This window comes from Propithecus coquereli, unplaced genomic scaffold, assembly GCF_000956105.1.
Source record: "Propithecus coquereli isolate 6110/MARCELLA unplaced genomic scaffold, Pcoq_1.0 Scaffold81, whole genome shotgun sequence".
Taxonomy (NCBI): Eukaryota; Metazoa; Chordata; class Mammalia; order Primates; family Indriidae; genus Propithecus; species Propithecus coquereli.
In genome coordinates this window covers 4,663,447-4,731,932 of record NW_012154285.1, presented here as the reverse complement: position 1 = coordinate 4,731,932, position 68,486 = coordinate 4,663,447, and the positions used below count along the sequence as shown (strand labels likewise).

At 54.5% G+C, this 68,486-nt stretch overlaps 4 protein-coding genes and 1 pseudogene across 6 annotated transcripts in view; 2 read left to right on the top strand and 3 right to left on the bottom strand.

Annotated features, from left to right (window-relative positions):
* The window catches only part of RHOF (ras homolog family member F (in filopodia)), a 13,212-nt gene extending 11,486 nt beyond the window's left edge, over positions 1-1,726 (bottom strand). The window contains exons 1-2 of the mRNA XM_012663550.1: positions 1,589-1,726; positions 1,230-1,317 (exon numbers count right to left, since the gene is read on the bottom strand). Coding sequence (XP_012519004.1) covers positions 1,230-1,317; positions 1,589-1,726 — 226 coding nt within the window. The remainder of the gene's footprint in view (positions 1-1,229; positions 1,318-1,588) is intronic.
* Positions 1,727-3,613: 1,887 nt separating this feature from the next.
* Positions 3,614-5,170, bottom strand: LOC105825574 (annotated as a pseudogene).
* Positions 5,171-12,243: 7,073 nt separating this feature from the next.
* On the top strand, positions 12,244-35,687 carry SETD1B (SET domain containing 1B). The gene is made up of 17 exons (XM_012663574.1): positions 12,244-12,300; positions 12,777-12,964; positions 13,183-13,281; positions 13,911-14,181; positions 16,255-16,367; positions 17,327-18,556; positions 21,967-22,791; positions 23,936-24,197; positions 24,299-24,660; positions 24,759-24,864; positions 26,082-26,570; positions 28,055-29,314; positions 30,533-30,699; positions 32,725-32,856; positions 32,943-33,062; positions 33,142-33,279; positions 35,208-35,687. Exons 2-17 carry the CDS (start codon positions 12,791-12,793, stop codon positions 35,379-35,381), a joined length of 5,922 nt encoding a protein of 1,973 aa, XP_012519028.1. The 5' UTR covers positions 12,244-12,300; positions 12,777-12,790; the 3' UTR covers positions 35,382-35,687.
* Positions 35,688-40,392: 4,705 nt separating this feature from the next.
* Positions 40,393-49,384, bottom strand: HPD (4-hydroxyphenylpyruvate dioxygenase). Its single transcript, XM_012663556.1, has 14 exons — positions 49,294-49,384; positions 49,146-49,172; positions 48,564-48,626; positions 48,103-48,207; positions 47,516-47,558; positions 47,260-47,342; positions 46,241-46,330; positions 45,655-45,758; positions 45,134-45,211; positions 44,423-44,585; positions 44,248-44,319; positions 42,546-42,668; positions 40,838-40,954; positions 40,393-40,746 (listed from the first exon to the last, which is right to left on the bottom strand). Exons 1-14 carry the CDS (start codon positions 49,294-49,296, stop codon positions 40,636-40,638), a joined length of 1,182 nt encoding a protein of 393 aa, XP_012519010.1. The 5' UTR covers positions 49,297-49,384; the 3' UTR covers positions 40,393-40,635.
* A 16,449-nt stretch (positions 49,385-65,833) lies between these two features.
* PSMD9 (proteasome (prosome, macropain) 26S subunit, non-ATPase, 9) overlaps positions 65,834-68,486 on the top strand; it is a 31,606-nt gene continuing 28,953 nt past the window's right edge. For all 3 annotated transcript variants that reach the window (XR_001138275.1, XM_012663544.1, XM_012663545.1), the window contains exon 1: positions 65,834-66,086. Coding sequence is in view for 2 of the 3 variants with exons in the window: in XM_012663544.1 (XP_012518998.1) it covers positions 65,949-66,086 (138 nt within the window). In the remaining variant the exon portion in view is untranslated. The remainder of the gene's footprint in view (positions 66,087-68,486) is intronic.

The window sequence follows — 68,486 nt, the reverse complement described above, 5'->3', positions numbered from 1 at the left end:
GCCCCTCCCTGTGAAGTAAGTGTCCCAGACAGACCATGAGTTTTACTGCCCTCTGGGCCATGCCGTGGGGATTCCTCTGAAGCCTCTGGCTTTCCCAGCTGACCCGGGCTGGAGGCATGCTCTGTTCTGGAGGTGGCACTGCAGGGCCCTCATCCAACAAGGTGGGGTCCTCAGAGGCCACTGTAGGACCTGCTCAAGTCAGGAACGGAGGATAGATCTGGAGCTGGAGCAGCCCCTTTTCTGACCCTCTCCAGGGTCTGCTTGGGGCTTTGGGGGTGTCTGGATTTTGGTTCCAGTCTGGTCAGTGAGAGACTTCACACACGCAAGGCTTGGCTGCCAGGGGAAGGGACACCTGCTGGCGTGGTTCCACACAGGTCACTAAACACTGAGTCACACAGGCTGGGTGAGGCCTCACTACAGACCTCAACCTTTGCTTCCCAATGTCAGTGGAGCCCAGAAGGCAGCCTGGGTCTTCTCACCCCCCCCACCCATCACAACACTGACTCTGATGATCCTAATACAATTAACATAAATCCATAAGATCCACTGTGTGGCAAGCTGCAGGGGGCACGTAGAACCTTATTTTGATCCTATGTTCCCTAGAGCTCTGATCCTTCCCTCACTTTATTTTCTAAAACGGTTTGGTTTCTTCCCAGGAAACCAGGAAAGCGCAGAACTAGCTGTAGCAACAGAATTCTGGAAGCAAGAACTGCAGTCCATGGAATCCCAGAGGCCGGGGACACAGAACTCACATCCACAGGACCCTGGAGCTTCAGGACACAGCACTGCAGGCCACAGAATCCTGGAGCTATAGGCTCTGACCTGTAGCCCAGAGCCACAAACGAAGAAATGCAGCCCACGCGATCCTAGCAGCAGGGGACCCAAATATGCAGCCCCCAGAGTCCTCGGAGACCCCAGCAGGTAACACACCATCCCTGGAACCATGGGGCGCTTCAGTGCAACCCATGGTTTTCTAGAACCACAGGAGAGGAACAAGCCCTGGGCCCTCAGCACAGCAGTGCCGGGAGTTCACGTGGTCCAAACGCCCTCCATTTACAGACGGAGCCACGGAGGCCCTCTTGCCTCCAGGGCCACCCAGCCTGGCCGTGGTCCAGCGGCTGCTGGCCTGCGCCCCTGCGCGGCCCCCAGGAGTGAGGGGCAGTCAGGGCCCCGCAAAGGCCTGCGGCCGGGGATGCCCCGCTGGGGGAACGATTCGGGCAGACACTCACCGGCCGTGTCGTAGAGGTTCAGGGTCACCTCCTTGCTGCCCACGGTCACGCTGGCTGTGTACTTCTCGAACACCGACGGGGCATAATGCTGCGGGACAAGGGGCGGGTTGGTCCTTAAGGAGGCCCCAAGCCCAGCCGAACCCCCACTGCCCACCAGCCTCACCCAACGCGGCGCGGCCTCCCTCAACCCTGCTGCCGGGCTCCGGAATTCCCGAGGGGGCGCCCCGGGGTGGCGGCAGCCTCTCTGCGCTCGGGGCGCCAGAGACCCCGCGGTCCGGCCTCTGGGCACAGGCTGGGGGGCGTCCCTCGCCGCGGCGGTCCCAAGCCCATCCCCGCCCCCAGCCCACCGGGGGTCTCACCTCGGGGAAGGCGCCCTGGCTGTACACCATGAGCAGCGAAGTCTTGCCGCAGCCGCCGTCGCCCACGATCACGATCTTCAGCTCCTTCCTGCCCGGGCCCGGGGCGGGGGTCGGTGCCGGGGCCCCGGGGGCGTCCATGGCCGGGAGCCGGCAGCACTGGCGGCCGCGCGCGCCTAGCCGGCAGCCGGAGCGGAGCGCTCCGCTCGGGGCGGGGGCGGTTGTAGGGGCGGGGCTAGGGAAGCCCCGCCCACTCGGAACCGGCGCCGCCTCCGCCAGGCAGCCTCCCGGGCCGACCTCCCGCCTCAGTTTCCTTTACGCTACAGTCCCAACGCTGGGTGGCCACCTCTCAGTCCCAGAGAAACTGAGGCACCTGAGAAACGGGGTGCCCAGCCGTAAACGCAGCTCCCATCCGCATCCCCGTCCCCGCGCGTCACGGTGCGCAACCCGCCGGCGCAGCCGGCTGGTTTCGGCCGATCCACCCCGGGCGCCCCTCATTGGCAGGTTCCGCCCCCGCAGCGACCCTCTGATTGGCCGGCTCGGCCGCCTCCGCCAGGGCCCTTTGATGGGCGGGCTGCGCTACGGCGCCGGGTTCGAGGAGCCCCTGGCCCTGCCTGGCCCCGGCCGTGTTCTGGGGCAAGTCCACCTCCGGCCGGCTCCCCGCAGGAGGTAGCGACGATGGTGCCGCGGAAGACGCTGCCTGGGGGTCGCGCCTGCCCACCTGCTCTGGCCCTGGGGCCCCGTGTACGTGCGGCTAGCGGCGGGGAACTGGGTTCCGCTTACCTGCACCGCTTTCCTAGGGCCGCAGGGTGGGCGCCGGGCGCCCTCTGCCGGGCAGTCGCCTCGGCGCGGGCCGCTCAGGCGCAGGTGACAGCAGAGGGCAGGCGCCCCCTCCCAGCAGGGGCCAGAGAAGTGAGCCGAGCAAGACACCGTCGGGGAGGGGGCAGGTTGGGGTAGATCTAGTTGAGATCAGCTGGGTCCCCCCCCCGGACTTTGGAGACTGGTAACCCCCACACCTCCCAAGAAATTTAAGGAAATGTTCTGCTGGCAGCCACATGTCCCTCATCCCAGGAACCTTCCCATCCTCTGACCAAAACAGCACTTACTATGTACAGGTACTAGCAGGATAGCTGTCTGAGATCACCCGCGGCCCCCATCCCTTCCCTCCCTGCCACCCCGGGCCCACTGTCCCCTGCACCACTCAGGTGAGTGGTCAGGGGTGGCAGAGACCCCCAGAGTCTGTCCGCGGTAGATGGGCATTAGTGTATGGCCAAGTGACAGTGGGGTCCTCCCAACTGGGGTAGGTAGAGCCCATTTTTAACAAAACCCCTCCAGCAGCATGGTTGGAGGGCAAATAACCTCACGTAGTTTCCTCAGGGAGGGGCTGTCAGGACTCAGGAGCTTCTTGTCCCAACCCAAAGACTCCCAATTTTCAAGATCCCAGCAAAGTTCAGGTAAACCTCGCTTTGTGGAGGAAAACAGCCAACCTGGCAGTTCCATAAACGCCCGGTCAAGGTTTTCAGCAGGAGCAAGGCAGGGTCTGACCGCCAGGGGGCAGCAGTGACTGCCCGTGGAAGCTGAAGACACTCAGCAGAGAGGGAAGGGGAGGCCAGGACCCACCCTACCAGGTTGTTAGGGGGAAGCCCCCTCCTATCACTGGGCAGAGGGGCACCCTCTGGGTCAAGCATCCCCACAAATTACAGCAAGCCATCCATTCCTTTTTGCAACACGTTTATTGAGAAGCAATTGTGTTCCTGCTTGGGAGGAGCTGTCTTGGGGGAAGCAGTCTAATAGAGTTTGGGATGCAAAAAGATTAGAGACCAGACACCACCCCGTGGGGCTCAGGGAGGGTGAGCAAGCACTGGCTGGCACACAAACTAAGCTCAGCAGTGTCGGAGGGCAGGCCAGTGGGGGCAGGATGGGCACGCAGCCTGGGCAAGTGCAAGGTGGCTAAAAAGCCATCCCCAGGTTCTGTGGAGGCTGGACAGTAAGGATGGAGGCCAGGGAGGGCTGTCAGGGGAAGCGGGGTCACACCATGGAGGACATGACTGCCAAGCCCAAGGCGGGTGGTGGACAGAAGGCTCCTGAACAGGACAGGAGCCCAGCCACAGCCACGGCCAGGCCTGGAGCTCTCTGGGGGTGACCAGCAGGGAGCTATGATTAGCTGGTGCCCTGAAGATGGCAGGAGAGGAGGGGACTAGGTCCAGAGACCTATGAGAAGTGAGGTCCCCAGGACCAACAGGAGGATGGGGAGGATGCCAGGCCAGGGTGGAGTGATAGTCACCTGAGAAGGAGAGGAGGACACTCACCCCCCTGCAGCCAGCCCAGGCACCTGCCCTCCAGCTGCCTCAGGGAAGGACTGGGGAACAAAGGGGGGAGGGAGGCTGCCCCATCTGCAAGGGGTCCGGGGAGGATTCACTCAGAAGGGTCACTGGAAACCCAGTGCACCACCCGAGCCCATAGGAGGGCTCCTGACTGTCCTCAAAATTCTCAGACCTCCAGTCCCTACCTTCTCCATCCAAGAAATGGGGCTATGATCTCTACTTACGACAGCACAGGCCTGCACAAAACTGGAGGGAGGAGGGGAGGAAATGAGCACAAGTGCATCTCCCCAGTCTGGCTCTGGTCCAGGCAGAACAGCTGACGCTGCCCCAGCCTGCCCACCCACCCCTGCCAGGCCAGGAGGCTGGCAGAACCCCAGCCCTGGCCGGCCTGGAGCGTGTTTGGTTTGGACCTGGCTCCCGTGGTGATGGTGGGGCTGCATCTGTAGCTAAAAATACCCAGGAGCCGAGCCAGCCACGCAGCTTCCTCAGAGGCCAGGCGGGCCAGCTGCGGAGTGGGCCATGCCTGCCCGCCGCCAGCCTGCTCCCTTACCTGCAAGAGGCTCCGAGGGCCCGTGTCACTCTTCTCCTATTCACCGGCAATTCCTGAGAGTCGCAGGAGGCAAGAAAGAGTCTTTAAGCAGGTTCTGGATACAAAAACTGTTGGGACACAGAAGCCTAGTGGAGCTGCCAGGAGGCATCTGTGGGGTAAAGTCACTTGTGCACACATGGAGACCTGTGCCACAGGAAGGCCAACAGGGACACAGACTCAGGAAAGCAACAGGGGCCCGTCCACTTCTGTCTTTCCAGAACAAAGTCCAGCCGGCCCAGGTCACGCTGATGCTTAGGGATCCCACGTCCCTGAGGTGCCTCAGAACACCCAAGAGGTGCCCTCCCATGAGAGGCAGAAGACACTGAGCCCTGGCAGGTGAAGCCATTGTCAGGGACAGAGGTGGCCAGGGGAGTACGCACTGTCTATCTGTCCTCCTGAGGACTACCCCAGGCCTTGCTGCCTATGAGCACTTGGGGAGGTGGGGATGGGAGGACCACTCCGGAGTGGTCCCTTCACAAAGCAAACTCCAACAGCTCCAAAGGTATCATCTAACTTCCTTTTCCTAATGGCACGTGGCAGCAACTTGCCAGAGGTCACAGGCCAGTTGGAGACAGTATTGGACCCAGGTGACCTGAACGGTGGGGGTGCCTCTCTTCACAGCCCAGGCAGAGGCTGCGTCTCCACCCTAAGGGTCTGAAAGGTCATATTCCATGCCAGGGCTCCCGGAGGAGGGGCCGGAAGAGGCGGGGACACTGGCGTCCCAGTAGTAAGGCCAGTTCAGCCACCTCCCAGCCCAGGCAGCCCTTCCGCTGGCGTGGCCCTCTTGCCAGGCCCCAGGGCCGGGCGCCAGGAGCGGCCCCGCCCCAAGCTCACAAAGTGACTGGCTAGGGGACTGGCGGGTGGAGTGCCCCGCCCCTCCTTGCCCTGGGCAGGGATATGGAGGTGGGGAGGACACAAAAAGGAGAAAGAGGTGGGCAAGAGAGGGAAGCAGCAGGGAGAAGGGTACAATCCTTTTAGGTGGGTCCCAGACTCCACTTGGAGAATCACATCCAGACAGACCACAGTTTAGCACCTAATTGCTCCCTAATTGGCTTGAGGGCGGGAGTGGAGGAACTGGCCCAGCCCTCCAGGGCGCAGCTGGGAGAAGACAAATCAATTATTTAGCCATCAGAGGCCAGTGGGAGGTAAAGACCCCACGGGGAGCACCAAGGACTCCATCCAAAGGGAGGTACACCCCTCTCCGGCAGCAGAAGGGCCACGTGAGCATCAAGGGCAGGGCCAAACTGAAAACTAGGTTTCAGGGGTATGGGGGTATGGGCCGAGGGGGAGGCTCATGAAATATCAACAACGTGAACCTCCTCAGCTCCTCCCAGGCGAGGATGAAACGCCAGCGGGGGGAGTCTGGGGCAGGGTGCAGTGGGGCACACCCCTCCCTCCCGGCAGAGATCACCAAGATGGGAGGAGCCAACAGCACCACACTGGTTACTTCCAAGCAGACAGTGAGGCCAGCAGACAGCTGGCACGGGAGGGAGCCCAAAATAACCCAGACAGCTGGGGCGGGGGGTGCCACGGGCACAGGCTTGGGGATGGAAGTCAAGACACCTGGAACCCCATCCTGGCTCTACTAGTGGTGACCTCATGACCTTGGGCGAGTCACTTCTCACCAGGCCACGGGTGGGTGAGTCCAAATCATGACCCCATCATGGAACAGCCGGGGTAGGCCTCTACTCTCACCCAGCCCCAAACTATTCTGGAGGAAAACCGTGCCAGCCACTTTCCCTTTGCCCTGAGGCTGCGCCATGTGCTTTGGCAGGTGGGCTGGTCGGGGAGGAGCTCTCAAGACAGCCCAGCCCCCACTCCCTGCAGCCACTCCCAGCAATAATCATGGTCACAATGGAGGCCAACTAGTGTCAAGCCCGCCCGGGAGGACGGCCCCCTTAATCACACTTAATCCTCCCACCACCCTATCCAGCAGGCATCATTATCACCATTTTACAGGGAGACACTCACCCAAGGTCACCAGCACCAACCCTCGGCTGACTTACAGCCTCCCTTAGATTAAGGACAAAGATGCCTCCAACAAAATCCCCATGTTAAGCCCCACAGGCTCTCCCAAACCTCGGCGTGGGGTACCCAGGGGCAGGGCTGATCTGACTCAGAAGCTGAGGCCCAAATAGGAGAGGCTGCTTGATGGGTGACACCTGGACCCAAAGAGTTCAAAGTCATCACGAACTAGCTATCACATGGAGGGAGTCAGAGATCAAGGGCCACACATCTCCAGCTGTGTGGAGCCTCTTGGGCATAAAGAGGATGGGAAACCTCACGAAATCAGCTGGTGTTAGAAGAACGAATGAAACCAACTGCTATGTGCCAGGAACTGAGCTCAGTGTTTCCACCTCAACAACACCCCAGGTGTTACCTAGTCCAGAAGGTCTCAAAATGTGTCCCCAGACAGTAGCGTCAGCATCACCTGGGAACTTATTAGAAATTCAAGTTTTCAGGCTGCACCTACTACCTTAGACACTCGGGGTCCAGGCCCAAAAGGCAGTTTTAACAAGCTACCCATGTGGTTCTGATGCCCGCTCGAGATGAGAATCTCCGATTGAGCCCCATTTCTGTGGATGGGGACACTGGGGCTCAGAGACAATGCGGCTTATGCAAAGCCATATGGTACTAAGGGTAAATGGCTAGCCAGGCTTCAAATCCAGCTGTGTCTGATTCTAGAAACAAGGATATATACACCTGCCCATTGGGGGAGTGGGGCGGACATCCCAGGGAGGGGCAGAGTCAAGGAAGGCTCCTTCCCAGAGAAAGCTGGCCCAGATCTCCGGTCCCTCTGTTTTTCACCTCCCTGGCAGCAGACATCAGAGGGCTCATGCTGTCACCTCACATGCCGTGCCCCACTGGGGGTGGGAAGGGGAGGCCACAGCATGGCTGGGCTTCCTGGCAGCCGCCTGTGCCTTTCAGAAGTAGGAGGCATCAAGGGCCCTCCCCCCACCACAAAACACACAATTGGGAAACACTTGCAAGCGCAGCCTCTAGTATGCTGCTAAATTCAGCAGAGAATTGCACACCCCAGATGCCTGACAACAGAAGCTGACAGGCAGGGATGGATGGCTCAGGCAGGCTCAGCAGGCAGCCCACTTCACACACACACACACACACACACACACACACACACAGGCGCACACATCCGTGTGGGGGGAGGGGCTGCAGAACCAGCCCAGCGGGTTTGGGGTCCCGCCCTCCCTGGGCTGCAGGCCAAAGCCCCCCATCTCCCACAAGGCCTGAGAAAGGGCGCACACCTACCTTAGTGGGAGGATTTGTCAAACTAGGCCTGCTTCTGCTGTCCAAAGGATTGTCCACTCTGGGGATACCTGGACGTTGCCCCTTCTCTGGCCAAGAACCTGGGAGAGGTGGGAGGAGGCAGAGAGCTGGTTAGGGCAGCCCCGATGGCAGGTCAGACAGTTAACTGGCCAAATGCAAACCGGACAGGGTCTCATTGACGGGAGGGGAGTCTTACAAATGCCACCCCCCCCAGCTGCCAAGGCGGCCCTCACTCTGGAATGGATAGCAGGGGGGCTGGCTGAGTCACGAAGGTTCAGCTCGGGCGACGAGCAGCGGGAGGCGACTCATCTGCATTTCCAAAGGCCCGCCCCGTCCGCATCCCCTCCCCTAGGAAGGGCCGGAGATCTGAGGGTTTACCCCACAGCCCTCCGCCTAGGGGATCCCGGGGGAGGCCAACTCAGCTTTCCCATGCCCCAACCCCCACCTCCTGCCCGGAGAGCTGGGTTGGAGGGGTGTGCCCTGGGCGGCCAAATGGGGCGTCTGCGGCCACCAGGAGGGCCTCTCGCCCAACCTGGGACAAAGGGGGCGACCCGCCCCTCCGGCTCGGCTATCAAAGGGCTATTGGGAGGCCAGGCCTGGACGCCTAGGACCGGGGGGATGAGGGTGGAGGTGCCGCCTGGGGTCAGGGCCGGGCCGCGGGGAGGCTTCGGAGGCCTCTGGAGGAGCCGGTTGGAGTGAGGGGGCGGCCTCGAGGCCCTTTGCTACTGGCTCCCGCGCGGGAGGGAGGAGAAAGAGTAGCGGCGACTCGGCCGGAGCGAGGCCTCCTCGTGCCCGCCTGGCCTCCGAGTCGGGGCCTTCCCCGGCCCCTGGAAGGCAGGCGGCGGCTCGCCCGGCCTCCGCTCCCCTCCCCCCGGCCGCCGCCGCCGCCGCCGCCCTCCCCTCCTCCCGCCTGGCGCTCGGCGGCCGCCACCGCCCCAGCCACGGGCGGCGCGCGAAATGGCGCCCGTCTGGCCGCCGCGCCTGGCGGAGGCGAGCGCGGGAGCCGCGGCGCGCGACGCCCCCGAGGCCCGCAGCCGCCCAAACGGCCCCCGAGACCTGCCCCCCGGCCCTGGGCGCGGTACCCCGCGGGCTCTCCGGGCCCGCCCTGGCCGCAGGCCCGCCTCCCGCTCCGGACTCCCAACGACAGCAGGGAAGGAGGGAGGAAGAAGAGCGCCGGCCGCCATTAGCCAGCGCAGCCCTGGTTAGGGCCGGCCGAGCCCGGCCTGCCCGCCGGCCCCAAACCCAGCCCCAGCCCGCGGATGAGCTCGAAGCCTGAAAATAAAACTCGTGTTTGGGAGGGAGGAGCGAGCGCAGGAAAGACAGGCAGCGCCGGGGCTGCAGGCGGGAGAGATGCTGCGTCATGGTGCCAATATGGACGCCGGCCTTTTGTCCTTTTTCCCTTTGGAGGTGCAGGCGCGCCCCTGAGTCCCAAAAGCCGAGTTCGGGGTGCGAAACCCCCACAATCAAAAGGGAAAGAAGCTCAAAGCCGGACGGGGAGGTTTCCTCGTCTTTTGAGCCCCCTATCTCCAAAGCATTTCACTTTGTCTCCCTATCAAGGCTCAGACCTGGGAAGGGCGAGGGGGATCAGCGCAGGTGGCTCCTCGGATGCCCAAGAGTCACTATAGAGTCCCCTCTTCTCGCCCCTAGGGCAGAAAAGGTAAAGGGGTCTTAAGAGCCTTCCTTGTCCCCCATTCCCCGCTCCGGCTGCCAAACACAAAGCTCCACAATCATCCTCTCCCCTCAGCTCCCAAACACTCGCAGTCCTTGGCCTGCAAAAGGATTTCCTCGAAGGGGCAAAAGGCACTTTTTTTTTTTTTTTTTTTTTTTTTACTTACCCGCTCAGCCCGGTGCCATGGAGTCTAGAAGATCAAGCTGGGCGGTGGTTTTGGAGATGTTATTGTAAAAATATCTTTTTTGTTTGTTTAGTTGGGAAATTTGGGGGTTATGGTATTGTCTTTTTTGTAAGTTACCTTTTTGTAAGTTACACTCTATGTCATTTTCTGCTCCTTCCACTTCTGCAAACTCTCCAGTGTTGGGTTGGCAAAAAGGCGGCTTCGCTGAGGACTGTTTACTGCTCGGGATATAGCAATGGTGTGATCGTCATTAAGAGACAAAAGGCGAAAATACACAGTCAAATCAAACAAAAGGCAAAAGACGCATCAGCCACCCAACCACCATAGAAAATAACCCCAGTTAACGTTGGTGTTTGGCTCGAACCAGCTAGGACTTGTTTTCCAGTTTTAATCTAGTTTCCTGTGACGGCTTTAGTCTCTCGACACAAAGAGAAGGTCTTCCTTTCCCTCACCCCCTCCACCCCACCCGACCAAAGAGGAGAAAAACAAAACTGTTTTTCTTCAAATAGATTGATTTTCAAAGAAAGTGTACAAGTTACTGGGAAGAAAGCTGACTAGCATTTATTGCTGTAAACATTTTCAAAAGCATAAAGCTAAAACCTTAGCTTTATAAAAGCAAAATCATCTAAAAGCATTTTTAACTGGCTTATCTTAGACAAGAGAGACAAAGACATACATGCAGATGAAGGTTCGGAAAATTAAGGACATCTCGGCAACATTAACATGAAAACTGCACTGCGTAAGGACAGAATGGATTGGGTACTTACAACGTAAAAGGTTTTTAAAAACTTAAAAGAGTAACAATTGCTCACAATTTTTTGTTGCTGCCATTTCGCTAGTCCTAAAACTATACATTTAAAACATTACCTTGTTAAAAAGAGAGGAGTTAATAAGATGGCCAGGTTTAAGTGTTTAATAGAGGAAACTATATATTTAAAAATTTATTGTTCAGTCAAGAGAATACAGATTAAGACAGCTCCAAGCTCCCCCCACCCACCCAAAGAAAAAAAGAGGAAAAAAAATTAAATATGTCATTTACTTAGGTTTTTTGGAATTCAAAATTGTTAACTGCTGACATTAATGGTGTGCTATGACCTAGTTATACAAGACAAAGATGGATTCCAAGTCATAAGGAAAAATCCAGATCTTTTTAAAAAGTCTTCTTCATTCTTCCAATTGTGAGTCCTTTGGCCTGTTGACAAATGTTAAACAACACACTGAGGCGTCCTGAACTGGATGGTGGAGTCAAAGGAAAAACATTCCCCATTTGCAACAAAGGAAAAACCCACTTGGCCATTTAATTCCATTGCAGAAAAATGGCTCCCCTCATCTGTTGGCCTCTCCTTGGTGTCTGATGAAGGATGTTTTGAGATCAGCGTCTAATAACTCAAGCCCTATAGAAGCCGCGCGCTGATTGGCTGCCGCGCCCTGCCGCCCTGCTCCAGCCAATTACCTACCCACGGCCAAATTACAAACCCCGAAAAGAGCCCCAATATGAAATACACCACCACGAAGCCCCAGCGAGGCGGCTCCTTCGCCTCGGCCGCCCGAAAGGAGAGGCAGAGGGGGCTGCGAACGCGTCCTCGCGAAGCCCGGGAGCCTCGTAGTTGAACTCACAAAATGGAAGCCGCGCGCTGATTGGCCGCCGCCACTCCCGGACCTTTAATAAAGAAAGGGGAAGGAAAAGATAAATGCAAAAAAGGGGGACTCTCTCCTCCGCCGGTGGCTGGAGGAAGAAGGGGGAGGGAGAAGCATGTGTTCAGGACAATTACAGGGCGCTCCCCTCCAAAAATAAAAACAGAGAAAAAGGCTTCTATCGCCCCAGTGCAGGCGAGGGCTGCATCCTCCCAGGAATGTGAATGCTAATTTGGTTAAAATCCTGGCCTCCCCTCCCCAGCTCGGCTCCGGGGGGAGGGGGTCGCCGGCCAGAAGAGGAAGCCGGAGCTGAGATACCTCGATTGCAACTCCTGTCGAGTCGACGTCTGCCTCCCCCCACGGCTGCCAGCGTCCACACACACAATCGGCCCCAAACCCAGCCCTTGTCCCCGAGTCCCCACGCGCCCACCTCCGGCCGTGGCAGTTTGAAAACAGTTTTGGAGGCCCCAGGCGCTCGCCGCGGCGGCCGCGGCTCGGAGGGCAGCCCCAGCCGCGGGAGGTAGAGCCCGGGGAGACCCCCTCCCCCGCCAGCCGAGCCCCCCAGCTCAGTCCCAGCAGAATAAATAAATTAAAAGGCCTTCCCCCCGGGGAGGGGGAGGCAGTGTGGGAGCGCGCGAGTGAGGGGTGGGGGGCCGCTGGGGCCCGGGGCTTTGGCGGCGCAGCTGCCGCCGCCGGGAGAGTGCCTGGGGAAGCGGCGAGGAAGGAGAGGGGAGGAGGAAGAGGAGGAGGAGGAGGAAGAGGAGGAGGGTGAGCGCTCGGGTCGGGCTCCTTAGCGGTGTATTGTGGGATGTGCGGCTACTGGGAGCCGAGCCTCCGCCGCCAGCCGCCTCCCGGGCAGCAGCAGCAGCAGCAGCGGCGGCGGCAGCGGCAGCAGCTCCGGGCCCGGCAGCCGCGGCGGCGGCGCCCCCCCCTCCCGGCCCCCCGTCCGGCCGCCCCGGCCTCGGCTCCCGCGGGGGACACCATGTACTGGCTGGCGGCGCGGGGAGGCCGGCGCCCGGCGGGGATGTAAGCGCGGCGCGGGGAGGGAGAGGCCGCGGCCAGCAGCCGGGCGGCCCGAGCCCCCGGCCCCGGCCCGAGCGGGCGGGAGGGCGGGCGGGCGGCGGCGCCAGGCCTGCCGCGAGCCCCGCGCCCCGGCCGGGCCGAGCGAGCGAGCGGGAGCCACGCCGGGCGGCCGGGCGGCACCATGGGCCGGAGCCCGCGTCCTCCGGGCGCCCCGGGCCCCGCCGGCCCGCAGCGGGGACCCCCGGGAGCCCCTGGCTGGCGCCCCGAGACGGTGGCCGAGCGGGCGGGCGCGTAATTCTCCCGGAAGGGTTATTCTCTCGTTCCATTCTTATTTTGGGGGGAGCCAGCGAGACAGCTCCTGTCGGGGCGAGCTGGTGAGGTGGGAGGGGGTGGGGGCTGGCCGATTTGATTCTTTCGCGTGTGTGTAGAAGCGGCCGCCGCCGCCGCGGCGGAGACGACAACAACTTGCTCGTTTTCAGGTTGGGTTAACGGCATGGAGAACAGTCACCCCCCCCACCACCACCACCAGCAGCCCCCGCCGCAGCCCGGCCCTTCGGGCGAGAGGAGGAACCACCATTGGAGAAGTTACAAGTTGATGATTGACCCGGCTCTGAAAAAGGGGCATCATAAACTGTACCGCTACGATGGGCAGCATTTCAGCCTGGCGGTGAGTAGCCGGCGCGCCTCCCGCCACCCCCACCCGCCCCCCAGCCGCGCCAGGGCAGAGGGGCCGAGCGCCGGGGACCCCCCCTCCCGGCCACCCGGCCAACTGTCAGCCAGGGCCCCAGCCCTGGAGTTTGACAAGTGCCTGGAGAAGGGGGTCAGCCCCTGTCCCTGGGGAGGGGGACCAGCCCTCCCATCCCGCCCCCCCGCTTCTCCCCGCAGATGTCCAGCAACCGCCCGGTGGAAATTGTCGAAGATCCCCGGGTCGTCGGGATCTGGACCAAAAACAAGGAGCTGGAGCTGTCGGTGCCCAAATTCAAAGTAGGACCCCTCCCCCTGCCCCGCGGTCCCTCCCCCCACCCGGAGTTCGAAAATAACGCCAGTCCTGACCGAGCCCAGCCGTCTTCCGAATTCCCGCCGTCCGGGGCCGGGGAAGTTTTGGCGGGGAGGGGGAGACTGCTGCGGAGAGGGGTGTCCCTTCTCGGCTAATGTAAACAAAATAACACTCAGAGAAACTGTAATCTAGGCGCTGATACAGTGTCCCGCCCGCCCGCTCAGCTGGGGGCTCCCGGTCCCCACCTGGCTCCTGCCCGCCCAAGAGCTTGGCCTTGGGACCCACCCCCCCTTCGGAGCCTTGTGGCTTTAGGGGGACAACTTCCTAGCCCAAAGGGTTGCCCCTGACCTGGCCCAGGAAGAGGAGGCCGGAATGGGCGGGGGGGGAAGAGAAACTGTTTCTTTTTCCCCTTTTCTTCCGAACCCAGAGGACTTCCACGTTCCAAACGATTTAATCCTCCGCTTCCCGGGCCCGCCCGCGTGCATTTTTTTCCCCCAAAATTTTTTTTTAATTTTTTACCCTTCATTGTTTTCAACGGATGGGCGAGTGGGGAATGCTGTGTTTTCCCTTCGGTTTCAATGTTCTCCAAACGCCCTTCCCCCTCGGCCCCTGCCAGATCGATGAGTTCTACGTGGGCCCGGTGCCTCCGAAGCAGGTGACATTTGCCAAGCTGAATGATAACATCCGCGAAAACTTCCTGAGGGACATGTGCAAGAAGTATGGGGAGGTGGAGGAGGTGGAGATTTTGTACAACCCCAAGACCAAGAAGCACCTGGGCATCGCCAAGGTGGTCTTTGCCACCGTCAGGGGAGCCAAGGAGGCTGTTCAGCACTTGCATAGCACTTCCGTGATGGGCAACATTATCCACGTGGAGCTGGACACTAAAGGTAAGTGGAGGCCGGAGCAGGCGGCCCACGGGGAGGGGCCGCAGGGAGACCTGTCAGCCTGACCCTGTTCCCTCCTCGTGCCCCCTTCCTGCAGTGTTGGGAGGCTCCCCTCTTCCTTGGGATGCCCCCACAACGTTACTTTTTTGCCCCCTCCTGAGGGGTAGAGTCACGTGGAGTTAAATGTGTTGTCTGTTGCTAGGAGACAGGTATAATTTACCAAATGTGCTTGGTCGTTGGCCACCGCACCCCTAGGGACCACCCGGAGGCTTCCCCACCGCTGACACCCCTCAGGGCCCCTCTCTGAGCCCTGGTGGCCTGGGTTTAGACAGTCCCCAGTGTTGTGTCTGTGTTAGGGGAGGAGGCAGTTTGTTTATTTGTGGGGAGCTGAAGGAGAGCCACTAGGATGCCTTTAAATACATAAAGAAAAGGTCCCTCAACTAAATAGAATCCTCTAAGGATCCAGGGAACCTGCCCACCCCCTCCCGGCCCCTTCCCCCTGGAAATGGGAACCAATCTGGGGCTGTGAGTGTTGCTTCATTGATAATGTTCCTGATAGAGTGGCCAGAGCAGGGCCGGCTGCTCTGGGTGCTCAAGGGTTGACACTGTTGTCTTCCCTCCTCTCTCTTAAAGAGACCGCAGCACCTCCCCTGCACGGGAATCCTGCTGGGTGCTAGCTCCGAGCTGGCTGCAGGGAGAGCCAAGCTGGGGAGGCCACACCTCCCACCCTCTGGGTCTTCGGAGACTCCTCCAGGATACTGGCTGGAGCGGCTTGCAGGACTCTAGGGTATCCCCCAGAGTTTGCCTGTGACCCTTCTAGGGGAGTTCCTACCAGTATAAAAGAAGGTGCTTACTGCTCTGAGAACCAGCCAGCCCTGTGGCAGACACTTTGGGTCGGTAGCCCACTGGGGTCCCCTGGGACGCTCTGCCTGGGAGGGCTTACATGCAGCTTCCAGGGGTTTTAGGAGCACAGGATTTAGGGGCAACCAGAGCAAACCAAACCCAAGACAAGAAAACCTAGACTTTTTGTGTTTTTTTTTTTGCTTTTAATGATTAGAATGTATTGACTGAATCTGTCCCGGGTGAGCATGGTTATGCCACAAACACTTGTCAAGTCCATACCACGTTCTGTGTCTCCCCCAGTTTCTCAATCTCTATGGGGGGAGAAAAGACTCTTTTAAATTCTCGTACCCCCGTGGGCGACTGGAGCCAGATTCCTCCCTGAGGCTCCACGGCGGAGCCCCTCCCCCGCCCCTCACGTGCCCAGCCCACATCTTAAGGAGCAGCCGGGTCTCACCAAAATTTCATTTCTGCAAAAACCAAAAAACCCAAACACAAAAACCCTCAGAGACTGCCAACTAAGTTTGTATTTCAAGAAAGAGACCAGTAAAGTGTAAAGTGTAGCTCCAGGAATGGTCTCCTTTGCATATGTAAGCAGCTGCCTCTGGGGCTCTATAAATATCATAACCTAGGGCCCCAGGTCTATGAAGGCCTCTCTCTGCCGAGGGGCAGAGGGTTCCAGTGCAGGCCTCCAGGCAGTCCCCAGGCACCTTGGGGCCCTCAGCCTGGTTAGAAGCTTGTGGAGTTCACAGTAATATGCTACTAGACTGTGTTTTGCAAACTCTGCTGGTCACCTGGCCCCAGATATTTAACAAACTGTCACCTCTGTGTCAGTTCCCAAGGCTTCCCTTCCTCTTGCTACAAGCCCCTGGCTATTAAGTAGAAGGGAGAAAAGATGGGGGAGACCTGACTCTTTCTTGGGGCACCGTGGCCCAGATGGTGGGAAGGGGCTTTGTGTTGGGGGTGGTAATTCTGGGTCTGGGTTTGGGGGAGTCCCAGCCCCAGGAGGCATTAAGTTCTGCATCTCAGGATCAGAAAAAATCATCCAGTGTAGCAGCGTTGTTGATCCTGAGTGAGGTGCTGAGGGGGTGGGAAGTCAGTCGGGGTCACACAACATCACCAGGCCTGGGGTCTCAGTCACAGGCAAACCATGGGAATGCCAAGCAGCCTGGAATCCCCATGGGGCTGCCCCATCCTGGAGCCTCACCGAGCCCCCCTTCCCCTGCCCACCTACAGGGGAAACCCGCATGCGGTTCTATGAACTGTTGGTCACAGGCCGATACACCCCCCAGACCCTCCCGGTGGGTGAGCTGGACGCCGTCTCTCCAATTGTGAACGAGACCCTGCAGGTGGGTTTATCACTGTCACTCTCCCCTTTGCCAGTTCCCTGATGTGCCCCCCCCAACCTCTGGAAAGCCTCACCGACTCTCTGATGAGAACCCCCCACTGCCCCCAACCCCTGCATCTCCAGCTCTGGAGACCAAGGCCTGGGGGCAGTGAAGCCTGGCCATGCCCACCACAGGAGCAGAGCAGGGTCCCAAAGCCCTGTGTTCCTGAGCTTCCTGCAGTGTGGCTCCCCTGGGGTCTGTCCTGCGCCTCCCTCCAGTCCTCCCTGGCACAGGCTGGGATTCCCACAGACCCAGAGCCTGCTTTTCCGCGTCGATGCCAAAACATTACTGAGTCCAGAGTCCTTAGTGTTTGGTGTCCTGGGCACCCCTCCACCCCTGCTCCCAAGAGCAGAGTTCAGGCGCCCCCTTCCAGAGCAAGACTGGCTGCTCCCCAGCCACTGCCTCCCAGGGCACTCACCGGGACAGCTCTCTCGTGCCCAGCCCTCCCCCAGCATCTACCCTGCACCCTCAGGAGTGAAGAGTCTGCTTGCTTGCTGGCCAGCCTGGTGGTTCAGGAGGCACTTGCCTATGTCACGCTAAACGAGGCTGGGAGAAACAAAGCCCTTGGCCATCCTCTCACTCCCAAGACCAGACTAGGTCATACTCCTGCCTGGAAGGTCTTTGATTTCTGACAGCCTGAGACAAGAAAGAAGTCCCAGCCTAAACCAAGATGTCTGGGACATCTTTGGTCTCTGCCTCTGGGATGAAGAAAAACCCTCAAGGTTCCCCAAGGGTTCCCTAAGGTTACAGTTAGGACCATCCTGACACTTCTCCTCCATCTCCCGCACGTCCATTCCTCATGCTGCAGTTCCGGAGCAGTCTGGCTCTGCGCTCCCCAGCGGCCAGGATGAGAAGGGAAAACAGCCCTGTTCATTGCACCTTTTCCCCCAATAGTCTAACATCTTTCTTTCTCTCTGTAGTTGTCGGATGCCCTGAAGCGCCTCAAGGATGGTGGCCTGTCTGCAGGCTGTGGCTCCGGCTCCTCCTCTGTCACCCCCAATAGCGGTGGGACACCCTTCTCCCAGGACACTGCTTACTCCAGCTGCCGCCTGGACACACCCAACTCCTATGGACAGGGCACCCCGCTCACGCCGCGCCTGGGCACCCCCTTCTCGCAAGACTCTAGCTACTCTAGCCGCCAGCCCACACCCTCCTACCTCTTCAGCCAGGACCCTACAGCAACCTTCAAGGCCCGACGCCATGAGAGCAAGTTCACGGATGCCTACAGCCGTCGCCTTGAGCATCATTATGTCCATAATTCTCCTGTGGTCACTGCAGTGGCTGGGGCTACGGCCGCCTTCCGGGGCTCCTCGGACCTCCCCTTTGGGGCAGTCAGCAGCAGTGGGAGCAGCAGTGGCCCTCCCTTCAAGGCCCAACCACAAGATTCGGCCACGTTTGCTCATACTCCGCCACCTGCCCAAGCAACCTCCGTTCCGTTCAAGTCAGCTTTCTCTCCGTATCAGACCCTGGCACCCCCTTTCCCCCCACCGCCCGAGGAGCCCACTGCCACAGCCACCTTTGGGACCCGTGACAGTGGGGAGTTCCGGAGGGCACCTGCCCCCCCTCCCCTGCCTCCTGCTGAGCCTCTGGCCAAGGAGAAGCCAGGCACGCCCCCTGGCCCGCCACCCCCAGACACCAACAGCATGGAGCTGGGAGGCCGGCCGACCTTCGGCTGGAGTCCTGAGCCCTGCGACAGCCCGGGCACACCCACGCTGGAGTCGTCGCCTGCGGGGCCAGAGAAGCCCCATGACAGCCTGGACTCACGCATCGAGATGCTGCTGAAGGAGCAGCGCACCAAGCTACCCTTCCTGCGGGAACAGGACTCGGACACCGAGCTGCAGATGGAGGGCAGCCCCATCTCCTCCTCCTCCTCCCAGCTCTCCCCGCTGGCCCCCTTTGGCACTAACTCCCAGCTGGGCTTTCGCGGCCCCACACCCCCCTCCTCGCGCCCCTCCAGCACCGGCCTGGAGGACATCAGCCCTACGCCACTGCCCGACTCCGATGAGGATGACGAGCTTGAGCTGGGCCTGGGGCCTCGTCCTCCACCCGAGCCAGGCCCACCGGACCCCACTGGTCTTCTGGGCCAGACAGCTGAGGTGGCTTTGGACCTGGCAGGAGACAGGACCCCGACCTCAGAGAAGATGGATGAGGTACCACCATTTCTGTCCATCTGTCTGTCTTGTGTTCTGTCTTTCCCCCTTGAAACATTTAGGATAACTAGCTAAGACCCAGAAGCAGCAGGGCTCAGGGAAGCCACTAAAACAGATTGGATTTGGAGAATAACGAGGATGCAGAAAGTAGCAGGGGCTATGACTGAGCAGCTGGTTTGGCTCTGAGCTCCCTAGCAACCACAGGGAGAAGAAAAATGTGGCCTAGCTCTGGTGCTCTCATTGTTAGGCAAGGAGAGTCAAGACTTTAAAGTCTTGGGGATAAATTCTGACTTGAGCTTTTTTGGTAGGAATTTGCTGAGACCCCAAAGAGTATGGGGCAAGGTGACAGTTCTGGGCCTCCTTGCCTGCTGGGTAGCTTGGGAGTGATCAGGGCTGGTCCTGACTCTCAGGCATGTTGGGGAAGAGGGACTGGCCAGAGTACTATGCTGGGCAAGGCCAGGCGGGAGCTCCAGAGCACTGTCTCTTAGAGCCTGGTGCCCTCTGAAGAGGTGGGAGACCACGGCAGGTGGGGAGGGCATTGAAATTTCCCTTCTCCGGCTGGCTCCGGGCGTGAAGAAGATAGAGGCTAGCTAAGGGGGGCAGGGAAGTGAGGAGACACATGGCCAGAAGCAGGCAAAGTTGTCCATCCCCTACCCCCTCCTCACCTCACAGCAATCTCATTGCCCAAATCTCCAGCCTCAGGAAGTCGTCCCACCCAGGGGTCGGGGCGAGGGCGCCCGATGTCAGGATCCCTTGGGAGGGGGTTAGGTCATCTTCATTGGCTCTGCTCTGCCCCCTTCCCAGTCCAGGCACCTGCCTTGGCCCTCCTGGAGGCGTCCTTTGGAGCCCATGGGCCCGGCAGGCGTGAGCACCCAGGGGCTTAGACAGCTCTGTGCCCCTGTGGGTGGGGGAGAAGAGGGTCCTCTCCTCCTGGGCTCTTTGATTAGGCCGGTTTGCTGCCTGGGGGAGGAACAGAGAGCAACTTGGCCTCTGGAGGGGGCCACAGGTGGCTGGGGCTCCAGGGGGCCTCCAGGCAGTTCTGGGGAAGTGGTTTCTGGCATGAGGGAGTCCAGGCAGGGTGAGCTGACAGGTGTGCAGAGGTGGGGGGGTTACCAGCCCTGCCGCCCTCCCTCCGTCCCTCCCTCCCTCTGGACTGCCTGGGGTTGGAGGGTGTTTCCATGCTCACCAGCTGGTCCAGAGCTGAGTAGCTGGAGGGCATGGGCTCCCCCACAGTGGCACGGAAGGGGAGACTAAGGCCCTGAGAGCAGGGGCTGGGATGGCCCAGGGCTCAAGCCCCGGGAACCTGGAGCGCCCATCTCCGGGCCGGCCCTCGGGCGCCCCCTGCTGGCGGTCGGGAGAGCGGCATCCGGGCTGCGCGGGGCTGAGCCGACAGGTGAGCTGCACCCACAGTCCCAGCCTCCGCTCAGGTTGAGCGGGGAGTAGTAAAGTAGGGGGCACCGGTCGGGGTGGAGGTTGAGATACCACTCTTCGCAGAGGCTGGTGGTTAAAAGAGTTTAGGCTCTACCTTGAGCCCTGAGTCCCAGCTCTGTCACTTACTGGTTAAGTGACCTTGGGGAAGGCACTTTCCCTCTCCGAGTCTCGGTTTCGTCATCTGTCGAATGGGCAGGTGAGAGTACCTGCCTCACACGGCCTCAGCTCAAGGGAGGGCTCCTGGGGAAGCTCCCGAGCCCTCGGTGCTCAGCAGATTCCTGCCGCTCCTTGCCGGCCGGGGGCGGAGGGAGGGCGGGCCGGGAGGCTGCGGCGGGGTCTGGCCGCCCTGTGATTGGCTGGCGGCCGGCGCCGGGTTAACCCTCTGTGCTCTGTCGCCTCGCTCAGTGGCGCTGTCCAGGACGGATGTCCCAGGGAGTTGTGTCTGAGTGTCTGGCCGAGCCTGCCTGTCCCTCCCTCGTGTGCACGGGGACCCTGAGAGGGAGAGCCTGTGTGCGCGTGCGCGCGTGTGTGTAGACGGGACCCAGTAAAATCCAGAGCTTGCTGCTGTTGCCTAGCTTTGGTGTTTCTCTTCCTCCTCCATCCCAGTTTCCTCTAGAGGCCTCCCTCACCTGTAGGTCTGACCTCTGATCTTGTAACCTCAGCCTTCAAAGGCACTCGGTGTCTCTTACAACCCACAAAAGCTCTGTTCCTCCTCAGCGTGTTCACCAGGGCAAGGTCTGCGCCACCCTCTGTCTTGTTCTGAGACGAGCCCTAGGGTGGTCCATCCCCCCTGCTCCCACCTGTCCTTGGCTCCCAGCTCCACCCCACGGTGAGGAGCCCAGAGCTTCCCTCCAGCTCCAGGCCTGTGCGTCCGGTTCCAAAGTGAATGGGCCTGTCCCATCAGAGGTCATCCTTGAGTCCTCCCTCGTCCACTCCGGAGCACACCCCTGGACTCCAGCAACAGCCCCTCACCGGGCACACGTCCTGCGCCAGCCCTTTTTCTGACTGGCTGTGTGACCGGGGTGGCGGCGGAGGTTCTCTGAGTGTGTCTCCTCACCTGTCAAAAAGGGTCACAGCAGAGCCCCACCTGGGGAGGTGTTCCTGCAGATAAGAAGCGAGACAGCACGTGCCTGCAGCACTTAGCCGCAGACTGGCCCACACCAAGTGTGCAGTCACGAGACAAGGTGAAAAGAATAATAAAGGGAAAAGAAAGAAACACATGCTTCGTATTCATGGCCCTGAGTGCTGCTAACACCCCCCCCTCCGATGTCACCTCTGTCACAGACTGAGAACGCAGGTGGGGGGAGCCACTTCCTGGCTTGAATCTGGCTCCATCTCTTATTGTCTGTGTGGCCTTGGGCAAGTTGCTTAAGCTCTGTGTGTCCCAGTTTTCTCATCAGTAAAAACGGAGATGATAATGGGGTGTTTCGAGGATTAAGTGAATTAAGTGAGTTAATGTATAGAAAGTGTCTAGGAAGCACTATAGAAGTGTTAACTGTTAGTATTATCTACTCTGAATAGAAATTGTAACAGAATCTACTTCCCTTGGTCTGTCCTGCTCCTCTCCCCACCTTCTTTTTCTCCAAGATGTGCTGTATGTGTCCTCCCTTCATTCTGGTTGTTCTTTGCCCCTTCCTGCTAATTCAGCTCCCCGAGAGTAAGATTTTTGTCTGTCTTGTTCACCTCTTTGTCCCCAGCACGTAGAACAGTGCCTGGCACACAGGTACTGATTGAATGTTTGTTGAATGAATCCTCCTGGTAACCCCGTGACATAGAAACTATGATGCCCATTTTGCAAATGGAGAAACTGAGGCTCGGAGAGGTCAAGTAACTTGTGCAAGGTCACACGGCTGGGAATCCACGTTGCTGCTCGCTGGTCTTGCAGGAGGCTGCTTCTCTGACTGTCCGACTCAGAAGGGGCTCTAGGAGCCGCTTGGCTGCCTGGGCTCACCTGACTTCTCTCTCCGCTCTCTGTGCAGGGCCAGCAGTCCTCGGGAGAGGACATGGAGATCTCGGACGACGAGATGCCCTCAGCCCCCATCACCAGCGCCGACTGCCCCAAGCCCATGGTGGTGACCCCAGGCGCGGCAGCTGTGGCAGGCCCTTCTGTGCTGGCCCCAACCCTGCCGCTGCCCCCGCCACCTGGCTTCCCACCGCTACCCCCGCCTCCACCACCACCTCCGCCGCAGCCCGGCTTCCCCATGCCCCCACCACTACCCCCACCACCACCTCCGCCACCTCCGGCCCACCCCGCTGTGACAGTGCCCCCACCGCCCCTGCCAGCACCGCCGGGTGTCCCGCCACCACCTATCCTGCCACCGTTGCCCCCCTTCCCGCCGGGCCTGTTTCCCGTGATGCAGGTGGACATGAGCCACGTGCTGGGTGGCCAGTGGGGCGGCATGCCCATGTCCTTCCAGATGCAAACACAGATGCTGAGCCGTCTGATGACAGCCCAGGGTGCTTGTCCCTACCCACCCTTCATGGCCGCCGCTGCTGCCGCCGCCTCAGCAGGGCTACAGTTTGTCAACCTGCCTCCCTACCGGGGTCCCTTCTCCCTCGGCAACACTGGCCCAGGCCGCGGGCAGCACTGGCCACCCCTGCCCAAGTTTGACCCATCAGTGCCACCACCAGGCTACGTGCCCCGTCAGGAGGACCCACACAAGGCCACAGTGGATGGCGTCCTGCTGGTGGTCCTCAAAGAGCTCAAGGCCATCATGAAGCGTGACCTGAACCGCAAGATGGTGGAAGTGGTGGCCTTCCGGGCCTTCGACGAGTGGTGGGACAAGAAAGAACGGATGGCCAAGGTGGGTGCAGGCCGCCCCAGAGTGGCTAGTGGGAGTGGGGCAGGGCCAGGTCCTGGCCAGACCCCTCCTCTCCTCTTAGGACGTGTCACAGGAAGCACTGCCGCCAGTCCCTCCATGTGGGAGCTGTAGTACCTGTGGCCGCTTTCAGGGCTCTGCTAACTGTGCTCTGTGATCCCGCAGCCATTAGCTGCACGTGGCTCTTTCAAATTTTAGTTAGTTAATTAAAATGCAATAAAACAAAAAATCCAGTTCCTCCTTGGCACATGCCACAATTCAAGTGCTTACCGCCACACGTGACTGGCAGCAGCCACACAGGACAGCACGGCTGCTGTAGAATGTTCCTGCTGCGGGCAGGTAGTGCCACAGCTGGGGTGCCCTTTGAACCTGGCCCACCTCACCGTCCCTCATGCCTTCTTTCACACAGAGTCCTGTCTTGACCACTTTTTTCCTTTTCCACGTGTTACTGGTCTATTTGTAATCTTACAAATGGTCTGTAAGGTTACAGGTTGCCTTCTCTTTACATAAGAGAGAACTTCGTCTTGAATGTTTTATTAATAAAATCCCTCGGTCACTACCCTCCGTCCCAGCCCCCTCTGCTCCCCTCCCCCCGAGGTGACTGCGGTTATCAGTTTTGCTGTCCCCCCAGAGCATGCTTTGGGAAATGCTGCCGTGACTAAGAGCTTGCTCTCTGCAGCGCAGGTAAGCGACACCTGTCAGGGCCTGTTCCTGTACAACGGGGCAATAGAACCAGAACGACACATCTGAAGTCACTGATACACAACCTTTTGTGGTTCAGCCTAATCATGTTGACCCTGCAAGATTAGTAATAGAAGCAACTGGTTGCTCTTCCATTAATAATTCTAATAAAAAGAGCCACCAGGCCTCGAGTGCTATGCAAAGCTCTTAACGTGGTTTATTTTGGTCAATTCTCACAATGTCCCCCTGAAGGCAGAGTATTTCAGAACTGCAGGTCTGGAGCCTCCCAGGTGATGGCATAGTGTGGCCAGGTGTGTGGAGAGTGAGCGCACAGTTACCTGGGCAGCTGCCACGGCCGAGAGGAAGGCAGGTTGCTCAGGGAGGGCTTCCTAAAGAGTTGGTGGCAGCGCCATAACTGTGGTCACTGTCCCCTCCTCTCTCCACCCAGGCTTCACTGACCCCTGTGAAGTCAGGCGAGCACAAGGATGAGGACAGGCCGAAGCCCAAGGACCGAATCGCCTCGTGCCTGCTGGAGTCATGGGGCAAGGGCGAAGGCCTGGGCTACGAGGGCCTGGGCCTGGGCATCGGGCTGCGTGGGGCCATTCGCCTGCCCTCCTTCAAGGTCAAGAGGAAGGAGCCACCAGATGCGGCCTCGTCCGGCGACCAGAAGCGGCTGCGGCCCTCAACCTCCGTGGATGAGGAAGACGAGGGTCTGTGCCCTGCCCCGCTCCCCCGGTCCGCCCACTGGGTACTGGGGGCCCCTTCTGCCCCCTTCCCCCGGCCCAGCTCTGACACGCCTCCCTCCCCACAGAGTCGGAGCGGGAGCGGGACCGGGACATGGCGGACGCCCCCTGCGAGCTGGCCAAGCGGGACCCCAAGGGTGTGGGTGTGCGGCGGCGGCCGGCGCGGCCCCTGGAGCTGGACAGTGGCGGGGAGGAGGACGAGAAGGAGTCCTTGTCGGTGTCCTCATCCTCGTCAGCGTCCTCGTCCTCGGGGTCCTCCACCACCTCACCCTCATCCTCGGCCTCAGACAAGGAGGAGGAGCGGGAAAGCACAGAGGAGGAAGAGGAGGAGGAGGAAGCGGAGGAGGAGGAGGAGGAGGAGGAAGCGGAAGAGGAGGAAGGCCCCAGGAGCCAAATCTCCTCCTCCTCAACCTCATCCACATCAGATAAGGTGCCCAAGGGGCCACGAGGCCTCGGGCGTGGGGCTGGGTGAGGGGCCCAGACCCTTAGGCTCACCCGACCTCCACCCCCACCGTCCCCGTCCCCCAGGATGACGACGATGAGGACAGTGATGACCGGGATGAGTCTGAGAATGACGACGAAGACACAGCCCTGTCAGAGGCGAGTGAGAAGGAAGCCGGGGACTCGGATGGAGGTGAGTGGGAGGCTGCCACAGCCAGGCCTGGCCGGGGTCCCTCTCTGTGACAGGGCAGAGCCCAAGCAAGTGTCGAAAATGCTTTTTGGGAAGGATTTTGTGCGTTTGAGGTGTTGACTCATTAAAACACACCCGGGATGTTGTATGCTTCCATTTCTATGAAATGTCTAGAATGGGTACATCCAGAGAGAGGTTTTTGTTTTTTGTTTTTGTTGAGTTTCTTTTTTTTTTGAGACAGGATCTCGCTCTATCACCCAGGCTGGAGTACAGTGGTGTCATCATAGCGCACTGCAGCCTCCAACTTCTGGGCTCAAGCAATCCTCCCGCCTCAGCCTCCCAAATAGCTGGAACTACCAACACGCCATGCCCAGCTAATTTTTAAATTTTTTGTAGAGATGAGTCTCACTATGTTGCCCGGTCTGGTCTCGAACTCCTGGCCGCAAGTGATCCTCCCACCTTGGCCTCCTGAAGTGCTGGGATTACAGGCATGAGACCCTATACCCAGCCAAGACAGAATGTAGATCCAGGCTGAGGGAGGGGGTTAAAAGGGGCTCAGTAGGCCGGGCATGGTGGCTCACGCCTGTAATCCCAGCACTCTGGGAGGCCAAGGCGGGTGGATCGCTCAAGGTCAGGAGTTCAAGACCAGCCTGAGCAAGAGCCAGACCCCATCTCTACTAAAAAGTAGAAAGAAGTGATCTGGACAACTAAAAATATATATAGAAAAAAATTAGCCGGGCATGGTGGCACATGCCTGTAGTCCCAGCTACTCAGGAGGCTGAGGCAGGAGGATCACTTGAGCCCAGGAGTTTGAGGTTGCTGTGAGCTAGGCTGATGCCACGGCACTCTAGCCCGGGCAACACAGTGAGACTCTGTCTCAAAAAAAAAAAGTGGGGGGCTCAGTAAAGGATATGTGGTTTCTTTTTGAGCTGATAAAAATATTTTGGGACTAGGTAGAGGTGGTGGTTGCACAACATTATGAGTATTACTAAATGCCACTGGAACTATTCACTTTAAAATGAACAATTTCATGTTACGTGAATTCACCTTTTTAAAAACAAGGATGACTAGTTAACACCTTCCACTCCGCTCCACACACACATCTGAGGGCTGTGTGCCGCGGCTCAGGTGCCGCCAGCTTTAGGCCTCTGGTGAGGCGCTTGGCGCGGGGTGGGGACACACAGGTACTAAGGTGCTTCCTCTCCTGTCGCTCCATCCAGAGACTGTGAGCATCGCGACCTCCAAGGCCGAAGCCGCGTCCTCCAGCGAGAGTTCCGAGTCTTCCGAGTTTGAGTCAAGCTCCTCGTCCTCCTCCACGTCCTCGGAGGATGAAGAGGAGGTGGCAGCAAGGGAGGAGGAAGAAGAGGAGGAGGAGGAAGTGATGATGGCCGAGGAGAGCGTGGCTCCTGCGGGCCCTGAGGACTTTGAGGAGGACGGGGAGAAAGCGTCTCTGGCCCCAGCAGCGCCTACTAGGATGGCCTCGCTGGGCACAGAGCAGGAGGTGGACATCGAGGCCGAGGCCCCCAAGGAGCCGCCCCCCGAGCCAGAGGAACCCCTGTTGCCTGTGGCTGTGGAGGAGCCTGTGAGCGGCAAGGAGCCCCCCGAGGAGCTGGGCCTGCGCCAGGAAGGGGCCGCGACGCCGCCGTCTCCAGAACCCCCTGTGGGGGAGGTGGAGGCCCGGCCCCCGTCACCTCCTGAGCGAGCTCCAGGTAACACCTGCAGCCCCCTGGAAGGGTGGAGGGAGGGAGGGAAGATGTCCGCACCGTCCCTGTGAATCAGTCGGGCTCCCTGGGGTGAATCCCGCCACCTTCCCAGGCTCAGTTTGCCCTGTAACACGGCATCAACAGAGAGTGCCTCCCTCGCAGGGTCGCGTGCGCCGACAGAGCGAGCTGACGCCTGGCACGTGATAGACAAACCCAAAAGGGGACCACTGGTCCTGTCACTGCTCAGTGCCAGTAGTTCCCCCATGTTGGTCCTGAGACTGTTGGTCCCATGAGATGCTCCCAGAAAGGAGGGCCAGGTGTCCACGGTCACTTTAGTGACAGGCAGGTCTGGGAGACGCCAGGGCACTGGGCCAGCTGTGGGGCTGCAGGCAGTGTGCACCCTCCACTGTCATGATGGAGCCGCACAGGGCGTGGGAATGGCTCTGACAGCACCGTCCAGTAGAACTTTCTGCCACGTGGAAGCATCCCCTGGCTCTGCTGTCCAATACGGTGGCCTCTCCGTGCAACAGTGCTACTGAGCTCTTAAAATGTGGCCAGTGGCATCGTGGAGCTGAACGGGTGATGCTGCTTAATTTTAGTTCGTTTTAACTTAGCCACGTGCCGTTAGCACTCACCTTGAACACGTCCCTCAGGCAGGAAGCTATTGTACAGGTGACCTTTGAACAACACCGAACGCTAGTTTGAACTGCAAAGACCCACTTATATGTGGATTTTTTTCAACTAAACGTGGATTGAAAACACTCATGAGATACGAAAACCCTCTTACATGGAGGGCAACTTCGTGTATGTGGGTTCTGCAGGGTCCACTACAGGACTTGAGTATGTGCAGATTTTTGTATTCTTGGGGGTCCAGGAACCAATCCCCCTCGTATGCTCAGGGACAGCTGTGTTTTGTTTAATGTATTTTGTTTTATCAGCCACTAACCATAGTCTTTGAATATCAACTTAATATTAAGGCTCTATTTTGTCCCCAGTATTATGTTAGGTGCTAACAATACAACAGTGGATTGAACAGACAAATACCTACATTCTAGGGCGGGGCGACAGATGACAATAGACAAATTAGAAAATGTGTTCTGTAGCAATGGAGTTACATGCTAAGAGAAAAACCGCGAAGGCTCTGACAAGACCTGCAGGAAAAAGACTGGTCAAATTTTATTCCATCACAGAGCAAATTTTCTTGGGCCACAGGAACTTTGTTCTGAACACAATGTGATAAGCTAGCAACCACGTCTCCCGCATCTCTGATTTCGTTTAGCAACATTTATGAAGTACCTACTGTGTGTCTGACACTGGGTAGGCTGCTGAGCCAACCTCGAGTGGTTTAGGTGGAGATGGACGGTCCCCTGTTCACAGAACCCTTGGGGACCAAGAGGGCGGTGGTCTAGTCGGGTATCAAGCACATAGTAGGCACCCAGGGACGTTTGAATCAAACAGTAATGGTCTGGTTTTTGCCCTCCTCTCTGCAGAGGACAACCTGGACGTGGAGCCCGAGCCCCCTGTGATGCTCCCCTTGCCCTCGCAGCCACCATTGCCACCCCCCCGACCCCCCCGGCCACCCAGCCCACCACCGGAGCCTGAGACTGTGGAGCCCCCTCCCCCATCGGTCTCTCTGGAGCCTCCCACTGAGGACCAGCCCCCACGTACCCCAGGCCTCTGCGGCAGCCTGGCCAAGTCGCAGAGCACAGAGACGGTGCCGGCCACGCCTGGCGGGGAGCCCCCGCTGTCAGGGGGCAGCAGCGGCCTGTCACTGAGCTCCCCACAGGTGCCTGGTAGCCCCTTCTCCTACCCAGCCCAGTCCCCTAGCTTGAGCAGTGGGGGCCTCCCACGGACACCTGGCCGGGACTTCAGCTTCACGCCCACCTTCCCTGAGCCCGGGCCCCTGCTCCTGCCCGTCTGCCCCCTCCCGTCTGGCCGGCGCGACGATCGCCCCGGGCCCTTGGCCTCCCCGGTGCTCCTGGACACGGGCCTGCCTCTGCCTCTGCCTCTGCCCCTGCCTCTGCCCCTGGCCTTGCCTGTGCCCGTCCTGCGGGCCCAGACTCGGGCCCCCACCCAGCTGCCACCCCTGCTGCCCGCCTCCCTGGCCCCTTGCCCGCCCACCATCAAGAGGAAGCCGGGCCGGCCCCGGCGCTCCCCGCCGTCTATGCTCTCCTTGGATGGGCCCTTGGTCCGGCCACCAGCAGGTGCCCCCCATGGAAGGGAGATCCTGATCCTGCCAGGCCAGCCACAGGCCCCCATCTTCCCCAGCACCCATGACCCACGGACCTTGACCCTGGACTTCCGGAACGCGGGGATCCCGGCGCCCCCACCGCCTCTCCCCCCACAGCCACCACCGCCTCTGCCTCCACCACCTGTGGAGCCTGCCAAGCTGCCCTTCAAGGAGCTAGACAACCAGTGGCCCTCCGAGGCCATTCCCCCAGGCCCCCGTGGGCACGATGAGGTCGCCGAGGAGTACATGGATCTGGCCAAGGCGCGGGGGCCATGGCGCAGGCCACCTAAGAAGCGTCATGAGGACCTGGTGGCAGCTTCAGCCTCGCCCGAGCTCTCGCCACCCCAGCCCTTCTTCCGGCCCCGCTCAGAGTTTGAGGAGATGACCATCCTGTATGACATCTGGAACGGTGGCATCGACGAGGAGGATATTCGCTTTCTGTGTGTCACCTACGAGCGGCTGCTGCAGCAGGACAACGGCATGGACTGGCTCAACGACACGCTCTGGGTCTACCATCCCTATATCCTGCCAGACATGGGGGCCACACCTGCCAGGATGAAGGAAATCCTTACCCACCTCTCTGCCCCCACCCCGGTCTGTAGCGGTCCATGGTCCCCTTGAAGGCTACGGCATGTGTCATTGTCACCTCCTAAGCAGTGTTTGTGTGCTGGCACCACACCAGGCTCCGTAGTGAGTCATCCCTGGCACTTTTCAACACTTTTCCTCTGTGCCGGGCCCATTTCACACCCATAGTTAGCAGGTCTCGGGGCCAAATGTAACAATGGGATTATATGACTTAACAGCATCAGAGACTGGCTGAGGGCTCACTTACCCTGGTCCCTTCATCACCTAATTTAATCCTCCAGCAGTCTAGCGAGGTCAAGGCTACAATAATTCCCATTTTACATATGAAGAAATTGAGGATCACAGAGGGCGAATGACCTGCCTGAAGCCAAGCAGCTACAAGTGGCAGAGCTGGCCGGGCGTGGTGGCTCACACCTGTAATCCTAGCTCTCAGGGAGGCCGAGGCGGGAGGATCACTTGAGGTCGGGAGTTTGAGACCAGCCTCAGCAAGAGTGAGACCCCGTCTCTACCAAAAATAGAAAGAAATTAGCCAGGCAACTAAACTAGGAAAAAAATTAGCCAGGCGTGGTGGCGCATGCCTGCAGTCCCAGCTACTCGGGAGGCTGAGGCAGGAGGATCGCTTGAGCCCAGGAGTTTGAGGTTGCTGTGAGCTAGGCTGACGCCACGGCACTCTAGGCCAGGCAACAGAGCGAGACTGTCTCAAAAAACAAAAGAAAGTGGCAGAGCTGAGATTTGAACCCAGGCAAATCTGGCTCTAGAACCTGGGCCGTTCACAATGCTGTCCCGGTGCCTGGTTACCGTAGCCGTGTGAGGCTGGAGCTGTCATCGTCCCCCTTGTAGCACACTAGTTTGCTGAGCACTCATTCTGTGTCGGCCGCTCCGCTAAGGCCCCTCAGCATGTTTAATCATTCACGGAGGCATCACTGTTGACCTAATTTACACGTGGGAAACTGAGGCAGAAAGAGGTTAAGAAGCACACCCAGGGCCAGGCAGCTGCATACTGACCATCCGTGGACTTGGACAGTGGGCAGCGGTGTGGAGGTGTCACGGGAGTGGTCTGAGGATGGGGAGGCCAGGCCCAGTAGGACAGGTCTCCCAAGTGACCAGGAGGGTTTCTGAGAGAACATCCATGTGACCCTTAACTCAAACCCACCTACCAGCCTCTCTTCAGCTAAGAAAAAGAAGCGGGACGATGGCATCCGCGAGCACGTGACGGGCTGTGCCCGCAGTGAGGGCTTCTACACCATCGACAAGAAGGACAAGCTTAGATACCTCAACAGTAGCCGCGCCAGCACCGACGAGCCCCCTGCGGACACCCAGGTACTGCCCTCGGGGGCCCGGACACGCCAGAGCCTCCCGCGAGGGGCACCAGACAGTGCGAGGGGTTGTGGAGCCGGAGGGGCTGTCACACAGTACTCGTCACTCGGGTGCCCAGGTGTGGGGTGGGCGGAGCCTGGGAGCCAGGAAAGAGCTGATCTTTGTCCCATTGGTGCTGGAGCACCTCCGAGGGGTTTTAATCAGGGATGCGAGTAGAGTTGCATTTCTAGAAGATTCCTCCATTCCTTTTCTGGTTCGAGGAATATCTGTTGAGTACCTGCTATGTACCAGACACTCTCCTGGCGCTATAGGAGTGAGTAAAACAGAATCCTTTTCCTCATGGGATTTATATTTTAGTGGGGGACAGGAAATAATCAAGAGAACAAATAAGCCCATGACTCTGGGCGGAGAGAAAGCTGTGGAGGAAACAAGCGGGGTTTAGGTACTGGCGAGCTGGGGGGTCAGAGGTGGTCAGGTTTGAGCTCGACCTGAAAGAACGAGCCACATGGATAATGGGGAGAGATGACAGAAGTAGAAAAGGACTTCGATAAGAAGTTAGGGCCAGGCGCGGTGGCTCACGCCTGTAATCCTAGCACTCTGGGAGGCCGAGGAGGGCGGATCGTTTGAGCTCAGGAGTTCGAGACCAGCCTGAGCAAGAGCGAGACCCCGTCTCTACTAAAAAAATAGAAAGAAATTAATCGGACAACTAAAAATACATAGAAAAAATTAGGCGGGCATGGTGGCGCATGCCTGTAGTCCCAGCTACCCGGGAGGCTGAGGCAGGAGGATTGCTTGAGCCCAGGAGTGTGAGGTTGCTGTGAGCTAGGCTAACGCCACAGCACTCACTCTAGCCCGGGCAACAGAGTGAGACTCTGTCACAAAAAAAAAAAGAACAGGAGAGGGGCTCACCAACTCCAGTAGTTCACACACAAAGGAATGGCAGGTACAAAGGCCCTGAGGCAGGCAAGACCTCAGCAGTGTGAGAGAGGAAAAGAAAGTCCAGTTGTGGCCGGAGAGACAGGGCAGGTCATCAGGGTCCTGGGGGTTGTGGTGATGAGGTTGGACCTGTGTTCTGTGGGTGGTGACAAGCCTAGGCAGGGTTTTGAGAGCAGTGGTGGGAGTGACATGGTTTGGTCTGTGGTTTTTGAAGCTCACACTGCAGGGGTCCGGGGGAGGCTGCTGGGGTTGCTGTAGTTGCCAGGCCCGACGAGAAGGCAGTGGGACTTGGGTGGGCTGTGAGGAGGAAAGTGGGTGCATGTTAGGAAGTGGGATGGGACTGGGGCTAGATCGCGGACGGGAGACAAGGGAATCGGTGAGAGGGCTCAGACACGTGTCTGGCTTGGGGAACCCGGTAGCCAGATGTCAAGCCCTGAGCTGGGAAGGCAGGTGGCACCTTTGCTTTGAGACAGCTGGAATTTTGGGGTTTCTGGAACATCCAGGTAGAGCAGGTCTGGCAGGCAGTTAGACGTTCGGGTAGAGTAGAGCCAGGGCAGGGGATTTCCGACCCAGGGACCTGAACTTTGGCGTCCTCGGGATGGAAGTGGTGATCAAAGGCCACGGCAGGAGCAGGCTCCCCCAGGAGAGCGTAGGGGCAGAGGCCTGGGACGCCCCAGGGGTTGATGGGTGGTGCCGAGGCCGAGGGTGGGAAGTATCTGTGATTTCAAATGCTTGGGGTGAATCAGAGGGGCCTTGGTGAGAGCCGCTGGGGCGGGGGAACAGTTGGGGTAGACACCCACCATCCTTCAAAACTTGCAGCCAAGTCGGGGAAAAGACAGCAAAAGTCAAGGGAAAGTGGTGTTGTAGTTGCTTTGAAGATGGGAGGAACTCGAGCACGTTCAGCTACTGATGGGAAGGAGAAGGCCGGGAAACAGTGACGACTGGGGACAGACAGGCACAGAGAAGCCCGAAGCAAGGAGCCCAGGACGCTGGGGATAACTGAGACCCAGAGCTCAGGGTGGGGTTGCCAAGGATGTGATGGGTCCCCAGACCCTACTAAGCCGCGCACCGGTCCTTGGCCTGTCCCCACAGGGCATGAGCATCCCTGCCCAGCCCCACGCCTCCACGCGGGCGGGCTCGGAGCGGCGTTCAGAGCAGCGCCGCCTGCTGTCCTCCTTCACTGGCAGCTGTGACAGTGACCTGCTCAAGTTCAACCAGCTCAAGGTGAGGCCTGGCCCCAACCAGGGCAGCTGGAGTAGCAGGGGGACCTGAGACCAGGGCTCACCTCTCCTCTCCCTCCCTCCCTCCAGTTCCGGAAGAAGAAGCTCAAATTCTGCAAGAGCCACATTCATGACTGGGGCCTGTTTGCCATGGAGCCCATCGCGGCCGATGAGATGGTCATCGAGTATGTGGGCCAGAACATCCGCCAGGTAGGCACTGCCCCGTGGGACGGGCCCTGCAGCGGGCCCGGGGTGGGCCAGCCCCAGACTGACGCCCTGTCCCGGCCAGGTGATTGCGGACATGCGGGAGAAACGCTATGAGGACGAGGGCATCGGTAGCAGCTACATGTTCCGGGTGGACCATGACACCATCATCGATGCCACCAAGTGCGGCAACTTCGCTCGCTTCATTAACCACAGCTGCAATGTGAGTGCCCAGCAAGGGGTTGTGATTGCCCTTTCCTTCGTGCCAGGAGGACCTGGAAGCCCCTGGCATGGGATCAGCTCAGCCTCCTTCCCAAGCTTAGATCGGCCGAGGGTTACAGGGGCTGGGTAGGGAATGTGAGGCCTTGTCCAAGGAGCCTTTCTCCTTGAAGCCTCAGTTTTCTCATCTGTAAAATGGGCACAATGAGACTTTTGTTGCCATGTAAAGGACTAAAGGTGCTCAAGAAGTGGTTGGTTCAATTAATCGATAATTGTGCACTTCTCTGCGCTGGGCATTTTTCTGTGCCTCCACTGGTCAGGCTCGGCCCTTCTAGAGCAAAGCTGTCTGGCAGAACTTTCTGCAGTGGGGGAAGCGCTCTGTGTCTGTGCTGTCCAGTGACGTAGATTGGCCACACATGGCGTTGAGCACTTGGAACGTGGCCAGTGCGACTGAAGGACCGAGTTTTAAATTAGTTTTAGTTACTTTAAACTTAAATAGCCACTTGTGGCTAGTGACAACACGTGCTGAAGGACAAGTGCAGACAGCTCAGAGCAGGAGGCAGGCCGATTCCGGGGTGGATACCCCCAACTCTGGGTTCAAGTCTTGGCATCGCTACTTAGTGCGTTACCAGATGCTAGTTACCTAACGTCTCTGTGCCTCAGTTTGCTCATCTGTAAATCAGGGACACTAGCAGTCCCTCCCTGTAAGTTGTTGGGAGGACCAAAAGGGTTACCACACATGGGCCCTTTCGGTGTGCTGCCCAGTCCTCCACACGTGCCAACTGGCATGACTGTGACTTGTCTGGGTTGGGGGCGCTGGCAGAGACTTCTCTGTGACTATCCTGTGAGATCTGAGGGGTAAGAGGGAATCGCCAGATGAAGTAAGCAGGGCAAGTGTTCTAGCCAAAGGGAATGGCATGTTCAAAGGCCCTGGGGCAGCAGGAAGAACACCTGGTTGAGAGACAGCCAGGGGGCAGGGGTGAGAGCATGGGGTGGGGGCGGGTCACAGGTGGCCAGGTCACTCAGCCTTGTCAGCCAAGCTGAGGACCCAAGTTTCTCTAAAAGTCGAAGCAGGCCACTGGGAGGTGTGGAGCCATGGGGGCGACAGGATCTGCTGTCCCTTTGGAAAGGTTTCCCTGGTTGCGGGGTCAGGGGTGAGCAAGGGTGGAGCCCTGAGTGTGGCGAAGGGAGAGAGAGCAGTGGGCAGAATCGAGAGATCCTTAGGCGGTAGAGCCCACCGGATGCGGTGGGTCAGACGGGGCCCTGGCCAAGGGGGATGCTGGGAGGTGGGCGCTCTGGAGCCTGGTAAGTGGTGTGGCCGCTGCTTAGAGCAGGAGCAGATCATGAATTTGGTTCAAAGGTGTCTCCGGAGCTGCCTCCGGCAGATAGCAGATAGTCAGACTTAGGGGTTTGGAGCAGGGCCCGGCAACCCTTTTCTGTAAAGGGCCAGATAGTAAATGTTTTTGGCTTTGTGGCCCAGAAGATCTCGGTAGCAACTGTGTATCGCTGCCGGCCCGCTGTAACAAAAGTAGCCACAGATGATATGCAAATGAATGGGCAAGTGGGCGTGGCCATGTGCCAACGGAACCATTTGCAAAAACAGGCAGCTGGGGGCCCTGGTTTGCTGCCGCCCTGTCTAGAGCTCAGAAGTGAGGCCTGGGCTAGCAGTGTAGACTTGGGAGTCACTGGCGCTATGAACGAAAATGGGAGCCCTGGGAAATAACACTTAACGTTGTCATTAGTTAGTGTCAGTGGCAAGGGGTCCTGGTCACCCAGGTAGGGGGTGGCTGAGACCCAGAGTGAGTGGGGGGAGGTGGTGTCACGTGGACATAAGTCAGGCCTCGGGGACAGGCTTGGTTGGGTGTGAGGGGTCTGCAGTGGTGGGGGCCCGGCCGGGTCGGGGGCTCACCTTCCCCTCCTCGTCCCCCGCAGCCCAACTGCTACGCCAAGGTGATCACAGTGGAGTCGCAGAAGAAGATCGTCATCTACTCGAAGCAGCACATCAACGTCAACGAGGAGATCACCTATGACTACAAGTTTCCCATCGAGGACGTCAAGATCCCCTGCCTCTGCGGCTCCGAGAACTGCCGGGGGACCCTCAACTAGGCCCCGGTGCCAAAACGGAAGGATGTCAGCTGCCGCCCGGGACTCTGGAGCGGAGACCCCACGGCCCGGGGCCCGGCCCCACCTCCCACCCCCGTTTCAGGTGCTGTCCTCTGCCCAGCGGCCATGTCAGGGCCTGGCGCCCCCAACACTACCCCAGGACCCCGCGGCTCCAGCCCCCCAGCGGGAAAGGGCTTCTCTGTCGTCCAGCCCATGTCTCTTTCGTTTTTTTAAAAAATGCTCCTTTCAGGATTTTTGTTTAAGTCCCACATAAACTCCTGTCTGTGTGTCTCTCCGGCTCTCTCCATCTCTCCCCATCTCTCTCCATCTCTCTCCTCCTCTCTCCTCCTCTCTCCTCCTCTCTCCTCCTCTCTCCTCGCCTTTCCCTGTCTTTTCTCTCCTCAGCCTCTTCCCGTGAATGCTGCTACATTGTTTTGTCCTCTCTTTATTTTCTTCCTCATCATAGAAAAGACATTTTAACCGTTGAAATGTGAAGGCAAAGTCAGAGAGAGGGGACCCCGCTGGGGGCTGCAGAGGCCTCGGTTTGACTGGTGTTGGCCCGTGTTCTGGAACCTTCCTGGCCCGGGCACTGGGCCGGGTGCTGCGGGGAGGAGGTCAGGGGCCGGGCCAGCGGCCTTGACCTCGGAACACTACGTACCTGGAAGGCCCCCCTCTCTGTCCGTGGACACAGTGAGGAGACCCCACACGTCCCCCACCTGCTCCCCAGCCTGTCCCTTCCCCAGCAGCCTGGGGGCGCCATTTACCCGGGCAGACCCTGGCGGAGCCAAGGTGGGCCCAGACAGGAGTTTCCTCTCTGGGCTGTCCCTGCCACCCCACACCCCTCCACCCCCAAACCTTGGGTTCAATGTTTACTTTCTCATTCGGATGCCAGCAACGAGGGAGCCTCCCGGAGGCCCCAGTGCAGGCAGGGGGCGCTGGGAAGGGTCGCCCCTCCTCTCTTCTGCCCTTGCCTTCACCCTGGGCGTGAGGGGGGCTCCCAGGGCAGGCGGGTCCCCCAGGCCCGCCATTACGGGTTGTGTGACCGTCTGCATGTGGCATTTGTTGTTTATAAGCTTCACCCCCTCACCCCAGCCCACACCCGCCTCCCCTGCCAGCGGCCCCTCACCCCAGGAAGGCCAGAGCATATTTATTTTCAGAGCGAGCAGGCTATTTCTCCCAGAGAAAGGAAAATCTTGGAAAAGATTTTAAAACTCAGATCTAAGTCTTTGACAGCTTTTTTTTTCTTTTAACCCTTTTTACCAACTTCCCATCCTCTTCAGGGTTTATTTCCATGGAATTTTTTTTTTCCTTGTGTGTGTATAAAATCAAAACAGAGGGGAAAAATACAGGTTTTTGAAGTTCAGAACCAACTTCTGTATATAGGCTGCCATAAAGGACTTTTTCTTGGGAACATTGTTTCTTGTAGAAACATGTGGGAAGACTTTTTTGCTCATTTCTTTGTACTTCCAAAACAAACAAACAAACAAAAAAAAACGACACACACAAAAGCAAGTCCTCCCCGTACCCCAGAAAGCAGAGCAGGCGTGTACATAATTTCTGGAAGGTGACCGTTGTGACCAGGAGTCCTCACCAAGATGAGAGCGCTCCAGGCGGACGCAGGCGGCTGGAGCCTCTGGTATCTCAGCTTGTGTCAAGCTTGTTATCATGTAAATTCTGTACAAAGAATTGTTATTTTTCTCTTTTTCGTCGTTGGTGGTTTTGTTGTGTTTTTTTTTTTTTTTTTTTTTTTATTTCTTCACCCCAGGCCCTCTCTATTTGAGACTGTGCCTGCCCGGTTTCAAGGTTGAGGAAACCGGTGGCATTAAGACACAGAGGGGGGTACCTGGGCACAGCAGCGACCTTCTCTTCCGTTTGCGGTTTTCTGCCTAATTGTGCAACCGAGGAAATATTTATTTTTCACATGAGGAAATGTGTAGTTTGTAGGGATGGCTGATTTAAGTTACTTGCGCAGCCCCCAAGGGGCTGTCTTTAATCTGGTCCCCCACCCTTCCCGATAGAGATCGGCCCAGCCTCACCCCTCCCCTGGCCTCGCCTCGCCCAACCATGGTGCCCAGTTTTGACCTTGGCCAGCTTCCACTAAGGGACTGGGCCCGCCCTCTCCCCGGGAACCCCCACCCCAGCCCCAGAATGGTTTGCATTAATCCAGAAATGTGTTGGCTCATTTTTCTTTAAACTCTTAAATTTTCATTGAACAGATCTCTGCTTTTGAAGAGTCTGGGGTCTCTGCTACTTTTTGTTTCCTTTTCTCTCCCCCCTCCCCCTACAAAGAAGAGAACCAATAAGTTGTAGGGATGTTTGTGTGTATAGACTCTGTCATCCGTATGTAACTTGTTTTGAAGAGAAGTGTTTCCGTTGCGAGTGTGTCTTGCTGTAAATATTTGTTCATATTTTTGTGAATTCAATACTATGTACCATTGTATTATAGTAACTTTTATAAAGCAAACCATAAATATACTGACTTTTCTTACAGATACGCCGTCTCTCTTGCTCTCCTCTCTCTCCCTCTCCTTCTCGTTCTTTCTTTCTGTTGGGAGCACACCCTGTTCACATGGAGGCTGGGCTAGCCAGGTTCAGGCGCAGAAGTGTGTGGGGTGGGGTTGTCCACTCAGACCATCGGTCTGGATTTTTTTTGTTAGAGGCACGGTCTCTGTCACCCAGACTAGAGTGCAGTGGCACAGTCTTAGCTCACTATAACCCTGAACACCATCCATCAATTCTTTTTTTTTTTTTTTTATGAGACAGAGTGTCACTCTGATGCCTGGGGTAGAGTGCATGGTGTCATCATAGCTCTCTGCAACCTCAAACTCCTAGGCTTAAGCCTCCCAAATAGCTGGGACTATAGGTGTGCGCCACCACACTCGGCTAATTTTTTCTATTTTTGATAGAGACAAAGTCTCACTCTTGCTCAGGCTGGTCTCCAACTTCTGGCCACAAGCAATCCTCCCGCCTCATGCTCCTGGAGTAATTCTTCTTAAACTCTGACCCTGTAGGTAGATTCTGTGACTGGGCTAAAATTATACTCAAACTAGACCTTCCACAGCTTTTAAGTTTTCCTTTTAGATTTTTTTTTTTAAACCTTAGGTATCTAACACTGCTAATAGTCTGCAATTAAGGAAACAAGATCAAGTATCCTGTTACTATCACTAGAAGAACTTGGAAAGATGGTTCCTCAAAAATGTTTAACACTTAAGGAGACACCCTTGTGGTCTGCGTTTGAGGGGGGAGAGGCTGACAAAACATTAATAGTACAAGTTGAGAAGAATTAAATATGTCCAATATTTGTAGCATTCTAGAGGTGCTTTACCCTAGTAGGTCTCGGCTCTGCCTGCTCCAGCAGAGAGGTGACAAGTGGCCCACGGTTGGTGTCCATGGTATCTCAGAGAAGGAAAGATGTGAAACCTCAGCAAAAAGCCGGGCGCAGTGGCTGATGCCTATAATCTCAGCACTCTGGGAAGCCAGGGCAGGAGGATCGCTTCAGCCCAGGAGTTTGAGGTTACAGTGAGCTATGATGACACCAATTTGTTTGAAAACATGCAGGCAAGATAAAATACATCTGTGAGGCAGATTTGGCCTGCAAGCCATTGGTTTGCAGCCTTCCGGGTTATAGAATTTCCCTTCTTTGCATAAAGTCATGGGAGAATAGAAAGAGGGTATTTTTGCATGGGCCTGGGTCCTGTTTCTCTGGGTTCTCTTTTTTTTCTTTTCTCACCACCCCCCACCACCTCTCATTTGTCAAGTTTATGATCCCAGAAGCCATGATTTCTTATATAATCTGAGAAAATCCCCTGATTTTCCTCATTATACCAACTTGGATTTTTTTTCAGAGGAGGTGGGAACAGGGTCTCGTTCTGTTGCTCAGGCTGGCGCGTGGTGCAATCATAGCTCACTGCGACCTCTAACTCCTGGGCTCAAGTGATCCTCCTGCCTCAGCTTCCTGAGAAGCTGGGACTACAGGCATGCACCACCACGCCCAGCTAATTAAAAAAAAATTTTTTTTATAGAAACAGGGTCTTGCTATGTTGCTCAGGCTGGTCTCAAGTTCCTGCCTCAAGGGATCCTTCTGCCTTGGCTTCCCAAAGTGCTAGGATTACAGGCGTGAGCCACTATATCAGTGGATTTTTTTTCTTACACTAAGACCTGCCTGCTCCTAGTTCTGAGTTGGCTTATTCTCAGGGAGGGGTGTCAAGCATTGGAAGCAAAGACCCAATTTGTCCCCCACCTGTTCTCTGGTTTTGAAGAAAGAATTTCCTTCCAAGGGTTTTAGGACCAGCAGCTCCTCTCCCAGTTGCCTCATTCTTTTGCAGGGATCACTCCCACTTGGGTTTCCAAAGGGAGGACATTGGAAACAAGGCGTGGGGCAGTGGTGACTGCCCTGATGAGGATGGAGGCGGGAAGGGGGGCTCAGATCCCTCCTACCTGCTCTCTCTCTCAAACTAGGATCCAAGGCACCACGTCCTGTGGTTGCTGGGCAAGGATGCTGCCCCTAAAGTCCTTCGGCTAGCACTCTCCCCTCGAATGTTCAGAGGTTGGGCTATGAGTGACAAACTGAGGACTGCTCATCTTTAGAGATCATAAAGCCATCAGACAAGATGCTGCCAAGCTCCGTTCCACCTCAGGGCCTTTCCCTTGCTGTTCCCTCTTCCTGGCATACTCTTTCCCCGGATTTTCCCACACCTGGCTCCCAAATGTCACCTCCTGGGGGGGGGGGGCCTTCCCTCACAGAAATTAGTTTCCCTGCTATCTTCACCTCCACGCAATCTCATCATCTGCTTTATTGTCTCAGAGCGTTTGCCACTCTATAAAAGGCATTATCTGCCTTTCCCTAGTGTGTCAGTCCCCTGCCTCCTCTGGTTCCAGGACTCCGCCGACCGGCTCGGGTGCAGCGGCGCTCGGAACCCCTAACGCGGACGCCCCGGCAGCGCTGGCGCCGTGGGCTCCCCCTGGCGGCGAAGTGGCGCCATTGCTCCACGCCGGGCACAAACACCACACGCACTGGACCCGGTCCGCTTTACTCAGGAGGGCGGGAGCAAAGAGTGGCACGAGTGAGGGGGCGTGGCCAGGAGGTGGGCGGAGCCTGGGAGGGCCCAGAGTCGGCTGGTGGGCGGGGTCTAGAGGGAGTGGCCAATGGGGAGAGCATCTGATATTCTGGGCCTGGGAGACGGGCGTGTTCCAGAAACAGGGGGCGGAGCCTCAATGGGTCAAACGCTGTGGGCGGGGCCTACGTTGTGGGCGGGGCCTACGTGCCGGGCGCCGCCCCGTTTGTCTCCAAGTCGGTGAGGTTGCCACGCAGATCCTGCTCCTCCTCGAAAGCCTTGAACAGTGAGTTAAAGTTGCCGGCTCCAAAACCCTGGAGCGGGAGAGAGGGGGTGAGCTGGGGACCCAGAAAGCCGGCCGTGCTACCTGCATGCCCCCTCGGGCCTGCGGGGCACAGGCCGTACCTGGTGGTTGTGGCGCTGGATGATTTCCAGGAAGAGCGTGGGCCGGTCCTGCACCGGCTTGGTGAAGATCTGCAGGAGGTAGCCTTTCTCGTCATAGTCCACCAGGATTTTCAGCTCCTACGCGGGAGACAGGGCGCTCTGCTGGGGGAGGCTGGCCCGCCCTTCTAGCCTGGCACGCTGGGATCCTTAGAAAGTCCATAGGGGTTCCTCTCCCCCGCAAGCCCAGGAAAAGGCCCCTTTCCCTAGCAGTTCCAGCCGCCTCCAGCTATATCCCCATCTTGTCTCATTACCACTCCCCTGCCGCAGTCCTTGTCTAAGTCACCATCAAGACTGCTCCCTGCTTCCTCTTGCTTCCTTACAATCCGTCCTCCCCGCAGACATCAGCGAGATCTTTTAAAAAATCAGATCGTGTCTCTCCACTGTTTAACACTACCCCCCCCAGTAGAAATCAAACACTCATATGTTAATGGTGGGAGGGTAAAATGGTGCAACCACTTTGGAAAACAGTCTGGAATTTTCTTAAAAGGTTAAACATAGAGTTCCCATGTCACTCAGCAATTCCACTCCTAGATATGTACCTAAGAGAACTGAAAACATATGATTGACAAAACCTTGTACACAAATGTTCACAACAGCCTTATTTATAATAGCCAAAAAGTGGAACCCACCCAAATATCTATCAACTGATGAATGGGTAAATAAAATGTGTCATAGCCAATACAATGGGACGTTAATATTAGGCCATAAAAAGGAATGAAGTACTGACACATGCTCAATATGGATGAGCCTTGAGAACATTATGCTAAGTGAAGAAGCCAGTCACAACAAGCTTATTGTGTGATTCCACTTGCACGAAATGTCCAGAATAGGCAAATCTATAGAGACTGAAGGTAGATTAGTAGTTACCTAGGGCTGCGGTGGGAGGGGGCAGGGGATGGAGGGACTGGGACATATGGCTAAGAGGTTCCAGGTTTCTTTTTGGGGTGATGAAAATGTTCTAAAATTGATTTTGATGATGGTTGCACAACATAGCAAATAGATAAAGAAAAACATTGAATTGCACACTTTGAAAGGATGACATGTGAGATATATCAATAAAACTCTTAAAAACAAAATCAAAAAATCTCCAACGATTTCTGGCCACAGAAGAACAAAATCCAAACTCCTAAACAGCCCACAGGAGAAATCAGCTCATGCCTACCTGTTGGACCTAGGTCACTCCCCAAACACAACCTTTCATCCATTCTGGCCACCTTGCTGTTCCTCAGACACTCAGCGCTTGCCCCTGCCTCAGGACCTTTGCACCGCCTGTTCCCTCTGCCAGGAATGCTCTTCCCCAGCCTTTCACATGGCCAGCTCCCTTTCATTATCTACATTGCACTTAAATGTCACCTCCTCAGAGAGTCCCCTTCCTGACCCCTCTCTGCAAAGTAGCCCCTGATTGCTCGTTTTAACTTCCTGCCTGGCACCAACTCTCTCTCTCTCTCTCTCTCCCCCTGATGTTTTTCTTATTTATTTGTTTGTCATCTGTCTCCCCTCTCCGCACCTTACCCCAGAATGCAAGTCCCGTGCCGGCAGGGACCTGGTCTGGTTTTCCCTCTGTGTCCCTGTGCCTGATGCCGGGTAGGGGCTTAGACAGCATTTCTGGGGCAGGATGGAACTCAGGGCTCATACCCGCCACCTGGTGAGGGATCCTGCCCGGCCTCACCTCCAGGACGTCAATGCTCTCCTTCACCCGGATCTTGGCGGTCTTTAGCTTCTCCCGCAGCTGTTTGTAGTATGTTGAAGGAACAGCCAGGAACTCCATGCCTCTCTCCCTCAAGTGGCGGATCTGTCTCGGAGCAAGGTTGAGGTCAGCCTCCTTCTCTTTCCATGTTCGACACCCCTAGCCAGGTGGAGGTGCCGGGTCCCTAGCTCCCCTCAATGGCCAGGGTACTGTGTGACCTTATCCCCTTCTTTCCCTGTCCTGGGCCCCATTAGAACAAAACTGCTGGCGTTTATGGAGCGCTCACGATGAGTGCCTGTCTTGAGCACTTTCTATATATTGCTGTGCTATGTCCATGCAGCAATCTTTTCAGGCATCTCGATGATTATTTAATTAATTAATTATATTCTGGAGACGGGGGTCTCACTCTGTCACCCACGCTGGAGTGCAGTGGCACAATCCATAGCTCACTGTAGCCTCAAACTCCTGGGCTCAAGTGATTCTCCTGCCTTAGCCTCCCAAAGTGCTGGGATTACAGGCATGAGTGACTGCGCCTGGCCTACTTCTAGATGATTATTACCCCATGTCATAGCTGGGGAAACTGAGGCATTGAGAGATTTTTTTTTATCTGTTCTCAACATAGTAGCCAGAGTGATTTTACTAAAATACAAGCCAAATCATGTCATTCCTCTGCTTACCCCATGGTGGTGCCAAGTCTTAGTGTCAAATTCAAAGTCGTCATTGTGGCCCTTACCATCTGTCTCCACGCCTACCTTCTCTCCCTTGCTCAATCTGTTCCACCCATACCGATCTCCTTGCTGTTCCTTCAACCCTCCAGGTCCACGCCCATCTCTGGGCCTTTGCCCTGGCTCCCTTCTGCCTGGGGCGCTTCCCCCCCAGATTTCCATGGGCTTCTCTCCATCCACCCCTTCGTGTTCTCAAATGTGTCCTTCTCCATGAGGCCTTCCCTGACCACCCAATTTAAACGTGCAATGCCCTTGGCCCTCACTCTCCCACTTCCCTGCGTTATTTTCTTCCAGAGCACTCACCACTATCTAACATGTATATTTTACTTTTTTTGTTTATTGCTTCATAAGGGTAGAAACTATTTTTTGCAGATATACCCCAAGGACCTAAAACAGTGCCTGGTACATAGTAGGTGCTCAATAAACATCTGTTATGAGAATGAATGAATGAAGTTGCCAAGGTCATGCAGTGAACTCTTGAGTGGGCCAGGGTTGAATGGGACAGTCCAGGCTCTTGTCCACTCTGCCATAGTGCAGAGGAGTAGGTAGGACCCGGCCTCGCCAGAGTCTGGATCCACAGGTGCAGGACATTTAATTTGGCTAAAAGGACATCCTTGATCTTGTAGCCTGGTAGCCTCACTTTCAAGCTGAGGGAACTGAAGACCAGAGAGAGCATTGAATGCCCCAGACAGAACCAGAACAGCATTGAATCCCACTGACAGAACTGGGACTACAGTCCAGGCTTCCTGATACTCTGCCACCTGCTACCTCGAAAACCCAGAAGTTCTGCAGAGACTGAACTGTCCAGATCGGGGTGGGGATGTGCGTGCACACGAGTTGCAGGAACCAGGCCAGAGAAGGGGGCCCAGGACTGCCGCTGCCCCCTCCCTCTCCATTTTACAGAGACCATCCCTGGAGCTGAATGAGAGGGGAATTAGGACCAGGAATGGGGTTCTAACCGCTGTGATGATGTCTTGGGTCTTGAGAGCGATGTGCTGGACCCCGGCGCCTCCATTGTAGTCCACATATTCCTGGGGGATGGAAACAAGGAGACCACTGTCACTTGCCCTGTCACCCACACCCCTACCCCTGCGAGAGCCCTCAAACCTCTTCCCCAGCCCAGGGAGGCCCCACCTGGATCTGGGACTTCTTCCTGCCGGGTGCTGGCTCGTTAATGGGCATCTTGATGGATTCCTCATAGTTGGCCACCACGATGGAACGTAGAGAGCTGTATTCCGTGTGCACCTGCGTGTCATCCACAGACCAGAAACGGTGGAACTGCAGGTTTTTTAGGTACCTGCGGGGTGGCCGGAAGGATACTTTTGCTCTGAGTGCCAGCCTGGAACTGGCTCCCCCACCACCCCATTTCCACCTTCCAGAATTTGTCCCTGAGCAGGCTCCCCAAAGGAGACACCACTCACATCATATATTAATACATTATAGATTTGTCCCTTTATTAAGACAATTCTTTAGGTGCAGGCGTCTTGTAACAAAATACGTGCAGGACGGCAATGTTCCAATGATGGAAATGAAGTGCTTTGAGGAATGGGCACTGGTTTCTAACGTGGACAAGGTGCTGTTTGGGTAGTGACAGTCTTCCTCCACGCCTCCCTGGACTGTGATGTCCCCAAGGTTCCTCAGAGGGAGGACCTGTGGGTCACTTTGGGCCTTAAGCCCTCTGGTCTCCATGGTGACAGTTTTGCAGCGAATAAATGAGTCAGTAGCCTCAGGCTAACGCCCACTATCTCATGCTCTGTTTTCCCCCTTGGTGTAAGAACTGGGGAGTAGGCCTGTCCCCCATGAGGGGCTGTCGCTTCTGGGGGAGGAGGAGGGCCAGGGGCTCACCATTCCGAGGCAGGTACCATCTCCTGGTCAGGCTGGTTCCCCACGATGTGATCGATAATCTCGAGACTGCAGCTGGGCCTGGGAAAGGGGAGGAGCGGGGGAGGGGGAAGGTTACCCCACAACGCTCCTCCCTTCCCGCTGATCCCTCAGTGGTAATAGCAGCTCGTGCTCGTGTGGCACTGACTATGGGCCAGGCACTTTACTTGTCAGCTCACATGCCATTACCACCCCCATTTTACAGATGAAGAAACTGAGGCATAGAGAAATGAAATGACGCGCTCAAGGTTAAATGGCTATGAAGTGACAGAGCTGGGATTGGGAGCCAGGCAGTCTGGTTGCAGAGCCCATGGTTTCAGCCTTTGTGCCACCTCTTCAGGGGCCCCTTGGGGACTTTCAGGAGTTCCCCAGCGGGCTCCAGATGCTCTGCGCCGTCAGAGAAACCCAGTCTCACGGAGGAGAGAGGAGCGCTTCCGTACTACCTCAGGGCAGTCTGCTCCACCCCGGCCCCGAGGGACACTCACAGCCTAGAAAGTAGCAGGTCCTTGAACATCGGGGCCTCAAATCCAGGCAAGAACCGGCCGGTGTAGTTCATCTTCTCCACCAGGGTGTGGGTGGTGTCACCATACTAAGGGCGGAAGACAGCCTGGCTTGGCCCCTGAGCACCCGTCCCCGCCAAGGCCAGGTCACATTTCATGGCGCCAGCACAGCTCTGGCTCCCAACCTGTATCTGACCCTAACTCGATGTGTGATATTGGGCAAGTCACTTCCCCTTTCTGGAATGAACTGCAACCTCCCAGTTGTGTGGGAGTTTCTTAGACAGAATGTCTGCCCTGTACAACCAGATGCTTTGTGAGGGCAGGGACACTGTTTTGCTCATCATGGCATCCCCAGTGTCTAGCCCAGGGCCGGGCAGATAGTAGGTGTTCAATAAAAGTGTGTCGATGAAATGAAGATCCCACTAGGGCATCGGGTCAGGTTATACTGAAGCTCTATCAACCATTTCAACCGCCTTTATGTTTAATTTAATCTTGCAGAGAATGGGTGGGGTGGCGTATTGGAGTCAGCAGGGGGCTCCGGACAGCAGGAGGGGCACCGAAGTTAACTCACCGTCTGCAGCACAGCAAACTTCACCTTCCCAAACTTGTCCTGCTCCACCCAGGGCTCCCGCACAATTTTGGCCCCCCGTTCCCAGGCTTTCTGCAGAGGAGACGGGATGGGGAGGCCATGAGGGCTGGAGCCTCCCAGAGCCCTTGTCCCTGGCTCCTGCTGGCTGGCCTTGTGCGTGTCCAGCCCCCGGCAGGAAAGCCAGTCAGCTTTAGCTGTTACCCGTGGTACTCATGCCTCATGTGCACTTGGCAACTAGGGAAACTGAGGCCAGGCACAGAGTTGGGCCTATGGGACAGAAACCAGGTGGGGGTGAGTGTCCTGCCTCTGCTAACTCACTCTGTGACCCTTCCTTGTCTCCAGTCCTCAGTTTCCCCATCTGTAAAAAGAGTGGTTGGATAAGATTACAAGCTGACATTGAGCACCTACTGCATGTCAGACCCTGTGCCAAGTGCTCTGCACACGTGATTCATGCAATTATTTAGCAAAACTTTGCTGTCCGGGTGACAGTGCAATGACATCATCATAGCTCACTGCAGCCTCAAACTCCTGGGCTCAAGTGATCCTTTCACCTCAACCTCAGCTAGGACTACAGGCACACACCACCACGCCCAGCTAATTTTTTAAAAAGTTTTTTTGTAGAGACAGGATCTCACTATGTTGCCCAGGCTGGTCTCAAACTCCTGGGCTCAAGTGATCCTTCTGCCTCGGCCTCCCAAAGTGCTGGGATTACAGGTGTGAGCCACCGCGCCCGGCTTCATTTCCTCTTTATAACAACTCAGTGAAGTAGGTGCTGTGGTCACTCCCATTTTACAGATGTGGAAATTGAGGCTCAGAGAGAGGACACACAGTAAGGGGCAAAGTATCCCTGAAACCCAGCTGTGTGTCACACCGTCTGGCTCATCACTGTGACACAGCAGTGTCCCTCCAGCCCTGACTGATGGGGTCCCCCTGGCAGGCAGAGGGCAGGCCGAACCTCACTGCTTCCTCTCCTGCATCAGTCCAGGTGCGGCTGGTCTCACCTGCACGATGTAGTCACAGTCCTCCACCTCGAACGCAATGTCCTTCACCCCGTCGCCGTGTTTCACCAGGTGATCACCCATCTCTGTGGCCAGCAGTGGGGGGAGGCGCTGAAGTCTGAAGCCCCCTCACCTGGCTGTTAGCCTCCGGGCTCCATCTTGTTCTAGGCTCATCCCCCCTCAGGCCCCATCCAGCCTCACCCCCAACCTGAACCCCGACCCCGCCCGCAGGGCCATGTCTCCACCCCTGGCCTCTCACCTTTGTTCCAGGGGTTGAGCGCTGAGGAGAGGACAAACACAATCTAAGGGACAGAGGAGGAGGAGGTGTGGCCGGTGGCTTCCCCCTTCTCTGCCCGCCAGAGACTCCCCTGGCAGAGCAATAGGATTCGGCCATGCAGGACTTCTGGACCGTGGGTTCTAGCTCCTCCTCTGCGTTAGCTTCCCGCACGGATCCTAAGGGATGGGGCTTTCTCTCATGCCACACCTGCTATGGGTCGGGTCTCCCTGGCGGGAACCACTCCAGGGAACCCATGGACAGGGGCACTGCTTAAACTTCCTGCTCTGACATCCTAGGTTTTCTGAACATCTGCAGGGCCAGTGTGGGGCAGGGCTGAGAAGGAGACAAAACTACAAAGGTCCCCGTTGCGTGGTTGTACAAAGGTGCCCAGCGGAGGGCCCGGCGGCCCTGAACCCCGCGTGCAGGAAGCAGTCAGACGGTGCGTGCATCCCGAGACAGGAGCGCGCCTCCTCCCGTCTAACACGCATCTTAGAGCCCTCGGGAGCGGGAGCGGGAGCGGAGAGACCCAGCCTCCCGGATGGGGGCGTGGTCCTGGGGAGGGGACTCACCTGCCCTTGTTTGATCGCGTGGCTGACAACCTCCCGGGAACCCGTCTCCAGGCCCCTGTAGGCTAGAGGTTCGAAGCCCATCTTGCTGCAGTAGAAGGCGGCGGCCTGGATCGCAGGCAGGGTGGTAGCCGTGTTCGTGAGGGCTGAGGGGCCAGCTGGGGGCCTCCCCAGACAGAGTCCTCAGCCCCCCTCAGCCTGTCTGCCCTGTGGCCCCAGGGGCAGAGACCCTCCCGGGAAGAAAGCCTGCTCCCGGCACATTCGGCCCTCAGGTGAGTTTCCTGCTGGGGTCCGTGGCCCGATTGCGTAATTAGTATTCAGACAGCGTCTGGTCCCAACTCTGACCTTGAGCCGCCCCTCCCAGGAGCCAATCACAGACCTCCTGCTGGAGGCCTGCCCTTGCGCACGAGGCCCTCTGGCCTGCACTCTGCTCCTTCCAGCACCTTGCCCCCGCTGCTTCCTACCTGCTTGGCGTTGCCGACCCAGAAAGTCACGGAGTGGAAGTGGAGGAATCGGCCTCTCTCGGGCTGCAGGAGGAGAGAAGGGGTGAGGTTGATTCCTTGAAAGAGAGTCTGGAAAAGTGTAGATGGAGAGGCTTCCCCTAGCCACCTCCCTTGCCCCAGCCTCAACCATGGAACTTAGGACTAAGCTGAGCCCCATGCAGCCTGGCCAAGCCTCAAAAGAGGTTTCTCATGCAGAAACTGAGATCCTGGGACTGTGGAATTGGGAAGCCCCCACAGGAGGCATGAGCAGGTTTCACAGGGGGAAATAGCCTTATGCTGCAGCAACATGGATGTAAGTTAGACATTAGAAAGAACTTCCAGATGGGATTAAGAGACTGGCGGGTCTTTAAGAAGAGGGAAAAGTTTTTTAGGAGGTTGAGTCAAGCTCAGTCTGGGAGAGCCAGGGGAGAAAATCGCGTGCGCACACGCGGATGGCACGTATCCACCATAGTCATTCCTCTTCTGCCATCTGCCGACACCCCAGTCTCCCTGCACCCTGACCCCCTTCCAGACCCAGGCCCCCGCATTTCCCCACTTGCTTACCTTTGCTCCTTTGTTGCTGTAAGTCGTCTAAGGAGAAAGAAAAGGACGGTGAGACTTGGAGGCTCCGACACAAGGTGCTTCTGGAAGTGTCACTGCAGATGTCCCATGGGGTGGGGGGAGACGGCCATTGTCCCATGCAGACACTTACCATGGTTGATCTTGGTCAAACTTCCTGCTGGGAAGACTGGGACAAGAGATCTGCGGAGCGCTGGACAGAGGATTTAACCCGGCGCAGGTCCCACCCTGACCTTCTGGCCTTCCTGGGGGCGTGGAACTGAGGGGCGGGTGGGGAGAGGAGTCCGACCTTGGAAGGCCATAGGCTTGGAAGCCTCTTACCCAGCCGTGGACTCGCTGGACTGGGCGATGCTGCCAGGCCCAGAGAGGGGAGTGACGCCCTGGTCCAGCAGCCAGCAGGGCCAGAGCCAGGGCAAGAAGCCAAGCGCACACTCTTCCTAGGCCCCGGTGCTGGGGCCGTGGTCACCACCGTTCAGCATCCAAAGCTGAGAAGCCAAGGCCAGCTTGAGTGCAGCGGTGGCTCAAGATTTCTTACTCAGGGAGAATTTGAGGGGGAATTTGGGGATTGGTCTTAAAGCCCTGTTTGCACTGCAAGCATGCAGTTTATATGCAGGATGAAAGGGTTGTATTCTGTTGTGGGTGTGAAGATTTGCATCTTGGCTCCACCACATACTATGTGACTTGGAGCCTCAGTTTCCCCATCTGTGACATAGAAGCCATCATTGTGTGGCGGGGGGTTAAATGAGATAAAGCACAAGTCTTTGGGACAGGACCTGGCACACGGTATGGTCTCTGTTCATGTTGGCTGTGGTTCATTAGGACAGTTAGAGAACTTTCCCAGGCCGTGCAGTTAGCAAGAGCGAGGGTGGAACTGGAATGTGACCCAGGTTGTCCTAACTCCCGAGCCTGTACTTGAAATTTCTGCATTGCCTTCTCTACGAATGAGCCATATTGATATACCCATCAGACAGCTGGGGAAACTGAGGCCCAGAGAGGCAAACACATGTCTTTGAGGTCACGGAACTGGTGAGAAAAGAGACCCAAACTGAGGCCTATTCAATTCTGGAGTTGGATGTCATTGGACCAGTCCAGATAGCTTCTCCTTTCTTCTCTCTGTTTATTGGGCAATTCAGGAGCCAGGTGAGGTGGCCCCAGCTCCTCATTCTGCCCCTCCTGGGACAGCTCTCCAGCCGGTTCCCAGCGTCGACCTCGGCTCCCTGCGTCTAAGTTTCCAACTGAGAAAACGAGACTGGAGGTGGCCCAGAGTGGAGCTCACAGGCCCAGAAGGTCCCACTGGGGGAGAAGGGCTTAGTCCTGCCCACCCACCCCCCAGGCCAGCAGGAACATGTTGTCCCTTTGATTGCTGTGGCCAACTCGCAGCTCCACTGCTGGAGCCTGGCTTATACCCTAGGCACAAAGTCAATGTTTACTGACTCAAGGAAGGAGCTCGTCAGCAGCCTTGGGGTCCCAAAGGCTGGCAGGTGTCCGGCTCAGCTGAGCAGAGGGAGTAACTTTGTCCCTCCTGCCCTCTGGGCTTTGCTTCCAGAAACACTGTGGGTCTCAGTCACACTCTGGATACACCCCTTGGCGCCATCCCCATCTGCGGGCAGAGACTGGGGCCCAGATGGCCCCTGCTCAGGCTGGGCTCAGTTGGGTAACAGATTGCCAGTGGTGGGGTGTGACTGTCTCTGCTCTTTGTGTCCAACCTGTGCTAGGAGGTGGGTTCCAGGGGCCTGGCTCAGGGAGCCCACCATTCAAACGGGCTCATAGATCCATCCTTGCCTGCACCCTGGTGTGCAGGAGGTTCACCTAGCAGGCCTGAGGTTGCCACTCGTAGGGAGGCCTGCTGGCAAGGTGGGCCTTGGCTGCGTCTAGGAGCGTGGATTTCAGGAAGGTTCCCACCCTTCCCAGAAATGATAAGAGTGGCTGACGTGCCTCGGTTGTCTGTACGAGCAAGGTGGTTTCTGCTTTCCCTCTGGGAGTCTGGAATTTGGGGAGGGGCTGCGTGGAGTCCGCCTGCGTGACCAACTCCCCCAGTAAAACCCTGGGCTCTTCGGCTCGGGTAAGCTTCCCCGGTGGATGACACTTCGCAACCCGTTGCCGAAGGTCGTAAGCCTCTCCCCCGTGTGACCCCGTGGGAGAGGACCCTCGGAAGCTTGTGTCTGGTTTCCTCTGGACTTCAACCCAGGCAAATTGTCACTGATTTGACTTTGAATCCTTTTGCCGTAATAAATCTTAGCCGTGAGTATGACTATAGGCTGAGTCCTGTGAGTCCTTCTAGGAAATCAGTGAATCTGGGGTCTTGGGGACCCTGACACAGTGGTGGCAGCAGGGGCTTTGCTAGATCAGCCCTGACTCACTGAAATATGGCAAAAACGTTGTTTGGGTACAGAAGGGATGAAGGAGCAAGAAATACCTTCTCTGGGATGCAAATAGAAGATTCGTAGCTGCAGGAACACGGCCGTCTTCGTCCTTGATACTGGCGTGGTTGTGGCGGAGGCACCCTGGCGCCGAACTCCTTGCCGAGGACCTTCCTGCCCGGTGATGTAGGGCAGCTTGCGAGGCTCCGGGAATGGACAACAGACTCTGGGTGCCTCCACGGCTATGGAACGACCCACGGTATGAGACAGCTCGAGCCGCACCCGCAGCTGCTGGGAGCGGTAAAAATTTCCTGTGGAATTTGAAAATGAGAGATCGCTCCCCAGGAGCGTTGACTGGCTCGATCCTGGCCTCTGTTGGCTGCGCTGGCTAAAGTGAGGGGAAGAAGCCCAGAGTGGGTGAAGCCTTTGGTTTTTTTTTTAATTTTTAAAATTTAGTGTTATTATTATTATAGAGATGGGATGAGAGTAGGGGATGATTGGGAAGAATGTAAAGTTTTAATTACTAAATGGGACAAACCAATCTTTTAACAACAGAGAAAAGCAAAATCCTAGGATCTGGGAAGCTCAGGGCAGGAGGAGAGAGCATGAATAATCTTGGCTTTTCAGAACTGTCCCTGGAAGCTTTCCTCTCTCTTCCTGAAGGAAAATTCCCTTTGCAGCCTTCCCAAGCTGCTGTGAGCCTTGAGTTCACAGTCCAGTCCAGCCAGGCATGACGGGTCGTGCCTGTAGTTCCAGCTACTTGGGAGGCTGCGGTGGGAGGATTGCTTGAGCCCAGGAGTTCAAGACTGCAGTGAGCTATGATCTATGATCGTGCCTGTGAATAGCCACTGCACTCCAGCCTGGGCAACACAGCAAGATTTTATGTCTAAAAAAAATTTAAAAATAAAAAACCCATTCCACACTGGTCATGGACAAAGCAGGTTGGAGCTGAATGCCTCAAGCAGTCTCATTGCAACCAAGGACTAAATGGAATTATTTGGACTGGCAGCGGGACCCCAGGATGGGAGATCACACTGGGGACACTGACACTCTGACTGCCTGATGAATGCATTCCCTGCTTGGGGGATCCTGATGTTGCAAAGTCTGCATTTCCAGGGGAGACAACCTGTGACCTCTGGGATGGTGCTTCTGTGTATGTCCCCGGGCTGTAATGACCTTGCCTCTGTCCTGGAAGACGTTCTGGTCAGTTTCAACTTCCTGGCCAGAGTTGTGCTGTGCCTGAATTCATGCCTTCACTCAGGATAAAAAAAGGCTAATATAGAAACTTCTGGAAACAGTCACCTCCCTTTCTAAGATAAACCTTTATGATTAATGGGATTTGTTTTAACTGGCTAAGTCCAGGATTTCTGAAGGGCATAGCTGAGATCAGGGCTACCTGTTGGTCTCACCCTGCAGCGTGGGGGCCTACTGATAATAATTTTGCTGTAAAGATGTCTTGGCCAAGGGCAAAGGAGGTAGGTTGTGCAGAAAATATAGCAGTTCTGAGAAAAGCCTGCTTGCTGAAGTGGGAGGATCGTGTGAGCCCAGGAGTTGGAGGCTGCAGTGAATTATGATTATACCTCTGCACTCTAGCCTGGGCAACAGTGCAAGACCCTGTCTCTGGAAAAAGACAGAGAAAACAAAACAAAGAAAGAAACTTTCTATATAGTGATGGGGAAAAAGCTCTAAGATACATTATGTTACAAAAAAATGCAAGTCACAGAACAGTGTGTATGTTGCCATTTGTATATAAAAAAACCCCACAGTTTACGGATGGTTTCAATTTTGTTCTTGCAGTTTATTTGAATTTTCCACAGTATAAAACATGCCAGCAGTTCTCAGCCATTTAACGGAGTTTAAGCAAAGAGAACCAATTCTGCCTCTCCATGTGGAATCTTCTGCTCTTGGGAGCACCCCGAGCTCAGTGACTTCAGGATCTATTTCCTTCTCTGCACATGTCATTGCCCCACCTGGCTCTGCAGCAAGTCACAGTTACAAGATTTACATCACAATTTCCATGAGTTAACCTTTTGTAAATATGGCTTCAAGGGGGTCCTGTTTATTTTGGTCTAATTTACATAGAGTGAAATTCATTCTTTTCGGTGTACAGTTCTATGGATTTTGAAAATATATACAGTTGTGTGACTGTCACCACAATCAATCAGGTTGGAGCTGAATGCCTCAAGCAGGCCCCTTGCAACCAAATTCAGAACAATGGCATTGCCCCAAACCGTACCCGCCCAGCCCTGCTGCGTGTCTTTGCACTCAATCTCTCCCCATCCCAACCCCTGGCAACTACTGATCTATTTTCTTCTGTCCCTATAGTTTTGCCTTTTCCAGATTGTCGTATGAATGATTCAGACAGTATGTAGCCATCTGGGTCTGGCTTCTTTCCCCTAATGTAATACATCTGAGATCCATCCATGTTGGTGCTGTGTCCAGACTTCGGTTTTTTTTTCCTGCTGAGCAGTGCGTTGTCGTGTGAGTGTCCAGAGTTTAACACTGCTTGTCTGCTTTTTATAATCAGTCTATAGACAAATCAAGGAAGACTGAGTCTTGTTCCAAGACAGAATATAAAAATAGAGGGTGTCAGGATGAGGTGGCTCATGCCACACCTCCTAGTTCCCCCATCCCCTCTTGCCCCAAACCCCCAGTAATCTACTTTCTGTCTCCATGGATTTGCCTCTTCTGGAAATTTCATATAAATAGAACCATGCAATATGTGGTCTTTTGTGAATGGCTTCTTTCACTGAGGATTTCAAGGTTCATTCACGTTGCAGCATGTGACAGTAGTTCATTCCTTTTTATGACTGAATATTCCATTGTAGAGATATACCATGTTTTATTTATCTATTAATATTATCTTCAGTTGGTGAACATTTGGGTTGTTTTCTACTTTTTGGCTATTATGAATAATGTTGCTATGAACGTTTGTGTACAAGTTTTCTGTGGGCCTGTTGTGTGTTCCGTTTCTCTTGGTGGAATTGCTGGGTCATATGGTAATTCTCTTAACATTTTAGAGAACCCCGAAACTGTTTTCCACCGTGGCTGCACCATTTTACATTCCCGCCAGCAATGCAGGAGGGTTCTAATTTCTCCGCGTCCTCACCAACACCTGTTATCGTTGGCGTCTTTTTTAACTTAGCCCTCCTGTCTCTCATTGAACAGGTATCTCACCGTGGTTTTGATTTACGTTTCTTTTTTTTTTTGAGACAGAGTCTCACTGTGTTGCCCTGGCTAGAGTGCTGTGGCGTCATCCCAGCTCACAGCAACCTCAAACTCCTGGGCTCAAGCGATCCTTCTGCCTCAGCCTCCCGAGTAGCTGGGACTACAGGCATGCGCCACCATGCCTGGCTAATTTTTTCTATATATTTTTAGTTGTCCGATTAATTTCTTTCTATTTTTAGTAGAGACGGGGTCTCGCTCTTGCTCAGGCTGGTTTCGAACTCCTGAGCTCAAACAATCCGCCCACCTCGGCCTCCCAGAGAGCTAGGATTACAGGCGTGAGCCACCGCACCCGGCCTGATTTACGTTTCTTTAATGGCTAGCAATGCTGAACAATTTTTATGTGCTTATTGTCCATTTTCATGTCTTCTTTGGCAAAATATCTTTTTTTTTTTCAAAATATCTGTACCTATTTTTAATTGGATTATCTTTCTGTTATTGTGCTTTAAGAGTTCTTAATATATTCTGGATACAAGTCCCGTATCAGATATATGATTTGCAAATATTTTTTCCCATTCTGTCGATGGTCTTTTCACTTTCCTGATGGTGTTATTTGCAGCACGGCAGTTTTTAATATTGATGACGTCTGACCTATCTACCTTTTCTTTTGTCACTTGTGCTCTTGGTGTCCCATCTAAGAAGTGAGCTGACTTTTTAACTTAAAAGACAAGATCTTCAGCTGAAGGAGTATCATCTGCCAGGTAGTCCCCTCTGGAGGCAGAGCACTTTTTCCAAATAATAATAATGACATTAACACAGATGCCCTTTTCCTGGTCACTTTGTTTTCTGTGCCAGGCACCATTACTAAGCATATCACACACTCTGTCCTTTCTTTACTCATTAAATCCCTCGACAGCCCTGTGAGGTGGATGCTATCAGCATCCCCATTTTGCAGATCAGAAAATGGAGGCTCACACAGATGCACAGAGACAGGAACTGACGGAACTAAGAATGAAATGGAGGCCTGAATCTCGCCAAAGTCTGTGCTCTCGGTCAATTCCAGTCATGCTGTCATTGCTCAGATATTTTAGAAGATTCTTTGGGAATTACCGCCATGCCCATGAGACGCTGGAGAAGGTTCCTCTTTGATTGGCTGTGGTTGGTGGGAGGACAGGCTTGGCAGGAGAGGTTGGGGCATTTAGAGTGGGGAGGGGGCGCACAGCAGGCATGGGAGGGAACCCTGGGGACCAGCTAGAGAGGAATAAAGCTTTTGTGTAGGCAGAGAGGGTGCTCCTGGATCCATCACTTACTCACTGAGCAACATGGGATGAGTGATTTCATCCCCTGAGCCTCAGTCTACTCATCTGTAAAATGGGAATTATAATAGCACCTCCCCTCCCCATAGAGTTGCTACGAGGACCATCTGACCTGATGTACACAGAGTGCTTTGTGTGATGTCTGGCACATGGTAAGCACTCAGTGGTTACTGATCACATTTATTATTATAAGGAAGGTAGGAGGGTCTCAAATGTCAGGCTAAGGGTTTGGATTTTATCTTTGAGGCAACGGGGAGCTATTGAAGGTTTAATAGCAGAGTTGTAACATGATCTGGACATTGAAGCCTGCTGTGCTGTAGGTCAGTGCAGGGAAGAGCTCTGAGCAGGAAATCCAGCTGTCCACAGCCGCTGTGCTGGGGACCCGAGTGGCCCAATGGCCTATTTGTGGCTCTCTGTTATGTTTGGAGAACATAAATAAACCAAAAGGTTTATTTTAAAATTGGATCTAAAAACAGCCAAACAGCTCTGTGCATTGCTTCTTAGAATCTACAATACAGACTCCCAAACAGACAGAACTAATGAGGATTCAGAGGTATGAGCCCGTGGATGGAACTTCCCCTCTCCCCTGCCAGGCCCCGCAGCCCGGCGAAGCAAGGGCCGAGATCTCAGCCGAGGACCAGAGGGCGTGAGGCCTGGCCAGGGTGCCTGCTGGCTGTTATCAGGACAAGTGCGCTGGGCCAGGCCATTTGGCTGGGGCTGGTCTTTATCTCTTGAGGCACAGAGCCTGTGTGCCTGAGCTTTGAGGTGACAGGCGTCTGTATCACCAGGCACCAGTGATGACCTGGAGGGTCCGGAGAGTTGATGGCATGGGATGCAGGGTTCCTGGGCTCTGAAGACTGTGTGATCTTGGGCCACTCTGGCCTGTCTCTGAGTCTCAGTTGTCCCAAACTGAAAGCAGGGAGGCACTGGATCTGACATGGTCTGTATAATGTCCTTTACGCTTGGCATTGGGGGCATTGAGCAGTGTTCTGGAGATGCTATTCTTGTCTCTCTAGTATCTATTGCGTGTCTAATAATAGCATCTCATTTTTCCTTTGGGGAACCCTCCTCTCTCCCTCTCTGTCCCTGTGGTTTGGGTGGGGCATGTGAGCCAGAACTGGCCAATGAGAATCCCTGTGATTGGTTCAGGGTGGGACACCTGACTACAACTGGCCAATGCAGGTTTGCCCTGCGACTTTTGCTTGGGAAAGAGGCTCTCTCTGGGCTCTGGGTTTGCTAAGCTGATCAAATGGTGCTGGAGGGGCCCTACCTATGTCTGCTGAGGGAAAATGTGCCTGTGCATAAAACCAGCACAGAGAGACCACAGCAGAGAGAAGAAAGGCAGTTTCCTGATGTTGGAGCAACTTGTTCTAGCCATGCTTCTAGATGGGCCAAAACCTTTCCCGTTTGCTTAAGCTAGTTTGAGTTGGGTTTCTGGCATTTATAACCACTAGTCCTGACATACACAAGGGGAAAAACAACACCACCATCTATGAGCACCTATTCACTATCAGGAATCAAAGAAAGGGTGGTGGGAGGTGTCTGTTCCAGCAGGAAGGAATATTTGATTATTGACATTGTTTAGATTTGCTGGCACAAATAATAAAGTCCACGGACTTTTAGTAGGTTTTATTATTTTAAAATTCTCTGCAGACAGTGCATCACTATGGTAGACTCAGAGATACACTTTTCATAACCCGCTTCAAGGAAGGCTTTGCTACCCTGCTGCAGGAAGGCTGGTCAGCTGTCACCTCCTATAAAATCTGCCTCAGCTGCATAGACTTGGCTTAAGGCCACATCCTTCCCCGGGGCAGCCCCCAGGGAATGAGCAAGGAAGGAATAGAGAGATTGGGCTGTTTCAGACCAGCGGGGGACAACTCTGCCCAGCGAGTCTGTCTTCAGAGTCCCCAGTAGGGTTGGCCAAGGCCTTGTTGGGTCTGTACCACTGCCTTCTCCTCCCCAATCCAGCTTCCACTCCTTCCTTTCGCCAGCGTGGACCCTTAAAATCATCTTACACTCCAAGTTCTGTCTCAGCCTGTGCTTCTGGAGAATCCAACCCATGACAGCCCTTTTATCACCTGCTTCTGGGGGGAAGATCTGCCGCCCTCCCCCTTGGTGTGCCACCGCTAAGCACCGTGCCCATGTTATCCCTTCGACTTTCTATTTTTTTTTCTCTCATTTTACAGATGAGGAAATTGAGACTCAGGAAGAGGAAGACTTGCCCAAATAACGTGTCCATTGTAGCTAGAAAATGCATAGCCAGGATGAGGATCCACACCACATTCATCTCACTGTGTTTGTGACCATCCAAACGTGAAGCCAGTTCCTGCTTCCAGGATTTCAAGGCACTTAGCATCCATTTGAGAAGCATATATTTGGAGATTGTGATCTGAACTCTATCACTTAAGTCTAAAACAAGGCCTGGGAAACATTTTCTGTAAAGAGCCAGATAGTGGCCAGGTGCAGTGGCTCACACCTGTAATCCCAGCACTTCGGGAGGTCAAGGCAGGCGGGATCACTTGAGGCCAGGAGTTCAAGATCAGTCTGGGCAACATAGTAGGACCCCTGTCTCTACAAAAAAATAAAAAAATTAGCTGGTGAGGTGGTGCATGCCTGTATTCCCAGCTACTCAGGAGGCTGAGGCAGGAGGATCACTTGAGCCTGGGAGTTTGAGGCCGCAGTGATCTATGATGACACTACTGGACTCAAGCCCAGGCAACAAAGCAAGACCCTGTCTCTAAAAATGAATAATAAAAGAAAAAACTAAAAGAAATGAATAAAGAAATAAAAATAAATACAGAAATAAAACAGTAAGTCAAACCTTGGTTTATAAGCATTTGCTGAATTCTGTGGTATAGGTATACGCTACGGCCAATTTCGAGCTCCTGATAGGAGATCCCTGAACTTGGAGTTGAGCACAGGCAGTAACATATCACACAGATACGCTAGAAGTAAATAACCTCAAAAGCATAGGTAATACTAAAATGTAGTAAAATGATTAGGAAGGGGTGAAATTTGAGCACTTATTATCTTTGTTTTAATACAATTTAGTTAGTCATATGTTTATATTTCTTTTCTGCTTTTTGGGTTAATTTTAAAATATAATTTAATTTTAAATGAGATTGGCGTTTATAAAAACTGGTTCACAAACTTCCTGGAGGATCAACAACAGGCTCTCACAAGGGAATAGGGCCTCTCCTCCACTCTGCTTGCCTGAGGTTTAGGGGGTGAGAGGCCCCCACGATCGGGGAATGGGCAGAGGGAAACCGGGGCCAGGGGCTCTGAGCAGCTGATGTGGCGTCAAAGCTCAGGACACGTCAAAGAATTTTCTTTTCTCTTGGCCCAAGCTACCATCGCGTCAGTAGCTCCATCACTTGCATAAGCTGAGGGTGAAGTTACTCAAGACCAGACATTGAACTCTTCTGGGCCATACCTGTGTCCTCATCATCCAAAGTCCCCATGCTTGCGAACATCTCCACCCTTTGGATTTGAAATGAAAAAATGCACTGACTTTCATCCTTGGCAAGGGCAATAGGGGAATTAGCGTTGGCCCCTGAGTTGCCTTCAATACATTGCTTAACCTCTCTGAACCCCTTTTCCCCTTTCTGAATATTAGGGAGAGCTATTCGGGGTTTCTGTTACTTATAGGGCTGGGAGTGACTAAGTATCCAGTGCTCTGCATTTAACACAACAACGCTGTGAGGTAGGTATTATTATACCCATTGTCCAGTTGAGGAAACTGAGGCCCAGAGAAGCTAAGTGGTTCATACTAGTAGTTTCTCATCATTTCTGGTGTCCCTCACTGCCCCTGAACACACTCACAATTTTTTTTTTTTTTTTGAGACAGAGTCTCACTCTTTTGCCTGGGCTAGAGTGAGTGCCATGGCGTCAGCCTAGCTCACAGCAACCTCACACTCCTGGGCTCAAGCAATCCTTCTGCCTCAGCCTCCCGAGTAGCTGGGACTACAGGCATGTGCCACCATGCCCGGCTAATTTTTTCTATATATTTTTAGTTGGCCGATTAATTTATTTTCTATTTTTAGTAGAGACGGGGTCTCGCTCTTGCTCAGGCTGGTTTCGAACTCCTGAGCTCAAACAATCCGCCCGCCTCGGCCTCCCAGAGTGCTAGGATTACAGGCGTGAGCCACCGCGCCCAGCCCACACTCACAATTTTTATAAATGAAAGGGATGTGAGAGGCCACTAGCTGGGGACTTGAAACCTGTACTAAATGCCCCAGAACCCAGGAGAATGACAGAGAGAAAGAGAGAGAGAAGAGCCGGGAGGGCTTGTGGAGACTGTACCCTCACAGTCTGTCCAACAAGGGTGATAACTCGCCTCCAGCTAGGTGTTGCTTGGGGGGCCAGGGGCCCAGTTTGGCCACATTTTGTTCAAGAGGAGTTGGAAGTTTGAATTTTTATATAAAATCCATTGATTTAGAAATTGTATTGTTTTTAATTCCATTTTATATGAAATATCCAGAATAGGTAAATCCAGACACAGAACATAGTTGGTGCTGGCCAGGGCCTGGGGAAGGGCAGAGTGGGGAGTGACTGCCTAATGGGTATGACCATCTCCTTTCGGGGCTAAATGTTTTGGAACTGGACAAAGATGGTGGTTGCACAGCTTTGTGAATATACTAAATGCTGATGAATTATTCACTTTAAAATGGCCAATTTTATGTTATGTGAATCTTGTCTCAATAAATTGTATTGTTTTTAAATTTTTCTTTATGATTTTATGCATTTTTTGATATTGGGAAATAGTATTTTATTGAAGATTAATATACATGGAGAAGTGCGGGTAAGCGTACAGCTCTGAATTTTCACTCACCGAACACACCTGTTTAACCAGCTCAGGTATGTGTTTTATTTTGTTCTCTAAAATAGAATTAATACAAGTTAATTTAGGGGGGAAGAGAAAATACACTAAGAACAAAAAAAAAGAAAAGAAGAAAAAGAGGCCAGGTACAGTGGCTCATGCCTGTAATCCTAATACTCTGGGAGGCTGAGGCGGGAGGATTGTTTGAGCTCAGGAGTTTGAAACCAGCCTGAGCAAGAGCGAGACCCCTGTCTCTACTATAAATAGAAAGAAATTAGCCAAACAACTAAAAATAGAAAAAATTAGCCTGGTGTGGTGATGCGTGCCTGTAGTCCCAGCTACCGGGAGGCTGAGGCAGGAGGATCGCTTGAGCCCAGGAGTTTGAGGTTGCTGTGAGCTAGGCTGACGCCACGGCACTCTAGCCCAGGTGACAGAGTGAGACTCTGTCTCAAAAAAAAAAGAAACAGCATCTATTGAGGGTGGGGCAGGGGAAAAAAAAGAAAAAAAGAAGAAAGAAAGAAACAGCATCTATCTCTGGTGATCTATCTCACTTGAGGGTACAGTTTCAAGCTCTTTAATGATCACATTCTTTATTAAATTACTATGAATCCATATTAACAAAGATCCTATTTTTAAAAATTACTTTCTGCCCTGCCCCACACTCTGCCCAGATACCAAATATTAACCCCTTAATGTATAACCACCCACTTTCTCCATTCTTACACAATTATATGCAAGCACACTATGTCCACATACGTGGGGGATTTGACTTTGTTGTACAAAAATAAGATGAACTGTGCGGCAATCGTGCTGGCGATTCTGTTTGCCTCTCCGAGCCTCTTCCCTCCCTGCCCTGCCCAGTGCCCCAAGCCCCACTGCCTTCAGCCAACCAGAGGCTCCTTCAGGAGACAGAGGAGAGACAGGTGGGGGTGTCTACTCCTGGCTCCCTCCCTTCCAGGTGCTGTTTCAGCAGCAGCCGTGTCCCCATCATAAATGCCACACTCCTATTGGCTACAACGCTCTAGGTTTCGAAGTGCTCCCGTCCTTTGCCCCTTAGGTCTATGAATGGTGATGGACTCCACACTTTCCCAGCCCCAGGTAGCTTCCTCATCACTTGTTTGGTTTTGTCTTTTTCTTTTTTGAGACAGAGTCTTGCTCTGTCACCCAGGCTGGAGTGTGGCATGATCATAGCTCACTGCAGCCTCGAACTCCTGGCCTCACGTGATCCTCCCACCTCGGCCCCCCAAAATGCTGTGAGTCGTGCCCCTGGCTGCTTATTTGCTCTCTTAACATTGCCCATGACTTTGTAAATAGCCCCTTCATTAAATGCCTCTCAAATACCCTTCTGAGTGTTCCAGCTGTTTTGTGATGGGGCCCTGAACTGATTCAGCAACTAATTTAAAGATCCTAAAAGCTCTTAGCGAGCCAACTCACTCACACGAGCCTGCCACTACTTTGGACCTGAGTCCAAACCCTTGTTTTATAGACGCAGGACCTGAGGCAAGGATTTGTCATTTTCCTGATTCCTAGGTCAGGGCTGAAGTTAAATATGGACAGTTTGGCAAGTCCTTAAGTTAGGTGGTATGAATTATGAGCAACCAGGACTTGCTAGATATTTCCCAGTTTTGTATCACTTGGCCTACCCCTCGGTCTGCAATGAAGATAAGCAAGATATGAATGCTTGGAAAAGGTAATTTAAGTTCTACTAGATCTTGGCAGCTTTCCAAAACAAAGGCTTTGTTGGGCTGTCTGTGGCCACTGCAAGTAAGATGAACCAGAAGAACTGGAAAGAGGAAGGAGCTAAGATTGTTTTTCCAGCCTGTTTCCTTGCAATCCTCAAAACACTCGCTCCAACATTTGAAAATAAACAAGTCTTGGTCCGTGTTTTCTAAGAATCCCCAGCGCATGGGACAAACAGGTAAACGTGCTTTTATAATACCAAGTGAAAAGTGGGGAAAGCAGCCCAGCTTTGGGGCGAGTCAGAGAATGATTTCCAGGGGAGTTAATGTTTGAGCTGGATCTTGAAGCAGGTGGCATGGCCGGAGAGGGTGTTCTGGGGAAGGGAGGAGCGGATGCAAAGAAAGTGCTAAGAGAAGACTAAGTGCTAAGAAAGACTAAGCAATGAATGTGTCAGAAACTGCTAGGAGTTCAGTGTGGCTGGAACACACATGTAAGTTATGTGCGTGTGTTGGGGAGGGGTGCGTAGAGGCAGGGGGATCCTAAAAGCAAGCAGAGATCAAAAGGGTCTTAAGGCCAAGAAAAGGGCACTGGAAAACCACTGGAAGCTTTCAAGCAGCAGAGGGACAATGTCACTCTTTGGAAGGTTATTCTGGCTGCTGTGGAGAACGGATTCAAGGGGGCAACCCGAGGCTGCTACAATCAGGAAAAAGATCGAGGTGGCATAGGGGATGTTGAGGTGCAGGTGATGGATGGATTCGAGGAGACAGTGGAAGGGACAGGATCTGGGTTTACTGCAATACTGACAACAATACTCACAATAATATAGTGATCTAAACAGTAGCTCTGCACGAGTGGAAATAGTCTCCTTGGCCTTTTGATTTGGAAAAATTTCAAACCTCAGAAGAGTTGCAAGATAATTTCCATGAACACCATATACCGTTCACTTAGATTTGCCAATTGTTACATTTTGCCTCTTTCCAGTCTCTCTTTTTCTCTGAACCACTTGCAAGTTAGTAGCAGAAATCATGACAGTAACACCTCTAAATACTTCAACATTTATCTTCTTTGAATAAGGAGACTATTTTATACAACAGCAATACCATCCTCTTATCGAGGAAACTGAACATCAGTATACCATGATATAAAGTTCTTATTCAAATTTCACCAATTGGCCCGCCGATCTTTTAAAGCTGCTATTTCTCATTTAAAAAAATCCAATCAGGGATTGTATATTGTGTTTAGTCCTCATGTCTCTCTCTCTTTCTCTGTCTCTCCCTTTTTTGGCCAATGTTAGAAATGTTAGTTTCTTTAAAAGAGATAACCAAAGAAAATATAGGAGGCCTAATGTAGTCAGTTCTACTTTTCCTCTTTTTTGTCTTTTTTTTTTTTTTTTGAGACAGAGTCTCACTGTGTTGCCCGGGCTAGAGTGCCGTGGCGTCAGCCTCACTCACAGCAACCTCAAACTCCTGGGCTCAAGCGATCCTCCTGCCTCAGCCTCCCGAGTAGCTGGGACTACAGGCATGCGCCACCATGCCCGGCTAATTTTTTCTATGTATTTTTAGTTGTCCAATTAATTTCTTTCTAATTTTAGTAGAGCTCAGGCTGGTTTCGAACTCCTGAGCTCAAACAATCCGCCCACCTCGGCCTCCCAGAGAGCTAGGATTACAGGCGTGAGCCACCGCGCCAGGCCTTTTCCTCTTTTTTCTACTTTTTTCTTTTTAAAGATTATTTTTCAATTTTTTTATTTTGAAATGTTTTCAAACTTACAGAAAAGTTGTAAAAATGGTATGAAGAATGCTTATATATGTTTCAGACAGAGTCATCAATTATTTACATTTTGCCATATTTACTTTATCTTTCTCTTGTCTACAAATATATATTTGTATGATATTTTTTTCTGAACCATTTGAAAGTAAGTTGCCTCTCTTGTCCCTAAATACTACAGGGTGAATTTTGTAAGGACATTGTCTTACATAACCACAGTGCAAGTATCAACATCAGGAAATTTAACATTGATAACATACTGTCCATATTCAAATTTTCTCAATTGTCCCAAGAATGTCCTTCATATCTTTTATTTTTGGGGGGGATGGATGAGAACCAAGACCCAATAGAGGATCAATTATTGCATTTAGTTGTTGCATCTGTTTTTAAAAAATTAAAAAAAAAATTTAGCGACAGGGTCTCCCTCTGTCATGCAGGCTGGAGTGCAGGGGCACGTAGCTCACTGTAGCCTCCTGGGCTCAAGGGATGCTCCTACCTCTCAAAGTGCCGGGATTACAGGTGTGAGCCACCGCTATGGCGTCTTGTTAGCTTTCTTTTATCTAGACAATTGCCACCTCCACCCCCCATGTGTATTTCACAACATTGACCTTTTTGAAGATTTCAGGCCAGTTGTTTTGAAGAATGTCCCTCACTTTTGGATTTATCTGTTTGTGTCCCTATGATGAGATTCAGGACAAACATGTTTGGATACTATACAGGTGATGTTATGTCCTTTCCAGTGCAAAATATTAGGGGCGCGTGTTAAAATGTTAAGTTTGATTGTTTGGTTAAGCTGGGTTGGAATTTTGGCTTCACGTTTTTCTAGCTGGGCGAAGTTGGTTATTGAGATGGTTTTCTTAGCTGTCAAATGGGGGCTAATAATAATCCTAATTATAAGTATTCAATGAATTATCATCATTATCACTATTATTTTTACCAAACATTATAGTGGGGTGCTCAGTACGTGAGGGGCACTGAGCACAGTGCTTCACCGTTGTTCTCCCCTCCAGCACCTAGAAAAGTGTGGCACGTAGGAGGCATTCTGTGAGTATCTGTGGCAGAAGGCCAGCTCTGTGAGACAGGCTGCTATCAACATACTGCTCCATTTTACAGATGAGGAAACTGAGGCTCAGGGAAATGAAGTAATTTGCCTAAGATCACGCAGATTGCAGTAAATGGCAGGAGTGGGACTCGAACCCAGTTTTGTTGGGTTTGTAAAATGGGAGGTAAGGAACCTGAATGTATTTTGTAAATCCTCAAGAACCGTGTAGATGTGAAGAATTGAATTGGAGAGCCACCCAGTGTTCTCCAGCACATCCACACAGTAGGCGCTCAATAAATGTCTGTTGAACGAATGAGAAAAATGAGTGGGCTAGGGCGAGACCTTCCCCTAGCGCGTGTGCGTGTGTGTGTCCGTGTGTGCGTCTTTGTGCGCGCGCGCGCTGAGGGGACCCGGAACCCTTTCCTCCGCACCCTGCCCCTGCCGAGTCACCAGAGGCCCACGTGTTCCAGCAGGGTGTGGCTTCCGGCGACCCCGCCCCTCCCCAAAGCCCCGCCCCTCGCTTCTCCTCGCGCTCGCGGGCGGCTGCGGTGTTTTGGCCCCCGGGCGGAGCCGTAGCTCCAGTCTCCTCAGGCGTCCACAGCCGAGGAGCCGGGCGTCCGAGACTCCGGGCCGCCGTCCACGATGTCTGACGGGCAAGCTAGGCAGAGCGGAGGTTCCTTGCAGGCCGGCGCGGTGACTGTCAGCGACGTCCAAGAGCTGATGCGGCGCAAGGAGGAGATCGAGGCGCAGATCCAGGCCAATTATGACGTGCTGGAGAGCGTGAGTGTGGGCTCGGGGCTCCCGGCTAGGTGTGGGGGGGCCCCAAGGCCTCCTGACCCGGCGCTCCGACCCGGGAGGACTGGGGGGCGGGAGCGGCCTCTGCTTGGGCGCTCAGCTATGGATCTTTCTCTCCCGGAGGCCCAAGGCGCCGCAATTGCGGCCTCTGTCGGCAGCAAGAAGTGCAGGCAAAGAACGTTAACAACTGAGGACGGTTAGTACGGTGTTGCTGTCTAGCAAGTCATTGTGGAGGCTTGGCTGGGCGCTAGGCGCTGTTTAAAGTGCTGTACGTTGGTTAGCTTATTTAATCCTCGCAACAGCCCTCTGAGGTGGATGCTGGCATTTTCTCCATTTTAGGGGAAGAGGAAACTGAGTTGTGACTTAAATGTGCCTAAGGTCTCAGGGCTAGTATGTTTGCAGAGGCAGAATGATAATCACCACCACATGGGTCCTTATTGAAGGTTTACCAGGTGGCATGTGCTGTTTTTTTGTTGTTTTTTTTTTGAGACAGAGTCTGGCTCTGTTGCCCTGGCTAGAGTGCCGTGGCGTCATCTTGGCTTACAGCAACCTCAAACTCCTGGGCTCAAGCGATCCTCCTGCCTCAGCCTCCCGAGTAGCTGGGACTACAGGCATGCGCCACCATGCCCGGCTAATTTTTTCTCTCTCTCTATATTTTTAGTTGTCCAGATAATTTCTTTCTATTTTTAGTAGAGACGGGGTCTCGCTCTTGCTCAGGCTGGTTTCGAACTCCTGACTTTGAGCGATCCACCCGCCTCAGCCTCCCAGAGTGCTAGGATTACAGGCGTGAGCCACCGCGCTCGGCCGGCATGTGCTTTACTACCTACTTTACATCATAACTTCTTAGACTTCAATGTGTATGTGAATCACCTGGGGAATCTTATTAAAATGCACGTTGTGATTGAGGTGGGAGAGCAGATTCTCTCAACTCCCAGCCATGCTGATGCTAGTGGTCTAAGGACCGCGATTTGAGTGACAAGGCTCATTATCCTTACTGTATAAGGAAGAAACGGGAGGCCGGGAGTGGGGCAAACCCTTGCCTAGGGTCAGGTAGTTAGGAAGTAGAAGCAATGGGTCTGGTTCCCAGGTCTGTGTGGCTCCAAAACTGGTACAGTTTTTCTTATGCCAGCTAGTGGAACACCACAAATCAATTTGCAGAGGAAGAGTAAATTAATTACACCCAAGGCGGGTGGGATGGAATACATCTTAGGTAATGTAAGATGAAGTATCATATGAGGCCAGGGAACCATTTTACTGGGTTCTGACTATATACCTGAAGGGTGCTGGTGTGTGTGTGTGTTTTATCATGAATCCTCAGAACTACTCTGTGAAGTTAGTATGAGCCCCTGAAGCTCAGAAAAGGGAAGTCACAAAGTGGGATTCAGACTTCAGGGCTGTTATATCCAGAACTTGTCCTTTCAAGCAAATTACCAGCAATTTCTCAAACTTTAGTTACTTTTCTACCACAAGCAGGATGCTGTATCCCTTGATGTTTTTCCTTAAGTTGAACCATTTTTACTTCCATAAATTTATTTTAAAGAAAAATTTTACAACTACTGCATATGGGAAATGAGAATCTCTCCTCTTAAATGGAAGGTAAAATGCTTGTCAAGGTGATTCAGTATGTTGATTGCTTCTAGCTGGTTACTATTGCTTGTGAAGGCTTTTAGCTCGAAGCCTTGCTCTGTTTTTTTTTTTTTTTAAGTGGTGCAGGGTGTGGTGGCACAGGCCTGTACTCCCAGCACTTTGGGGTGCCAAGGCAGGAGATTTGCTTGAGGCCTGGAGTTAGAGTCTAGCCTGGGTAACATAGCGAGACCCTGTCCTAAAAAAAAAATAAAAAGGAATGAAGTATTAATACATGCTATAACATGAATAATCCTTGAACACATGCTAAGTGAAAGAAGTTAGTCACAGAGGATCACATATTCCATAATTCTGTTTATATGAAATGTCCAGAATAGGCCATAGAGACAAAGTAGCTTAGTGGTTGCCAGGAGATGGGGGGAGAGGGAAAATGGGAGCGATTGCTAATAAGTCTGAGGTTTCTTTTTGGGTGGTGATGAAAATATACTAAAATTGATTGTGGCAATGGTTATACAACTCTGTAAATAGACTAAAACCCATTGAATTGTACACTTGAAATGGGTCAATATTGTATGGTATGTGAATTATATCTCAACAAAACTTTAAAAAATGGAGTGTCCCAGAGATAGCAAGTAATCTAGGGGTGTCATAAAGACCAGCACCAAATGAAGACTTTTTTCTTCATTATTGAAGGATCGAAGAGAATTGGAAAAGGAATACATATTTTACATTCAGGGTTGTTTAATGCCATGAGTGTGAACAGCCAGTGGTATGGAGCCCACTCTTTGGGAAGCAGTATCT

What these genes read in the sequence shown, in the direction of transcription:
- SETD1B (XM_012663574.1), top strand. Translation starts at nt 12,791, where the DNA reads ATGGAGAACAGTCACCCCCCCCACCACCACCACCAGCAGCCCCCGCCG. An exon ending in CGTGGAGCTGGACACTAAAG is followed by an intron (nt 14,182 to 16,254) that starts GTAAGTGGAGGC and finishes GCCCACCTACAG; the next exon opens with GGGAAACCCGCATGCGGTTC. An exon ending in AGAAAGAACGGATGGCCAAG is followed by an intron (nt 22,792 to 23,935) that starts GTGGGTGCAGGC and finishes CTCTCCACCCAG; the next exon opens with GCTTCACTGACCCCTGTGAA.
- HPD (XM_012663556.1), bottom strand. An exon ending in GGGTCGGCAACGCCAAGCAG is followed by an intron (nt 48,208 to 48,563) that starts GTAGGAAGCAGC and finishes CCTGCGATCCAG; the next exon opens with GCCGCCGCCTTCTACTGCAG. An exon ending in GACCTGCTACTTTCTAGGCT is followed by an intron (nt 45,212 to 45,654) that starts GTGAGTGTCCCT and finishes CCCCTTTCCCAG; the next exon opens with GCCCAGCTGCAGTCTCGAGA.